Source organism: Saccopteryx leptura, chromosome 7 (genome assembly GCF_036850995.1).
Source record: "Saccopteryx leptura isolate mSacLep1 chromosome 7, mSacLep1_pri_phased_curated, whole genome shotgun sequence".
Classification (NCBI taxonomy): domain Eukaryota; kingdom Metazoa; phylum Chordata; class Mammalia; order Chiroptera; family Emballonuridae; genus Saccopteryx; species Saccopteryx leptura.
In genome coordinates this window covers 104088980-104158275 of record NC_089509.1, presented here as the reverse complement: position 1 = coordinate 104158275, position 69296 = coordinate 104088980, and the positions used below count along the sequence as shown (strand labels likewise).

The 69296-nt window shown below is 54.6% G+C and overlaps 2 protein-coding genes across 6 annotated transcripts; both read right to left on the bottom strand.

Annotated features, from left to right (window-relative positions):
* Positions 1 to 20120: 20120 nt before the first annotated feature.
* On the bottom strand, positions 20121 to 36986 carry SLC4A3 (solute carrier family 4 member 3). Of its 5 annotated transcripts, none has more exons than XM_066345010.1 (23): positions 36893 to 36986; positions 35945 to 36088; positions 35465 to 35630; positions 33200 to 33474; positions 32968 to 33083; positions 32363 to 32562; positions 30655 to 30803; positions 30359 to 30539; positions 29817 to 29952; positions 29374 to 29557; positions 28852 to 28951; positions 28162 to 28346; positions 26879 to 27104; positions 26407 to 26625; positions 25883 to 26031; positions 25498 to 25692; positions 24819 to 25037; positions 23299 to 23388; positions 22607 to 22773; positions 21909 to 22162; positions 21421 to 21590; positions 21077 to 21250; positions 20121 to 20437 (listed from the first exon to the last, which is right to left on the bottom strand). In XM_066345010.1, the coding sequence occupies exons 2-23, from the start codon at positions 35993 to 35995 to the stop codon at positions 20360 to 20362; spliced, it is 3684 nt and encodes a 1227-aa protein (XP_066201107.1). In that variant the 5' UTR covers positions 35996 to 36088; positions 36893 to 36986; the 3' UTR covers positions 20121 to 20359. The 5 variants fall into 5 exon arrangements, with proteins under 5 accessions (XP_066201107.1, XP_066201108.1, XP_066201106.1 ...); XM_066345011.1 differs by lacking the exon at positions 36893 to 36986 and adding an exon at positions 36511 to 36528; XM_066345009.1 differs by lacking the exon at positions 36893 to 36986 and adding an exon at positions 36239 to 36397.
* A 12608-nt stretch (positions 36987 to 49594) lies between these two features.
* Positions 49595 to 68360, bottom strand: STK11IP (serine/threonine kinase 11 interacting protein). The gene is made up of 25 exons (XM_066345673.1): positions 68270 to 68360; positions 68020 to 68105; positions 65626 to 65831; positions 65351 to 65425; positions 65044 to 65139; positions 64593 to 64700; positions 64424 to 64495; positions 61269 to 61395; positions 60659 to 60762; positions 60437 to 60532; positions 59811 to 59852; positions 58964 to 59098; positions 58729 to 58813; positions 57875 to 58270; positions 57533 to 57738; positions 56648 to 56764; positions 56384 to 56561; positions 53638 to 53868; positions 53435 to 53538; positions 52243 to 52340; positions 51968 to 52146; positions 51644 to 51725; positions 51443 to 51513; positions 50707 to 50951; positions 49595 to 49869 (listed from the first exon to the last, which is right to left on the bottom strand). Exons 2-25 carry the CDS (start codon positions 68078 to 68080, stop codon positions 49720 to 49722), a joined length of 3264 nt encoding a protein of 1087 aa, XP_066201770.1. The 5' UTR covers positions 68081 to 68105; positions 68270 to 68360; the 3' UTR covers positions 49595 to 49719.
* Between the last annotated feature and the right edge of the window lie 936 nt (positions 68361 to 69296).

Here is a 69296-nt window from a genome sequence, read left to right as displayed (position 1 = left end):
TATTCTGTTCCTTCAATCTGTGCATCTCTCCCTCCACCAGTATCACACAGTCTTGATTACAATAGCTATGTAATGTCTTTAAATCAGGTAAACTAATTCATCCCACTTTATTCTTCTTTTTCAGAGTTGTTTTGGCTATTAGCTCCTATGCCTTTCCTAATAAATTTTAGAGTTATCTTGTCTGTATTTATGAAAAAAATCTTGCTTATATTTTAATAAAAATTGCATTCAAGTTATATATCAATTTAGGGAAAATTGATATCTTTATGATATCGAGTCTTTCAATTCATGAATACAGTATGTCTCTCCATTGATTTCTTCCATCAACTTTATATAGTTTTCAGCATATAGACCCCCTATATTTTTTTACTTATATCTAAATATTTCTTTTTTTAGTAGCTATAAATGGTACTGTATTTTTTAATTTGGTGCTTATGTTTCTTGCTAGTATATACAAATGCAATTGTTGTCAGTGTGTTAATCTTGTATCCTGTGACCTTGTCAAACTCATTATTTCTAGAAGTTTTGTTTCTTACTATATAGGGTTTTCTATGTAGACAATCATGTCATCTACAAAGGGGACTATTATATTTCTTCCTTTCTGCTCCATATACCTTTTCTTCTTTTTTCTTGCCTACTGTGCTAGCTAGAACTTCCAGCACTATAGTGAGAGGGGACATCCTTACCTTGTTCCCAATCTTAGTGGGAGCACATTCGGTCTTTCATCAGTAAGTATAATGTTAGCTGTAGATTTTTTCTGTAGATGTCCTTTATTACATTGAGGAAATCTCCCTCTATTTCTATTTTCACGAGAGTTTTGATCATCAATGTTGAATTCATTGAATGCTTTTTGCTGTATCAATTGTTATGATGATGTGTCAATATAGTGATTCAGGGATTGATTTTTGAATACTGAAATAACTTTGCATCTCTGGACTAAACCCCCCCCCAGTTGGCTATAATTTTTATATATGCTGAATTATATTTGCTAATAAAAAAGAATTCTAGTTTCTCTATGCATAAGGGATACTGGTATTTCTAGTTCCTTCTTTGTAAAATCTTTGTCTGGTGTTGGTATCAGGGTAATACTAGCTTCATAAAAGAAATTTTAAAATGTTCTCTCTTCTTCTGATACCTGGAAGACATCGTATAGAAATGGTGTTCTTTTTTAAATGTTCAGTAGAATTTTCCAGTGAAACCACCTGGGTCTGGAGATTTCTTTTATGAGAATTTTCTAATTAAGAATTTTATTTCCTCAATTGTTCTAGGGCTATTTGAATTATCTCTTTTACATTGAGTTGTGGTAGCTCGTGTTTTTTGAGAAACAGTCAATTTCATCTAAGTCCAGTTTACATGTACAGACTTGTTCATAGTAGTCCCTTTTTAGGCTTTTTTTTTTACAGAGACAGAGAGTGAGTCAGAGAGAGGGATAGACAGGGACAAACAGACAGGAACGGAGAGAGATGAGAAGCATCAATCATTAGTTTTTCACTGCGCGTTGCAACACCTTAGTTGTTCATTGATTGCTTTCTCCTATGTGCCTTGACCGCGGGCCTTCAGCAGACCGAGTAACCCCTTGCTGGAGCCAGCGACCTTGGGTCCAAGCTGGTGGGCTTTAGCTCAAACCAGATGAGCCCGCGCTCAAGCTGGCGACCACGGGGGTCTCGAACCTGGGCCCTCTGCATCCCAGTCTGACGCTCTATCCACTGCGCCACCGCCTGGTCAGGCCCTTTTTAGTCTTTTGATGTCCGCAGATAGGCAGTGATTTCCCATTTCATTCCTGAGATAATTTGCATTTTCTTTCTCTTTCTGTTAGTCTTGCTAAGAGTTTGTCAATTGTATTGACTTTTTCATAAAACCAGCTCTTTGTTTCATTGATTTTCTCTGTTTTTATGTTTTAAGGTTTATTTATCTTTATTATTTCCTTCCTTCCATTTGCTTTGGGTTGATTTTGCCCATCTTAATTCTAGATTCTTGAGGTAGGAGCTTAGCTTATTGATTTATGCAGTTAGTGCTATAAATTTCCTTCTCTGCACTGCTTTAGCTGTGTCTCTCAAACTTTTACTTTGTATTTTAATTTCACTCAGTTCAATAATCTTTATTTCCCTTCAGACTTCCTTTTTGACTCATGGATTATTAAAAGTCTGTTATTTAGTTTTCAAAGATTTTCCTCTTGTCAATATTCCAGCATGATTCCATTGCAGACAGAGAACAAACTGACTACTATGATTTTAATTTTTTTAATATTTTGATTTGTTTTATTGGCTAGAATACGGTCTATCTTGGTATACATCCCATGAGCACTTGAAAAAAATGTGTATTTTAATGTTGTTGGGTAACTGTTTTAGAAATGTAAATTTGATCCTATTGGTTAATGGTGATGTTGAGTTCTTCTGTATCCTTGCTGATTTTCTATTAATTGTTCTAGCAGTTAAGGAGATAGGAGTGTTAATGTCTCTGGCTATAATTTTGATTTGTCTGTTTCTCCTTTCAGTACAGTTTTTGCTTTGCATATTTCACAGCTCTGTTGTTTGGGGCATACACATTTAGCATTGCTAAGTCTTCTTGGTGAACTGACTTTTTTTTTTTACAGAGGCAGAGATAGACAGGGGCAGACAGACAGGAACGGAGAGAGATGAGAAGCATCAATCATCAGTTTCTCATTGCGTGTTGCGACTTCTTAGTTGTTCATTGATTGCTTTCTCACATGTGCTTTGACCGTGGGCCTTCAGCAGACCGAGTAACCCCCTGCTGGAGCCAGCGACCTTGGGTCCAAGCTGGTGAGCTCTTTGCTCAAGCCAGATGAGCCTGCGCTCAAGCTGGAGACCTCGGGGTCTCGAACCTGGGTCCTTCCACATCCCAGTCCGACGCTCTATCCACTGCGCCACCACCTGGTCAGGCTGAACCGACTCTTTTAACATTATATACTATCCCTCTCTGTCTCAGCTTGCTGGGCAATGGTGAAAGTTTTGGCTTTTCACTAGGCCTCCTCGCAGATGGAAAGGGGAGGGCTGCCCCATTACTGCTACTACATGGATATGGAAGTCCAGGCCTCCTCCTTGACCCTCTATGACCCCCCCCCCCCTAGTCAGGGTGTTGAGGCGACTTGTCAGTCTCTCAAGGCTGGAATTCTAGGCTCCCCACTTAGCCTTTGTTAGCATGAGTAGGGATGGAGGCCGCAGTTTTCTGTGGTGTTTGGCAGTTATTGTCTGAAAGTTTCCTGTCTTGCTATGGTGCTTCTTTCCTGGCCCTTTGGCTAAAGACAGCAGGCTTTTGTTGGAGGTCTTTTGTGTGCATGCATTGGCATTTCTGGTTGCCAGCCACTTCAGCTGCAAGTCTGGGAAATACGAGGCAAACAGAAATCCCAAGGGAAGAGAGCGAAGTGTAAACATGATACTAGCATCCTCCCACGACCACATTAAAATTACAACTAAATTACAGAACAACCGTTGCTGAAATCTAGCTCTGGTCCCACACCCATGTATGGCAGTTAAAAATCAGGAGGGGTATCTCAGTGCCAGAGGTCCCCCCTGAGGAGTGAGAGATCCAAGCCCCACACCAGGCCCAGGGTTCTAGTGCCAGGAAGAAAAATCCCCATTAACTTCCGGCTGTGAAAAACAGCAGGGATTGTGACTGAATGAGACGGGCTGCTGGAGTCCCAGGCATTCCTCTTAAAGGGCTCACGCACACACTTAGACTCACTCGGAGCCCCACCACTGAGGCAGCAGCCTGAAAGATACCTGGGACATGTGAGGAGGAACTAAATTGTCTGGCTTTTTAAATAAGGTCTAGAGGGGCGGCTTTCTCTTAGAAGTGCTGACAAAGGCTATTGTTCCTTTGAGCTCTCCTGCTGTAGGTGAAGGCAGGTGCTGTAGGTGAAGGCAGGTGCTGTAGGTGAAGGCAGGTGCCACAGCTGAGTCTCCATCAACCTGGTGAACCCTGTTCACCCTTTCCTGATGATTCCCTGTAATCCCACCCCATCCAAATTGAGGGCATATCCAAGCTGTTTCCAGTGACTTTTATATGCAAGTGACTTGCCTTGGCTCATGCTTCAAACTTCTCTAAACTCTCTCTAAGGTTCACAAGCCCCAAACAAGCAGCATCTGGCCTTATTGTGCTCCATACCTCTTGGTAAGTAGCCCCAGGCCCAGCACTAGCAATAGCCAGACTCAGTTCACACTTGGCTTCTCCCAGGCACCTCCAGGCCCAGCACAAGTAGCTACCATCTGCAGATCTCTTTGCAGCTCATGTAGGTTGGCCCCTGGAAGGGCACAGTCAATGGCTGACCTTGGCCTGCACTTCCAAGAAGGCCCAGAGCCAGCACACCTGGTGGCCAGCACAGGCCATGCCGGAGGACCACACAATCACCCCTACATGCCACACAGTCAAGGGGCTGAGTCAACAGGCACCAGAGGCTCGCTGAAGTGAGTTCAGCTCCCTGCACAGCAGCATCTCCTTTGTAGTCAAGACCAGTCATTGTAGCCGATTGGCCTGGGCTCAATCTTTCCCACTGATATGCCAGCAGCAATCAAGGCTCAACTATAATAGGATGGTGCACACAGCCCAAAGGGGGGGGCGGGATTCACCTAAAGTGCCCAGCTCAGGTAAGCAGGGAGGTTGTGCCAACTGGACCCTACAGGACACCTACTACATAAGCAGCTGACGTACCAAGACTGGGAGACATAGCAGATCTACCTAATACATTGAAACAAACACAGAGAGGCAGACAAAATGGGGAGAGAGAGAGGAACATGTCCCAAATAAAAGAACAGGAGAAATCTTTTGAAAAAGAATTAAATGAGATGGAGGCAAGTGAACCACCAAATACAGAGTTCAGAACAATGGTTATAAGAATGCTCAAGGAACTTAGTGAGAACTTCAACAGCATTAAAAAAAATGATATAGCCTGACCTGTGGTGGTGCAGTGGATAAAGTGTCAACCTGGAAATGCTGAGGTTGCCGGTTCAAAACTCTGGGCTTGCCTGGTCAAGGCACATATGGGAGTTGATGCTTTCTGCTCCTCCCCCCTTCTCTCTCTCTCTCTCCCCTCTCTATAATGAATAAATAAAATCTTTTTAAAAAATGATATAGAAACCATAAAAAAGAACCAGTCATAAATGAATAATAATTCAGTAACTGAAATGGAGAACACTAGAAGGAATCACCAGCAGATTAAATGAAGAGACAAATTAGTGATATGTAAGACAAGGTAGCAAAGAAGGAAGAAGAACAAAGAATTTTTTTTAATATTTTATTTATTCATTTTTAGAGAAGGAACAGAGAGAGAGACAGACAGAGAGAAGGGGGGGGGAGCACCAATTCCCATATGTGCCTTGACCAGGCAAGCCCAGGGCCCTGAACAGGCGACCTCTGCTTTCCAGGTGGATGCTCTATCCACTGCGCCACCACAGGTCAGGCCAAGAACAAAAAAATTTTTTAAATGAAGATAGTCTAAGGCAGTGGTCCCCATCCTTTTCTGGGCCACGAACCGTTTAATGTCAGAAAATATTTTCATGGATCAGCCTTTAGGGTGGGACAGATAAATGTATCATGTGACCAAGACAAGCATCAAAAGTGAGTCTTAGATGGATGTAACAGAGGAAATCTGGTCATTTTTAAAAAATAAAACATTGTTCAGACTTAAATATAAATAAAACAGAAATAATGTAAGTTATTTATTCTTTCTCTGTGGACTGGTACCCAATGGTGTGCGGACCGGTACCAAATGGCCCACAGACCGGTACTGGTCTACAGCCCAGGGTTTGGGGTCCACTGGCCTAAGGGATCTCTGGGACATCAGGTGTGACAACCTTTGCTTCATTGGGGTACCAGAAGGAGAGAGAGAGAGAGAGAGAGAGAGAGAGAGAGAGAGAGAGAGCCGGGGATTGAAAACCTATTTAAAGAAATAATGATTGAAAACTTCCTTAGCTAACTTAATAAAGGAAAAAAACATGCAAGTCCAGAAGCATAGAGAGTCCTGAACAAGATGAACCCAAAGAGGCCCATGCCAAGATAAATCATAATTAAAATGGCAAAGGTTAAAGACAAAGAGATAATCTTAAAAGCAGCAAAAAGAAAAGCAGTTAGTTACCTACAAGGGAGCTCCCATAAGACTGTCAGCTGAGTTCTCAACAGAAACTTTGCAGGCCAGAAGAAATTGGCATGACCAGACGGTTATACTAGTGAATTCTATCAAACATTCAAAGAAGACTTGGTTCCTATTCTACTCAAAGTCTTCCAAAAAATTGAAGAAGAAGCAATACTTCCAAACACATTTTATGAGGCCAACATAACCCTCATACCAAAACCTGGCAAGGATGGCACAAAGAAAGAAAACTACACACCAATATCTCTAATGAATACAGATGCTAAAATACTAAACAAAATACTGGCAAACCGAATACAACAACATATTAAAAAAATAATACATCATTATCAAGTGGGATTCATCCCAGAATCTCAAGGATGATTCAACATACGTAAAACGGTTAACGTAATACACCATATCAACAAAACAAAGAACAAAAACCACATGATCTTATCAATAGATGCAGAAAAGGCTTTTGATAAAATACAACACAATTTTATGTTTAAGACTCTCAACAAAATGGGTATAGAAGGAAAATATCTCAACATGATAAAGGCCATATATGATAAACCATCAGCCAACATCATATTAAATGACATAAAACTGAGGACTTTCCACCTTAAATCAGGAACAAGACAAGGTTGTCCACTCTCTCCACTCTTATTTAACGTGGTGCTAGAAGTTCTGGCCAGAGCAATCAGACAAGACAAAGAAATAAAAGGCATCCATATCGGAAAAGAAGAAGTAAAGGTATCACTTTTTGCTGATGATATGATCCTATACATCGAAAACCCGAAGGACTCCACAAAAAGATTATTAGAAACAATAAACCAATACAGTAAGGTCGCAGGATACAAAATTAACATACAAAAGTCCATAGCCTTTCTATATGCCAACAATGAAATATTAGAAAACGAACTCAAAAAAATAATCCCCTTCATGATTGCAACAAAAAAAATAAAATACCTAGGAATAAACATAACAAAGAATGTAAAGGACCTATATAACGAAAACTACAAGGCATTATTAAGAGAAATAGAAAAAGACACAATGAGATGGAAAAATATTCCTTGTTCTTGGATAGGAAGAATAAATATAATTAAAATGGCCATATTACCCAAAGCAATATATAAATTTAATGCAATTCCCATCAAAATTCCTATGAGATTTTTTAAAGAAATGGAACAAAAAATCATCAGATTTATATGGAACTATAAAAAACCCTGAATAGCCAAAACAATCCTAAGGAAAAAGAATGAAGCTGGGGGCATTACAATACCTGACTTTAAACTATATTATAGGGCCACGATAATCAAAACAGCATGGTATTGGCAGAAAAATAGACACTCAGACCAATGGAACAGAATAGAAAGCCCAGAAATAAAACCACATATATATGGTCAAATAATCTTTGATAAAGGGGCCAACAATACACAATGGAGAAAAGAAAGCCTCTTCAACAAATGGTGTTGGGAAAACTGGAAAGCCACATGCAAAAGAATGAAACTCGACTACAGCCTGTCCCCGTGTACTAAAATTAATTCAAAATGGATCAAAGACCTAAATATAAGACCTGAAACAATAAAGTACATAGAAGAAGACATAGGTACTAAACTCATGGACCTGGGTTTTAAAGAACATTTTATGAACTTGACTCCAATGGCAAGAGAAGTGAAGGCAAAGATAAATGAATGGGACTACATCAGAATAAAAAGTTTTTGCTCAGCAAGAGAAACTGATATCAAAATAAACAGACAGCCAACTAAATGGGAAATGTTATTTTCAAACAACAGCTCAGATAAGGGCCTAATATCCAAAATTTACAAAGAACTCATAAAACTCAACAACAAACAAACAAACAATCCAATAAAAAAATGGGAAGAGGATATGAACAGACACTTCTCCCAGGAAGAGATACAAATGGCCAACAGATATATGAAAAGATGCTCAGCTTCATTAGTTATTAGAGAAATGCAAATCAAAACTACAATGAGATACCACCTCACCCGTTAGATTAGCTATTATCAACAAGACGGGTAATAGCAAATGTTGGAGAGGCTGCGGAGAAAAGGGAACTCTCATCCACTGTTGGTGGGACTGTAAAGTAGGACAACCATTATGGAGGAAAGTATGGTGGTTCCTCAAAAAACTACAAATAGAACTACCTTATGACCCAGCAATCCCTCTACTGGGTATATACCCCAAAACCTCAGAAACATTGATACGTAAAGACACGTGTAGCCCCATGTTCATTACAGCACTGTTCACAGTGGCCAAGACATGGAAACAACCAAAAAGCCCTTCAATAGAAGACTGGATAAAGAAGATGTGGCACATATACACTATGGAATACTACTCAGCCATAAGAAATGATGACATCAGATCATTTACAGCAAAATGGTGGGATCTTGATAACATTATATGGAGTGAAATAAGTAAATCAGAAAAAAACAAGAACTACATGATTCCATACATTGGTGGAACATAAAAACGAGACTAAGAGACATGGACAAGAGTGTGGTGGTTACCAGGGGTGGGGGGAGGGAGGACATAGGAGGGAGGGAGGGAGAGAGTTAGGGGGGGGAGGGGCACAGAGAACTAGATAGAGGGTGACGGAGGACAATCTGACTATGGGCGAGGGGTATGCAACATAATTTAATGACAAGATAACCTAGACATGTTTTCTTTGAATATATGTACCCTGATTTATTAATGTCATCCCATTAACATTAATAAAAATTTATTTAAAAAAAAAAAAAGAAATTGGCATGAAATATTCAAAGTGATGGAAAGCAAGGACCTACAACCAAAATTACTCTACCCAGCAAAGCTATTATTTAGAATTGAAGGAGAGACAAAGAGCTTCCCAGACAAGAAAAAGCTAAAATAGTTTATTACCATCAAAACAATATTACAACATTGGCCTGGCGTGCAGAAGTCCCAGGTTCGATTCCCGGCCAGGGCACATAGGAGAAGCGTCCATCTGCTTCTCCACCCCTCCCCCTCTCCTTCCTCTCTGTCTCTCTCTTCCCCTCCCGCAGCGAGGCTCCATTGGAGCAAAGATGGCCCGGGCGCTGGGGATGGCTCCTTGGCCTCTGCCCCAGGTGCTAGAGTGGCTCTGGTCGCAACAGAGCGACGCCCCGGAGGGGCAGAGCATCGCCCCCTGGTGGGCAGAGCGTCGCCCCCTGGTGGGCGTGCCGGGTGGATCCCGGTCGGGCGCATGCGGGAATCTGTCTGACTGTCTCTCCCCGTTTCCAGCTTCAGAAAAATACAAAAAAAAACAAAACAATATTACAAGAAGTATTAAAGAATCTTCTTTACTAAGAAGAAATATATACAGGAACAATAAAATGGCAGTAACTACATATTTGTCAACAATTACTTTAATTGCAAATGGACTAAATGTTCCAATCAAAAGACATAGTGTGGTTGAATGGTTAAAAAAACAACCCTCACGTATGCTGTTTGCAAGAGACTCTCTTCAGACTGAGAGACTCAAACAAACTAAAATTAAAGGGATGGAAAACAATACTTCAGGAAAATGTAAACAGAAAGAAAAGCTAAGGTAGCAGTACTTATACCAGATAAAATACACTTTAAGATAAAAACTATATAACAAGAAACAAAGAAGGACTCGGCAATTCCACTTCTGGGTATTTATCTGAGGAAACCCAAAACACTAATTTGAAAAGACATATGCATTCATATGTTCATTGCAAAATGATTTATAATAACCAAGGTATAGGCAAACTACATGACAATTGATAGATGAATAGATAAAGAAGAAGTGGTGCCCATATACAATAGAATATGACTCAGCCATAAAAAGGAATGAAATCTTACATCTGCCACAACATGGATGGACCTAGAGAGTATTGTGCTGAGTGAAATAAGTCAAACAGGAAAAGACAAATGCAATATTATTTCACTTATATGTGGAACCTGAAAAACAAAATAAATAAACAAGCAGAATAGAAACACTCATAGATACAGAGAACATTTTGACGGTTCCCAGATGGGAAGGGGTGCGGGAGGAGGATGAAAATGGTGAAGAGATTAAGAAGTACAAGTTGATAGTTACAGAATAGTTATGGGGGTGTAAGTCCAGCCCAGGGAATATAGTCAATAATATTGTAATAACTATGTATGTTGTCAGGTGGATATCAGATTTATCGGGATGATTACTTCATACATAAGTTATATAAACGTCGAATCACTGAGTTGTACAAGTAGAATGAAAACAATATTGTATGTCAACTGTAACTAAAAATAAAAAATTTTTAAAAATAAATCTCAAGGCCCTGGCCGGTTGGCTCAGTGGTAGAGCGTCGGCCTGGCGTGCGGGGGACCCAGGTTCAATTCCCGGCCAGGGCACATAGGAGAAGCACCCAATTGCTTCTCCACCACCCCCCTCCTTCCTCTCTGTCTCTCTCTTCCCCTCCTGCAGCCAAGGCTCCATTGGAGCAAAGATGGCCCGGGCGCTGGGGATGGCTCCTTGGCCTCTGTCCCAGGCACTAGAGAGGCTCTGGTCGCAGCAGAGCGACGCCCCAGAGGGACAGAGCATCGCCCCCTGGTGGGCAGTGCTTCACCCCTGGTGGGCGTGCCGGGTGGATCCCGGTCGGGCGCATGCAGGACTCTGTCTGACTGTCTCTCCCCGTTTCCAGCTTCAGAAAAATACAATAAATAAATAAATAAATAAATAAATAAAATAAAATAAAATAAAAAATAAATCTCAAGGAACTCACCAATGTATTGTCCTTCGGGCCCCAGGGTCCCTAGCTGGTCTGCGTTCTTCCCTTCTCCTTTCAGGGTCTTCTTGTGTTTCTCTTATATATAATGTCCAGAGTTTGTTTGTTTTTTAAATCTTGGGAGCACGTTTATTAAAGCTGGGGACAGTGAAACAAGGAAGGGCCTAAAATAGAAGCAGCAACAGGAGAACCTAGGTAGGGCTGCCTTGGCCTTCTAGAAGCCTTATGGGGAAAATAATGAGTGAAGAAAAGGGGGCCTTGGATACAGGCTCAGAGGGTGAGCCCAGGACGAGCTGCCACTACCCACTGCTCTCCCAGTTGTAAGTCTCGTGAGGACCCTTAATGTTTAAGAGATGTGTAACTGGGCCCTGGCCGGTTGGCTCAGTGGTGGAGCATCGGCCGTGCGTGCGGGGGACCCGGGTTCGATTCCCGGCCGGGGCACATGGGAGAGGCGCCCATTTGCTTCTCCACTCCCCCCCTCCTTCCTCTCTGTCTCTCTCTTCCCCTCCCGCAGCCAAGGCTCCATTGGAGCCCGGATGGCCCAGGCGCTGGGGATGGCTCCTTGGCCTCTGCCCCAGGCGCTAGAGTGGCTCTGGTCGCGGCGGAGCGACGCCCCGGAGGGGCAGAGCATCGCCCCCTGGTGGGCGTGCCGGGTGGATCCCGGTCGGGCGCATGCGGGAGTCTGTCTGACTGTCTCTCTCCATTTCCAGCTTCAGAAAAAAATACCAAAAAAAAAAAAAAAAAGAGATGTGTAACTGTAGGGTGAAGGTGGGAGCAGAAGAGGTGTGGGCGTGCTCCTGGGAGGGAGGGCACACTAAGTGCAGGGTTCTCAGTTGTACTTTGTAGGAGGAATAGGGGAAAGTATACCTACTATAACTTACATTTCAATAACGGTTGTTTAATAATGGACTCTTGTAAGCTGGCTGCAACGCACCACAGCTATGAGTCTCAGAGGGAGTCGAAGCCCAGCTCCCACCACGGAAGCTTAAATGCCACATACTCTTCTCAGTCTTCCCTGCACGTTGGGCACAAGTGCACTGAGTTACCCGGTCAGACACATGCACCTGAGATCTGGACCAGGTGCTAGCAGTGCAGAGAAGCAGGGGAGTGGAGACTCCTTCTGGCGGCCGTTCCAGGGACAGCGTGGCAGCAACATCACGTCACTCTCCACCACCAGGGACTCGAACCGTATCATGTCATGCTCACTGGTGAGAGCAGTGTTCTCTCCAAACATTTTCTACGCCGCATCTTTGACCATAATTCTGGCCGATACTGCTTCTGAACTGGATTTTCCCATTGGTTCTGTGAGTGACTCTTTCACAGCGCTGTTAAATTGCTTAAATTGTACTTACATTGGCCAGAGAGGGCTTCTGTCAGATGCAAGTGAGAAGTCTGACTCTCAGACCCCTCTGGGACACAAAAACCTCAGGCTCTACCACACAACATCCCTATTTTTTCTCAGGGGAGAGGATTTGAGGAATAACTTAGAGCAACCAGAACAGTGGAAGTCCTCGTAGAAGGACTTGCTGAGAGGGGCTGCTAGGAGCTCAAAGCCATCACAATTCAACCTGCTGTCTTCGTCGCCAAATACCCTTGTCAGCTATCCTGATCCCCCACGTGGCTAGCATAGGCTGAATTCTACTCTCTCCCCATGAGATGAGCAATCTGACACTGGGCAGAATACACTCCCTAGCTCGACCTTGGGCATGACACGATGCCGACGACACTAAGACCTTATTCTCCCCTTCTCCGCCTCTCACTCACCCTCCGGCCTCCCGCACCACTGAAGAACCACTCGCTGGTTACCCGGAAAGCTTTCACGCCCTCAAGGGGGGGCTTTTGTGGGCAGAAGAGGCCACTCGTAGCTTTACATGGGTTTTGAACATTAGTATTTGATTTATTAAATGAATAGTTTCAGAAATTTATGGCTCTTCCTTAAGCTTTTAAAATCAGATTAGGAATCTTATTATCCTATTTGTAAGTCTAGCAAATATTAACAATCACTTTGAGAGGGCTTTTGATTAATGTTCAGTCCCATTTAAACACTTAGTTAATTAAACCTCTTTAACATTTTAAGCAGCATGAATAAACTTAATATATTCACTTCCTTTGGAAGTACTTCATCTGACTGAGGAAACTTCCCAAGTACTAAAGTAACTCTTGTAATTTAAAAAAAATTAAGCATACAGAAAAAAAAAAAAACAGTGAAGCTAGAATTCCCTTAAATTTCCAATCTGTATGTAAACTTAGAAATATTTCAACTTAAAAATCACAAATCTCAATCAACAATTCAAGTACAATCATAGAAGCAGAATGTTGGCCCTGGCCAGTTTGCTCAGTGGATAGAGCATCAGCCAGCATGAGGAAGTGCCGGGTTTGATCCCCTATCAAGGCACACAGAAGAAGCAACCATCTGCTTCTCTTCTCCTCCATCTCCCTCTTCTCTCTCTCTCCTCCTCACAGCCAGTGGCTTGACTGGTTCAAGTGTCGGCCCCAGACAGAGGTCTACAGGTGGATTCCGGTTGGTTACGGTGCATGAGGTAGTCTATCTCCTCTCCTTCCACTTAAAAAAAAAAAAAAAAAGAGTGGCCTATTATTCTAATAATCAAATTCTCTTTAAAATTGCACATATATAATGTATCATTGTCATATACTGAATACTTGTCTCTCCTCCCCCCAAAAATTTGTATGTTGAAATCCTAACCCACAATGTGATGGTATTTAGGAAATGGAGCCTTTGGGAGGTAATTAGGTCATGAGGGTGGAGGCCCCATGAATCGGATTAGTACCCTTATGAAAGAGAACACGGAGCGTTCCCTTGCCCCTTCCACCATGAGGACACAATGAGAAGATAGACAGCCATCTATGAACTAGGAAGCAGGTCCTCACCAGACACTAAATCTGCACCACTTTGATCTTGGACTTCCCATCAAGAACTTGTTTATAAGCCACCCAATCTATAGTACAGCAGCCTGAACAGGCTAAGACAATAATATATGCACAATTTTTGTTTTTGTTTTTTTAGAGACAGAGAGTCAGAGAGAGGAATAGATAGGGACAGACAGACAGGAATGGAGAGAGATGAGAAGCATCAATCATCAGTTTTTCGTTGTGACACCTTAGTTGTTCATTGATTGCTTTCTCATATGTGCCTTGAATGAGGGGCTACAGCAGACCGAGTAACCCTTGCTCAAGCCAGCAATCTTGGGTCCAATTTGGTGAGCTTTGCTCAAACCAGAAGAGCCCGCGCTCAAACTGGCGACCTCAGAGTCTCGAACCTGAGTCCTCGGCATCCCAGTCCAACGCTCTATCCACTGCACCACCGCCTGGTCAGGCCACAAATTCTTTTAACTTGAAAAGACAGATGCTCCTCAACTTACAGTGGGTTATCCCTATAAACCCATTGTAATTGGAAAATATCGTAGGTCTAAATGCAATTAGTACTACACTACAGAGTATCAGTTTTTACCCTTGTAATTGCCTGCCTGAGACAGAGTTGGGGCTCCCTGCCACTGGCCACCATCACAAAAGTATCCTACAGCAAGCATATCCCTAGCCCAGGAAAAGATCAAAATTTAAAATTTGAAGTATGGTTTCTACTAAATGTATATCATTTTTGCACCATTATAAAGTCAAGAAATTTTAAGTAAGTCAGGGACCATCTGTTCATAATAAAATATATTTTTAATTTAAAAAAAAAACTATAGTTATGATTCCTTTAAACATTTGTAAGCTCAATTTCAAATGTCCCCTGGACTACTAAAATGTCTACCCATACGGAAGATGATACACTTCTGAGGATGCTATTCAGTGAGAAATTTTGTGTTGGGACCAACTGGATCCTAACTGGTGACGCTATGGAGCAGTCAAGCCCTGTCTCCTGTTTCCAGCATTCTAACTTAACGGTGGAAGTAGCCACGGAGATTATTAATGATTACTAGTTTTCAAACCAGAGTCCAGTTCATCACACCCATCCAGAGCCCACACCTGATTTTGCATTCATTTGACCCTTAAGATATGTAACTATATATTCTTCCATCTAATGCTAAAGAATCCTGCATTCTTTTCATATGCTTCTGATTTCTTGGGGCTGCACAGTTCTTATGGATAATAAACTTTGACCTAATTGAATTCTGTTCAGCTCTCGGAGCTTTGTCTGATTATTCGACCACAACTCCCAAAGTCGTTCTCCAAGGTCATTGCTCAGATCCTCGCCCTACTTCACCCCCTAGGGTCCCTGAGTTCCTAAATCTCGTGGGAAAGGAAAAAAGAGGCTCCCCCGAGATTTCTGTGCCCTTCCACCTAGGAAGCCAGGGCAAAGGTTCTAAACCCTAGTAACATCACCCAGAGACGGTCGGCACTCCAGCCTCCTGCTCTCCGCCCTTCCAGGAGCAGGCGCTGCAGCAGTCAAGGTCTGTTGAAAGAACACTGTCTGCATAAAAGGCACTGGAGGCAAACTCCTAATCTCCATAAAGGATGAGGGGCCATTGCCAAGGTCACCAGCCAGTGGTAGAATCCAGGACTCCCAACTCCAGCCTGTGTTCTGGCCACTCAACCACAGGCTCTCAGTGAAGATCAGGTCAGCAGAGCCAGAAGAGAGCTCATGGATCACAGCCCCAACCAACCAGCCCAAACGTCACAGTGTGTTCCATACAGCCCTTTAGTTGCTTGGTAAACAGGATAGAAACGGGCATCGTTCTTGCCCTTTCTAAAATAAATATACATACCACGTATTTGTATTTCCATATTAAGGAGAAGTGATAATAAGAAATAACTTTCAACTATAGTGGGAAGATGGCGGGGGGGAGGGTGGTCCCAGAAAGCAGAGGCTAGAGGAGAGAAAGTGGGAAAGAAGGGAGGCCAGAGAGGGTCTGTCCTTGGGAAACGTTCTTACAAAAAGCCCTGTACACAATGGGCTCTCCAAAAGCCAAACAAAGTAGCTGCTCTGGTCCCTCCATCATTAGCATGGAAGAACCACTGATGGAACAGGAGCGGACAGCTAAGGGGAACACGAGGCTTCCGGCTGGCTCGAGTCCCAGGGCCATCTCTCAGGCTCCCATCCGTCACCAGCTTGTCCCCTAGGGCTCCTGGGACCTCTGAGAGCACTCTGTCTTCCCCACCTGCCACTGTCTGGGCAGCAGCCTGGGACGCAGGATCGCCAACATCTCCTGCTCCAGCTGGCTCGGAAAGAAGCCCGCAGTGCCTCTTTGGGTTTGAGGGTATTGTTACTAACAGACACAGACAAAGTGACAGCTGTAATTGAAGCTATCAAAAATAATAAAACATTTCCAGAATTCTTTAAAAGTCCTACTGATATCACTGTTGGCTTTCACTGGATCCTACATGGGACAGCGTGCTTGACCTGTTAGCCCTTCCTTGTCTGTCACCTGCTCACCCCTATGTCCTCCACACAGCCCTAAGACCAGGCACTGGTGTTTTTTGTTAGGGATAGAAAAAGAGCTCAGGCTGAGCCACTCACGTCTTACTATGGTCTGGAAAGAGAAGTACCAGTCGTGAGCGTGTGGTAAGAGGCGGGCCATGGTCAGCATGCCGGGGATCCTCAAATCAAAGTCTTGCCTGGGGCCCTGGCAGGTTGGCTCAGTGGTAGAGCGTCGGCCTGGCGTGCAGGAGTCCCGGGTTCGATTCCTGGCCAGGGTACACAGGAGAAGCGCCCATCTGCTTCTCCACCCCTCCCTCCTTCCTCTCTGTCTCTCTCTTCCCCTCCCGCAGCCAAGGCTCCATTGGAGCAAAGATGGCCCAGGCGCTGGGGATGGTTCTATGGCCTCTGCCTCAGGCGCTAGAATGGCTCTGGTTACGACAGAGCAACGCCCTGGATGGACAGAGCATCACCCCCTGGTGGGCGTGCCGGGTGGATCCCGGTTGGGCGCATGCGGGAGTCTGTCTGACTGCCTCCCCTTTCCAACTTCAGAAAAATACAAAAAAAAAAAAAAAAAAGTCTTGCCTGGCACGCTCCTCAGTGCCCCCTTCCCTACCCCCACCATCCCAGCGGCTCCTCACTCCTGCTCCGTCTCCAGATCTGCCCTACCTCCTTTCTGCCCTTCACCTCCCCTGGTCCTGGCAGCCCTGGCCCAAGGGTTCCCTGCTCTTCCTCCAGGCCCCCAGATCCAAGTGAAAGCCACCCACCACCCAAGAACAACCCAACAACTGTTTAGTTGGCACTTGATAAACAGTTGCTCAATAAAAAGAAGTCTTTCCAACTAAAGTAGAAATAATCCCAATGGAGGTCTCAAATATTAAATCTTCCCTCTGAAACAGAAACCTGATGAACATTAGAGTTTGCATTTGGTACAGTGGTGAGTCATGCAAGCAATCGGGTTCTCTCTCAATTACATAATGCATGTATCTGGAAACCTAACTCCTCACTTTGGGTTTCCTACCGGCCGCATTGGATCCCACCCCCTGCTCAGTGCTTGCCCAGCACCTCTTTCTGCTGTTGTCAGAATAGCTTAAGCACCAGCTGTATGGGCAGCGTTTGGCATAAGTGCCCTTGAGCTCTGTTTTGCCCTTCTACTGCTGCTCAGAATTCCCTTTGAGAGCTCTAAGTGTCAACAGGCATGATCATTGAGTCACCTGATACAAGAAGAGATGTCACACAAGCTGCCAAACGAGACACATCACTGCCAGGCTCTGTGCCCTAAAGGAGAGGTCCAGGGCAACCCATCCAGGCAGATGGTCTCTGAGCTCTTCGGGACAGTCAGGAGCTCTCACAGGGGCCTCAGACATCATGAGTGAGCTGGATCCTCAGTATGGGACAGGAAATGCCAGCCGCCCTTTTTGCTCAAAGTAGAACGAGTTAGCATTTCTTTGGGCTTGAACTTGTCCAAAGATAATGAAAGCTCTGGGCAACTGCCCAAGATGTGGCCTTAACCCCACTCAGAAAGCTGCAAGGGGCGGGGCAAGACAGCAGTGGGCCTGGCATCCTCGTCACAGGAAAGGTGCTGTGCCACCTTGCGTTCGCCCACTTCTCAACTTACTTCCAGTCAAAATACCATGGCCTCTACCCCACCCCTTAGTCCACCAGGGCCGAATGGGGCCTCTCTGATCCCCCTGCCCCCAGTATCTGGAAGAAGGCCTCCACCAGGCTGCCCGCCTCCCAGAAGGATAAGTAAGGTTAGAAGGTCAGTGAAGAGAAAGCTGAGGAAATACAGGGGCTACCATGGCTTTAGGGCAAACTTCTAGTGTCCCCAAATGAAATGGTCTCTGATTTCCCAGGCCAGGCCAGTTGCTCGACTATGGGTCTGCTCCCATTATCCCTTGTCTGGCTCTCCCACACACAGGCCTGGGCCGCACTGACACCCCCTCGCCCATCGCTAACGGTGCCACCTCCAGGAAGCTTTCCGGTCGCGGCAACCTCCTCCGTCCTCTCAGGGCCTCCACAGGACCCACCTGGGTAAGGACACACCGCCCCTAAGCAGGCCCGGCTCAGCATGTTTTGGCCAGCTCTGGCCTCAGGAGCTTAACTGCAGCTGCTCTCTCTTGGGGGGTGGGGATAAAGGCAGGTAGGAATGGCGGTGGTCTTCAAGACCACCCAACTGGGTGACATGTTCACTAGCCACAGGTTCTGTCTGGTTCTACCATTCACACTGAAATTTTTTCACCTATCGCTCAGAGGCCTCAGGGTCTAGTTATACTAGAAGACACACCAGCTAGGACCAGGACTCATTACTGTTTCAAAGCCCCCACCTTCCTATTTCTCATTTTCCAGTTGAGGAACGCCCACAGTTCTCAGCTATTCGCCAAGTGGAGATGACTGACACAACCTGTGCCCAATGAAGAGCCAAGTATTCCTGGTTTGGGTTGCCTCTTTCTCTCAAAGGTTCAGCAAGCAGAGATCCTTCCTGTGGGGGTCTTGGCATCCCCCAGAGTAAACAGGAGAGCCCACCAACACCGAGTCCCACAGGGGAGCCAGGCAACCTAATCGATGACTCTGAGAAAGGAATAGGGTCCTCCGTGCAAAGCCTTTCCGCCAGGATTCTCTGCTCGGCCTCTGCCATCTGTGTTTGTCATCTGCTCTGCACACGTCTATGTTCTAGGTTTCTGCATTTGCTTTAATTTGGGTTAACTTGGCTTCTTATCAAAGTTCCTCTGAAATTCCGCCTGGCCTCGGCCAATCTCAGTGAAAAGGGATTTTGTCCTTAGGTCCTTAGGCGAGGGGAGTCCATCGGAAGCCCGATGCTGTTAGAAACCATGGTGGCGCCAGAGACCATGGGAGCCTGGGCGACTGAAATGAAATGCTTAAACCTGGGTGACAATCCGAAACATCTGGAAGGGCGCAGCTCTTTCTTACGGACACAACAGCCTCCCAGTGATATCTGTCCCTTCTCTCCTGACCCTGTAGCTGTTGGCTTGAACACCTGGGAGGAAACTGGGAAGAGGATAAGAAAGAAGCTGGCTCCTGCGGAAATGGCTAATGGAGATGAGGAATCCCCGCTCTAGATGCTCACAGCCGCCTAGGGCTGGGAAACCCAAAGGAACCTCTCTGCCTCCCGTGTCTTCCAAGGAGGATCTGAACGTGCTTGAATGGGATCTTTGACCACAGAGAATCCACCAGGTGGTAGGGCCTGTAGTGTAAGAGGGCGGCCACCAGAGGGCAACGCAGAGACAACCGCCACCACGCTCTGGTTGCCCAGCAACTGTGACGCAAAGGGCTCCCAGTTTGCACCCTCCTCAAGGCCCCCAGGTTATTTCTGGTTTAACAGACTGTTGCACAAGGAGTGGCTTCAGGAATCCCAGAACTGCTTCTCTTTTAAGCCGGGAGAATCTAAAATGGTCCAGGGACCCCAAGTCCAGCACCACCCTGGCGTCTAGGGGATTGGGCTACTGTCCCTGCTCCTCTGAATGCCAAGAATCAGAAAAAGAAGATAAACATGTCACATTCCCCTCTGTAGCTCCACAGCCACTGGGCAAGCTCTGATTTCCCTAGTGGCTAACACAGAGCAGTCGCCTTCTCCTCTACCCCACCCCCCACCCCAGCCCTTCTAAACAGGGGCAGGGTGAAAGGCATGTGACCTTGAGCCAGGCCTTGAGCCTCCCCACTCCTCAGCTGCACTTGGAAGGGGCTAAGGAGGGTGATAAGGTCCAGCTCCGACCTCCTGTGGTCTTGATTCTCTCCCTTCCCCTCAAGAACTCTGTCCTCGCCTCAAACCTCTTCTCTGGTTTTGATGACCCTGAAAACAGAATTCTTCCAATTCTTCCAATTCCAGATGGATAAATAGGACCTGAGAAACCAGATACAGAACCAAGAAAGTGAGACAGACACAAGACAAGGGGTGTAGTTATAATGAGCTCAAAGCCGGTGCCGGTCTGGTCTGCGAAAGGGCCTGCGCGAGACAAGATCAGAGCCTCCGGCAGGGTCCGGGGCTTCCTTTGGCTGTGGCGTCAGTATGGTTCCAGGCATGTCTCTGGGTCGTGAGGAGCCCGCTGGCCCTGGGGCGGGCTCTGAGCGAGCCCGGGTGTCAGTCACTAAGGTGTCGGTGTCTCTGAAGGGCACCATGTAGGAGGGTCACACGGGCATGTGCAGCTCGTTGTATTCGTCCTGGCCGTCCTCATCGAAGTTTGGTTCAGCATCTTCCGAGTCCAGCTGCAGAGGAGCAGAAGGTCGGCAGAGGCAGGGAAGCCGACTCACACCCCGCAGTTCCCCAGCTCCTGCCCCGGCCAGCAGCCCGCACTGTCTGCAGGGACAGTGACCCCCGATGCAAGCCCTTCCCTTCGGCCAGAACTTCAGGTCACCCACCCCTCCAGTGACAACACCTAGTCACAATAATAATAAGAGATACCACATATGAAGGACTTTCCTGAGACCACCCCTAGATCTTGCAGTATACCTCTGTACACCGTGATTAGATGGATCATTTACAAAAAAGATGTCCCTTCCTCTATGTGACAAAAACAAGGCTCAGGTGGATTTCAGCGCCACCACACTCCTCCTCGTCCCTCAGCTACGCGTTTGGTTCTGTGCACAGTCAGCACAGCTGTCTGCAGCCTTGTGCTCACTCCACGCCGAACCATCGTCCTCAGTGCCTTACCTGGACTAGCGTTCAAGCCTCCCAACAAGGGAGCGCCTACTATTAGCCCCATTATATAGATGAAAGTAAGAATTTCAGGCTAGGTAACTTGCATGCACTCACACAACTAACAGGCAGCACAGCAGGGGCTGGAACCCAGGTCTCCCCGATTCCAGGCCCCATCCACCCTATCCTGCCCCGAGTACCATCCTTACCGCCTGCAGCTCTCTGTCCTGGAAAACCCGGGGCAGAAGGCAACGCCTCAGAGGCACTGTGAGCAGCAGCAGGAAGGGGAAGGCGAGTGAGGCTGCCGTGGACTTGACCACCCAGAGCAGCGCGATGCAGCCCAGCTGGATGCAGGTGAACAGGTGCATCCGCCATGTCTTCACCTGGAATGGGAGGCAGCTCTCACCACACTCCCCCCCTCCCCCAGCCCTGGAGACTTGGCTCCCCAGGTCGCACCTTAACTTCATAGTCACCCTGTCCGTGTCCAACACAGGGACCCCTCCAAGCCCCTTGCCATCACCTGTCTCCCCACCTCCGTCCCTCCTGTCCATACCTTGGTCACATAGGGCTGCTCAGGATGGTGCTTTGCTGGCATGAAGATGAGCAACAGACGCTGGGACAGCTGGATACCGGACAGTGAAGTGACCCCCATATACAGGAAAATCCCGAAGAGCACGGCCAATGGGATCTGGCGCAGCACCGCCCCCATGACGATGGACAGGCCTGGAGAGGGTGACACAGACCTGCCTGACCCCCGGGACAGCCCTGTGAGGGCAGACGGGCCCGGTGGGGAGGGGACATGGGCCATCTAACTGGTCAGCGGAGCCTCATCACCATGAACGAGAGAAGATGGAACAGATAGAGAACCAGGAAAGGACTCTGGCACAAGGAGGGTCAAGAAGCAGGGGTGGCAGGCAGGGCAGGGGCTAGAAGGCCACGTTTGGAGATTCAGAAGGGACCTGGGCCAAGCCGGGAAGACAGAGTTGATTTAAGGGCTCAGGGTCCAAGGAGGCCAGGACCTTGCAAGGCGGACGCTCTCACCCACGAGGCTGGAGATGAGCACGCCGGTGACCCTCTGCTCCCGCACCTCCTGGATCTGGGGCTTCTCCCCAGGTGCAATGGCGGTGCGCATCACAGTCAGTGCGTTGACGTGGGTGACCGAGCGGACGGTGGCAGCCGTGAGCCAGGGCAGCCCAAACAGCCCACAGAGTCCCCCCAGGGAGCCGATCAGAAGCAGGTCCAGGTGGAAGCCAGAGCCTTTGAGCAGCCTCCGCGCCTTCTGGCTGACAATGAGTCTACAGGGAGGGGACGGAGAGGGGGTGAGCGGGCCAGTGGCCGGGCCGGGCCGGGCACGGCACACACTGCAGGGACGGTGGTGGGAGAAGCACACACAGAAAAGAGCTCTCCCAGGACCTGCCAGCTTCCTCTTTCACATTCCCAAATTCAAGTTCCCACATTGCAGCAGATTTAAGCCAAATCTCGAGTGTGGATGTTTATACCACCACAAAAGCCAGATGCCAGATCTCACCACGTTATTGTGGTTGAACCAAAACAAGAGGATGTGAGCATCACTAGTGAGAGAACAAACTGCCAGAGTCTCCTGGGGACTGTCAAGTGCCACCCTGCCAGCAGTGGTGGCACCAGGCAGATAGCATGTCACAGCACCGTAGGGAACCTGTCCCCTTGCCCCCGACCCCATCACTCTCTAGCCGTCTGCCCAGTGTCCCCAGCCCTCTCACGCCGTGATCTGTGTCTCCATGAAGATCAGGATGAGGACCAGAAGGGCGGGGACAGCCGCTGCCACCATCATCCAGGGCGGGAAAGGGCGGGCACTGCCCAGAGGTGGGATGAACCACGTTCGCTTATGGGGGGAGGTCACGGAGAGCCCCGTGGGCACTGTCAGCTTCTGCACGGCCAGAAGGAAGACAGGGCTCAGGGACACTGCCTCCTCATGCTAGGAACCCACGCAGTCGCTGCTCCCACCAACCTGTGTGCCCCCAGTACCAGGACTCCAGGGAACTGGGGTGTGAACAGGTTCAGGCGAACTAGTTTTATATCCTCCAAAGCTGCTTTCAAGGGTCCGGCATAGGGCAGAGACATGACAAACCTTCTCCCAGACCCCCAGACCTGCCAGGAAACCTACCACGATGTCACCTGTCCTTCTGCCCCCAGCGCCATACTAGTTCTCCCAGGAGTCATGCGTTAAGGGTCACACATGGCCTCAGAGCCCCGGGTGGCCTCCTGAGCAGGCCACTTCTGAAGCCCCCGCTCACCCATCCCAGTGTGGCCCCAGCGGGTCACTGCCACTCCACTAGGAAAGATGGGTTCCAGCCCTGATCTCGGCTTCCGGGGCAATGGGGACATGTCAAAGCCTGCCTCTCGAGGCCCTGGGGTGAGAACCAGCTGCCGGAGGGGGTCGGGGCTCACTCACCTGAGTGTAGGTGTCCGTGATGGAGTAATCCACCAGGACCATCACCAGAATGGAGATGGGAATGCCGAAATCCCCGATGATGCGGCGAGCCTGAGGGGAGGAGAGCGGGGACAGAGGTGAGGGGGAGACGAGCAGAGACAGAGGTGAGGGGGGAGACGAGCAGAGACAGAGGTGGGGGGAGACGAGCAGAGACAGAGGTGAGGGGGAGACGAGCAGAGACAGAGGTGAGGGGGGAGACGAGCAGAGACAGAGGTGAGGGGGGAGACGAGCGGAGACAGAGGTGAGGGGGAGACGAGCAGAGACAGAGGTGAGGGGGGAGGAGAGCAGAGACAGAGGTGGGGGGAGACGAGCGGAGACAGAGGTGAGGGGGAGGAGAGCGGAGACAGAGGTGAGGGGGGAGACGAGCGGAGACAGAGGTGAGGGGGAGACGAGCGGAGACAGAGGTGAGGGGGGAGACGAGCGGAGACAGAGGTGAGGGGGAGACGAGCGGAGACAGAGGTGAGGGGGGAGACGAGCGGAGACAGAGGTGAGGGGGGAGACGAGCGGAGACAGAGGTGAGGGGGGAGACGAGCAGAGACAGAGGTGAGGGGGGAGGAGAGCGGAGACAGAGGTGAGGGGGGAGACGAGCGGAGACAGAGGTGAGGGGGGAGACGAGCAGAGACAGAGGTGAGGGGGGAGGAGAGCGGAGACAGAGGTGAGGGGGGAGACGAGCGGAGACAGAGGTGAGGGGGGAGACGAGCAGAGACAGAGGTGAGGGGGGAGGAGAGCGGAGACAGAGGTGAGGGGGGAGGAGAGCAGAGACAGAGGTGAGGGGGGAGGAGAGCGGGGACGGAGGTGAGGGGGGAGGAGAGCGGGGACGGAGGTGAGGGGGAGACGAGCCGAGACAGAGATGAGGGCGGAGACGAGCGGAGACAGAGGTGAGGGGGAGGAGAGCGGAGACAGAGGTGAAGGGGGAGGAGAGCGGAGACAGAGGTGAGGGGGAGGAGAGCGGAGACAGAGGTGAAGGGGGAGGAGAGCGGAGAGAGAGGTGAGGGGGGAGACGAGCAGAGACAGAGGTGAAGGGGGAGGAGAGCGGAGACAGAGGTGAGGGGGGAGACGAGCAGAGACAGAGGTGAGGGGGGAGGAGAGTGGAGACAGAGGTGAGGGGGAGACGAGCGGAGACAGAGGTGAGGGGGGAGACGAGCAGAGACAGAGGTGAGGGGGAGACGAGCAGAGACAGAGGTGAGGGGGAGACGAGCACGGGCTGCTGACCCCAACCCCTCCTGGGTCCACGCTGGTCGGGAAGCTCCCCAACCTGTCCCTTTAAACCCCGTGAGTGCCAGCCAGCCCAGGCAGGCGAACCTCTTCTGATTACACTTCTCTTGAGGCTTTGGGGGGGGGGGGCTACACAGATTTGCTTTAGGCCCAGGGACTGCCCAGGAGAAGGGGGCAGCCCTGCTCTGGAGTGGAGCTGACAGTGACAGCAGGGACGAGAGGAGTCCCACAGGGGCTCCACAGGTCCCCTCCGGGCAGCCACACACCTTGCCCCCCAGGAAGCGGCTGTTCCTGAACTTGCGCAGGAAAAAGGCGATGAGGAAGGTCCCAAGCATGAGGATGAGGGACAGCAGAGCCGTGTTGGGCTGGTTCCTCGGGCCTGGCGGCCCCTCGGTGGGGGTCAGAGCACTCCCGTTCAGGTCCAGCCTAGCCTCCAATGCCCCCTCCGGGGGGTAGGAGGGCAGCAGTGGGTGCTCTGTGAACACCTGTGTGGGTTACAAGGTTGCCCAGTGCTCACCTGGACAGGTAACCCTGAGTTCATCATCACCATACACCTGCAAGGGAAAAGGCTGGCCCCTCACCTGCTTGACCAGACAACAGCAGCACAGGACGTCCAACTACATCTCACACACACACACACACACACACACACACACACTCCTCTACGAAAGGTGATCCAAGGACACACAGCCCCACAGTACTGACAGGGACCATACCTGTGCAGGTGAATCCTGGAGTTCTGACCAACCCTATGGGTTTGATTCCTTCCCCTTAGGCTCAGACCTAAACCAGGGTATCCTGGACCCCCCTGCCCACACCCCACAGAGTCCCCTCCTCGAGCCCGCTGCCCCAATGCTCCATGCCACCCCTCCCACACTCTTCTCCCGGGGCCCTGCCCACCGCCACCTGCACCTGCCCGCCCCCAGGACCTCTGTGGCCCGCCACCTTGTAGAGCTTGTGGAAGGTCTCGTAGATGAAAATGAGCGAGATGAGGAAGGCGAAGATCTCCTGGGTGAAAGGCGAGATGTAGCGGACCAGGAAGCTGCCCTCCGCGGCCACCAGAGCCACGACAAAGACCACCAGCCAGAGGCCAACCCACACCCGGCCGGTGAGGTACTCCAGGTCCTGGGATTGGCAGAACTGGCAGCCAGGAGGGGAGGGTGGTTACCCACAGCTGTCTGCCCTGGACATCAGGGTCCCGTGGGATGAGGAGTGGGGAGGCAGTTAACTCCAAGGGGGAGGCGGGAGAGAGAGCAAGGACCTATCACCTGGGCTGAGGGACCAGGGAGGGGCAGGTGATCCCTGGGGAGGAGCGGGAAAGGGCTGTCACCTTGAAGAAGGCTTCTTCAAAGACCAGTAGTGGCCCTGAGAAGCCAACCACAAGCAGGGGCTGGGCCCCCAGCAGAGAAAAGAGGACTCCAAGCACAGCCGTGGACACAATCAGCTCAGACACGCCCATCAGCCCTTCGGTCTTCTCCCCTGGGGAGGGCAAGGGTCAGCGGGATGGCTCCGGCCTGGCGCTACCTGCCCCCTCTTATCTAGCTTACCCTAACCAGGAGACCCAACAAGAACGGAGCAGCTCCCCAGAGTGATGCATAGGGCCCCCTCACTAACCCCATACCTCCTGCCCCTCACCACCTGTCCCCCAATGTGATCATGGGACCTCCACCTCTTCTCACTGTATACTCCCCCAAAAGTGGTCCTGGGAATCTCCTGACCCAGCGGCTCAGGCTGGTCGCACTGAAGACTACCACCGCTCGCCTGTAAGCCCCTAAAGAGGCCACTGGGACACCCTGACCCAGGAACCTTGCAGGCGACACTGAGCCCCCTTGCCTGTGCCCCCCGCCCCCTCACCTAGCAGCCCCCCGAAGGTAATGGCAGGGCTGAGGGCAGCGAAGTAGATAAAGAGCACGGCGGCCACGCACTGGGAGTGCAGAGCATCGCGCAGGTCGCTGGGGTAGTGCGGGTACCGGCGCTTCACGTCCCGGACAAGCCCCCCAAACACCAAGCCAGTCCGCTGCAGGGGGTCATCTTCAGGGGTCGCCTCAGAGCCCCCCAATTCCACCAACAGCTCTGGGGAACAAGGGGCTGCTGGAACACAGACCACTCCCCCCCTGCTTGGAGACCCTCAATCCTTCCCAGCCTGGCCCCTGGGGCAAGGGACTGGGAGCTGCGTAAGGACTCCGGGAGTCAGGACGGAGCTGGGGTCATAGCCTTAGAAGCTAGGGGGGAAGAGAGGGGGGAAAAGGGGGGGAAGAGAGGGGGAAAGAAAGGGGGGGAGAGGGGGAAACAAAGGGGGGAGTTCCAGGACCCCAAAGAGTCTGACCTTTCCCAGGAGCCACGTAGCCTCCCTGAGTGGTCATCTCGACTTTGGTCTGCTCGCGCTCTCGCCGCTTCTTCAGCAGCTCGCGCTGGAAGGCGGCCACGGAGCGCAGCAGGTCCCGGCCCTCCACCTCGGACGGGGGGATCACGATGCTGCCGTCCAGGAACTCGCTGATGGCGTTCAGGAGGTCCTGCCGGTCATCGGCCTGGTAGGCGGCCTCGTGAAACAGCTGGAGGCAGGAAAGCAGGGACTGAGCCGACCGAGAGAGCCCCCGGGCGGGGGCTTCGGGGAAGGGGTGTCAGAACATTCGGCCACGTACACGGGCCCAGCCCAGCTGTCAAAATTCTGACTCACTCACGGGTCCTGCTGGCCAGCAAGCAGCCACAGCCCTGAACACTGTCCCCTCCAAGTGCCCTCTATTCCTGTGGGAGCCTCCAGACTTTTCCACAATGCAACCACTACCAGGGGCAACACCAGGCACTGCAGGGGCCTCCGGGACCCTTCTGATCGGAGAGTGCCCATGTCCTGTAGGTTGGTAAGTATTTTTGTTTTTTTTTAACAGAGACAGAGTCAGAGAGGGATAGGTAGGGACAGACAGACAGGAATGGAGAGAGATGAGAAGCATCAATCATTAGTTTTTTGTTGCGACACCTTAGATGTTCATTGATTGCTTTCTCATATGTGCCTTGACCATGGGGCTACAGCAGAACGAGTAACCCCTTGCTCGAGCCAGCAACCTTGGGCTCAAGCTGGTGAGCTTTGCTCAAACCAGATGAGCCCGCGCTCAAGCTGGCAACCTCGGGGTCTCGAACCTGGGCCCTCAGCATTCCAGTCCGACGCTCTATCCACTGCGCCACCATCAGGCAGGTTGGTAAGTATTTCAAACATCACTCTCCTATCAAAACCCAAAAGAAGCCACAGCAAAAACCAACATATCCAGCCCATTCAGGTCTCACGTCACATCCAAAACCTGGAGGTCTGGGCTGCTTCTCCCCTGCTTCCCCCTCCCCCCCCCCCCCACAGCACCCGCTGTGGGAGGCTCCCTTTTCTGCCCTCGGCCAACAGCCCTCTCTACCACTCCAAAGCACTGCCGCCACCCAGGAGGGCCTCTAGCACCCTTGCACCCATGGGTACCCTGAGGGCAGTGAGAGGGACAGGGGACACAGAGGGACAGGGGACACGGAGGGACAGGGGACACGGAGGGAAGGGGACACGGAGGAACAGGGGACACAGAGGGCCCAGGGGGACAGGCCTGGAATGCCCAGCCCGGGGGCTGCAGGACCAACCTTATCAGACATGAGGGTGGCAATGGAACGCCCAAGCTCATGATAGTCAGTGCTCCTCTGGTTTGGCCCAAGCATCACGAAAAGGAAGCGAACCGGCACGGGGACCTCAAGCACAGACTCCAAGAGGACGGCCTCATTCAGCCGCACGAAGGCCGCTGCTGGCTGCTCCAAGAAAGGCACGCAGCCTGTGGGGAGAGGGAGGCGTAGGGCGCTGGGCTCGGCGAGCGGGCAAGGCCGCTGTGTCCAGCGGGGCAGGTTGTGCACTGCACAAGGAGGCCCCATTCTAAAGGAGACTTACTCACTGACATGTCTGTGTAGTTATCACAATTTACCAACAGGTGGAAATAAAGGGTCGTAAGGAAGGGGCGCCTTTTACTAATTCTCATAAAGGTGCTCTACAGACAAGCAGTTGTCCAAAAACTGGAAGGGAAGCAGGCAGAGGACTGGGGAAGATAGGGCTGGAGACAAGACAGGTTGGGAGGGGCAAGTAGAGGCAGGGAGGGGCAGATGGGGGCCAGAGTGGGGATGGACGAGGCAGCCCGTGGGCCAGAGCTCAATAGACAAGCGGAGCACGGCCCCCCCCCACCCGTGCCCTGTGCCCTCCCCCTTGTGCCCCGTGCCCCGCCCCCAGCGCCCTGTGCCCCGCCCCCAGCGTCCTGTGCCCGGAGCCCCGCACCTGTCCTTCCTTACCCACGAGCACCACCGTAGCCTCAGCATCCTCGGGGATCTTCTCCAGTAGCTTCAGGCTTTTCCCCCGGTGGCTGTCTCCTCCGGGCAAGTGGAGGGGCTTCTGAGGACGCAGAACTGGAATAGGGCTGGGACCCAGACCCGAGGCCATGGCAGGCCCTCCCTTCCCTTGGTCCAGCCCTGGACTCCGCCCTCCAGCCCCCGGATCTGCTTTATCCCGCCCAGCCAGGGGAGGGACTGTTGATGATGCACCTCACACCAGAAGGAGGCCCAGCCAGGGTCTGGACCCCTCCTCCCAGCCCCCACAACCACCTCAGCCTTCTCTTGCTTAAGCGGCTCCCACTGAAACCTCCTGTTTCTCCCGAGTAGGGGCTCCTGGGGCATGTGCCCTATAGATGCGCCCTCAGGCCTAGTCTGGGGCCAGGCAGCCCACCGGCCTGACCCACTCAACGAAGCGTCACTGGGCTGCACTGAAACTGGAAGCCCTCTCAGTCCCCCAAGCCAGGTCAGAGTAAGGCGACTGACCTCCTTGGCATCCGGGTCATGAGGCCAGAGTGGGGCTGGTTCCCCGGGCTCATCGGCCATGGTCGGCACCGCCCCGTCAGGGCCGTGACTGGGAGTGGGGTGGTGATTCCCCAGGACCGAGTTCATGCTGGAGCTGGACGTGTTTCGGGGAAAGAAGCCACTGTCCTTGTCATCGTTGGGGTGGCTGGAGAATGGGCAGAGGGGCAAGGCAGGTTAGGAGGGGAGGCTTTGATGGGCTGAGTCAGGAGGAAGGGAGAAGTGGAAGGTCAAGGTCTCTGTCCCTCTGCCTTAGTGCAAGAAAGAACTTCCTAATGGCTGGTGCTGTCCAAAGATGAGTCAGGAATGACCTCCCCGTCCCTTGGGTACTCGAGCCGAGGCTGGAAAAGCCACACAAGAGGGTCTTTGCACACGAGAGCCCCGTCTCGGGCACCCCACCCTGGAACCTGTGCTTCAGCAGCAGGGTGCGCAGGACGCTGGCCCTGTCCTCCGGCCGGATCTGGTCAGACACAATCATGGTCTCCACCACGAGGTGTGCGATGCCCGGCAGCGTGGTCTGCTCTAGGTCCAGGAGGGCAGCTCCTGGGGGCACAGTCAGAGGAGGGGTCATGGTCCCATCGGATAGGAAGGAACCAGCCCCCAGCTGCCTTCTCCCCAGGGCACACGTGCTGGGAGAGCCAAACACACGTGCACGCAGGCAGATACACAATTCCACGTGGCCACAGCCCAGGGAGGGAAGTCATTTGTTGGTTTCTTGCACGTAGACTGATGTCTACTGTGCCCCAGTGCCAGGCACCAGGGGTCCAGCCCTGCCCCTCAGAGCTTACAGCTCCGCGAGCACTTGGTCTCCACATCCCAAAAGCGGCAGCCGGACCTCGCTTGGGCCTAGGACTCCAGGGAGTAGTCCCCAGGAGCTGGGCAGCCTGGCACAGGCTCCGCAGTCTTTGAAGAGGGCATGCAGCCCTGGGCCAGCCCGCAGGGTCCCTACCGTGGGCGAGGGTCCTCCTAAGGTCCAGCAGGCTGCGGAAGGAGAGCGAAGCCACGTGGGGCTTCCCCCAGCGCTCTGTCTCCTCCTCCACGTCCTCCTCGAACTTGATCCAGCGCGCCGTCTCCCGCCAGTGGGGCTCCTGGCTGCGGTCCAGCATCAGCTCGTTCAGCTCCACAAACACCTGGGGTGGGAGCCAGGGGCCACCGGGTGGGACACGGTGACAGGGCAGGGGCAAGTGAGTCTCCGGGGAACAAGGGCAAGAGGAAGCTACAGGCTCACGCTCCCAGGTCCTCTACCTCGTGAGGCCGCCGGTCTAGCTGCTGCTTCTTCTTCTTCCTGCGCAGGATGGGGGCCACGCCGCCGGGGCTGCCCCTCCCGCCCTGGGTCCGAGACGGCTTCTTCACCAGGTGCCGCCGCACGCCAGGGTTGTCCTCCAGCCGGTGACCTGTGGTGAAGGTGGGCTTGGCAGTCCCGGGGGTCTAGCTTGGGGCCTTGGGGTCATGGGGTCATGAGCAGCCCCTCCAGCCCCCTGCTCTGCCCAGCCAGTCACCCAGGGGCCAGCCAGTGTGACCACCTTGTTCAATGTACCTATTTCATAGATAAGGAGACCGAGGCCCAGAGAGGAAGAAGGACTAGCTCAAAGTCACACAGGGGAGCACTAACCAAGCCACAGAAAGTCAGTCCACAGGCCCTGCCATGGCCACTGCCTCTCACTCTGGAGTGCCACGACCCACATTGAGTCGCCAGGACCCAAGCCCCCAGCACCTTCCCCGAGCCCTCTCTCTGCTCCCACATCTAACCCCGTGGGGACACATCCAGGCAGAGTCAAGCAGGTTCTCTCTCCCTTCCTCCCCCCCCTTCCAGGCCAACAGCCCATTTACTCACAAGCTGGTCCCCCTGCCATGGGGCTCAGCTGGTCCCTGGTAGACTCCCACAGGTCACAGTCCTCAGGGTCCAGCACAAACATCTCTAAGTCCTCTGAGGCCAGCAAGTCCCGATGGCCCAGAGCTGGAGCCACCCCGGAACCCCAGCCCTCGGCATCCCTAGGCCCGGGGCTCAGCACCCCATCGGGCTCTGTGACCCCCCGCAGCTGGCTCGCCATTCCCCGGACAGTGGCCAAGGCCTCAGCCCCTGCTCCAGCCCAGAGCCACGGCTCTGCTGAGAGATGGGAGCCCAGACGGCACTGGTCTGTACAACCAGAGCTGGAGACAACCGGGTCTCTAGATCCCAGCTCCCTAGGTCTCCGGACCACTCCAGGCCGCTCTCAGCCCCAACCTGGATCTGTAAACACGCCCTCCCCCTGACCCGCCCACCCCGCCGCCACCACTGCTCCTGCCATCGGATTGTTCCTGTCCCTGTCCTCAGGCTCTGGCAACATTCCATGACGTATTCAGCTCAAAGCCCTCCTCCCCGCCCCCACCCACACACGGGTTCTGAGAGGCAGGCAGGCGGGTCTGTAATGCCTCTGGCCTGGGCACAGAGCCCTGTGGGTGCTGACAGGTGGCACAGAAACCAGGCCTGATAAGACGGAAAGAATGTGCCGAGATCACAGCCAGGCCCGCCAAGGGTGGGGGGTCGGGGTGACGGGGCGGGCCCCTGATACGGGAGAAGCAGGGCCTGACAGGGTAGCTCAGACCCGGGGGGCTGGCTAAGGGTAAGAGGAGTCTGCCCTGAGAAGAAGCGGGAAATATAATGATATCTTCAAATATCACGTGGCCAGGGGGCTGCCTTATTCTGGGGCTGACTCACAGGACAGAATCAGGATGGAAGGGCAGAGGTGTCATAAAGGGAAACCTCAGCTCTGGAAACTAGAGCTCAGAGGTAGTGAGCTCTGGCTTGGTTAGGGAGTGAGCTCCCCGTCACGGACCACTTTGCAGCAGACAGGGATATTAAAAAGGGGGGCTGAGCCCCGGGGTGGGGAAAACACAGAGCCTCCCCAAGGTCCCTCACAGGCTCAGCGCTCACGGGAGTGGGCTGAGGGGGCCGGCACAGGGTGTCACTCACTCTTCATGTCGTCCAGGTCCGCGGAGCCCAACATCTGGGCCTCCGCCTCATCAGTGGGCACCCGCTGCTCTGGGCCTCCCAGGCTGCCCAGGGCACTGCCTGGGCACAGCCGCTCCCGCAGGTCATAGCTGGCTGACGGGCTCCAGGGCCGGCTCTTCTCTCCAGCGACCCGGGAGGCCTGGGCTCGGGGGCTGGCGGAGCTGGGGAGGCAACAGGCGGCCTTGGACTTGATAGGGAACCGCAGTGGAGATGGACCAGGTTAGGGGGTTCCTTTGCCTCCAGCTTGGGAAGGCCTAGAGTGGCCCCCTGGGCACTAGACACAGGCTCCTCCTGGCACAGTAGAAAGCTCACTACTACCTTCCTGGCCCCATCACACTGGCCCCCCTTCCTCTTGATCCCCGGCCTCCTTCTCTCCTGGAAAACACTTTCCCTTCCGGCCCTTTGATCTGCCTCCTTGCCCACCATGTGGACAGGGAGGGGCACCTTCCCCGGGCACCCCCCCTCGCACCCCTCCCCCCTCTCCCCGTCTGCCCTGGGGACAGAGGTGAACAAACTCCCCGGATCAGGAAGGAGCCTAGGACCTCCCCTGGGCTGGAGGCCAGTACCTGACAGAGTGCTGGGGGCTTTTGTCAGAACGAGGGACCCCTGAGGACAGGGGCTTGGTGAAGGCAGCCCTTCCGAGCAGGCTGGGACTGTCATCCTCGTCACTTCCAATGGAGAACTGTGGACAAGCCAGACATATCTTGAGCCCCTGGCCCGACGCAGCCACAGGCTGGCCCAGGCCTCCCTCTGCCCTCCCCCCTGAGCAGCCAGCCCTCCTTCAGGGCAGACCCTTACCTTCGCTTTCTGTGGGGACCCTGAGGGCGGGGGCTCCACAGGCTCTGCCTCAGATTCCCCTTCCTCTTCCTCCTCCTCCTCCTCTTCCTCCTCCATGCCAACTCCCCCCTCCTCCTGGATGGGAGGGGTCCCCTCCGAGGGGGCAGCAGAAGTTTTTTCCTTCTTCTTCCTCCTGGTTTGCCGGGCAGAGGTGGGGGGCAGTCGCCGCAGCTTGTGGGATGGAGGCAGGCGCACCGAGAGCGGGTGGTGGGTGTGGTGGGATGTGTGCCGGTGAACTGGGGGTGCAGGAGAGCCAGTTGGGGCCCCTGTAGCAGTAGGGGCCCCCATACCACCCAAGGGAGACACACCTTATTCTAGTTCAAGGCCTTAAACAAGGGCACCCTAGTCCTTCTGCCAGAGCCAGGCTGCCCCTAACACCTGTGTCCCTGTCCTGTCATTGGTGAGGCCTGGTGGAGTGGGGGAACTGGAATAATGGAGAGGGAGAGTCATGAAAGAGTGGGTGGGGGAACAGGAGGACATAATACAGCAAAGAAGGGGAAGCAGTCAGAGAGCTGAGGGGGGAGAGGTGGGGGAGAGGTGGGGGAGAGGTGGGGGGAGAGGTGAGGAGAGAGGTAGGAGAGAGGTGAGGGGAGAGGTGGGGGGAGAAGTGAGGGGAGAGGTAGGAGAGAGGTGAGGGGAGAGGTGAGGGAGAGGGGAGGAGAGGTAGGAAAGAGGTAGGGGGAGAGGTGGGGGGAGAAGTGAGGGGAGAGGTAGGAGAGAGGTGAGGGGAGAGGTGAGGGAGAGGGGAGGAGAGGTAGGAAAGAGGTAGGGGGAGAGGTGGGGGGAGAAGTGAGGGGAGAGGTAGGAGAGAGGTGAGGGGAGAGGTGAGGGAGAGGGGAGGAGAGGTAGGAAAGAGGTAGGGGGAGAGGTGGGGGAGAGGTGAGGGGAGAGGTGGGGGGAGAGGTGAGGGAGAGGGGAGGAGAGGTAGGAAAGAGGTAGGGGGAGAGGTGGGGGGAGAGGTGGGGGGAGAGGGGAGGAGAGGTGAGGGGAGAAGTGGGGGGAGAGGTGAGGGGAGAGGGGAGGGGAGAGGTAGGGGAGAGGTGGGGGGAGAGGTGGGGGGAGAGGTGAGGGAGAGGGGAGGGGAGAGGTAGGGGAGAGGTGGGGGGAGAGGTGAGGGGAGAGGGGAGGAGAAGTAGGAAAGAGGTAGGGGAGAGGTGGGGGGAGAAGTGGGGGAGAGGTGGGGGGAGAAGTGGGGGAGAGGTGGGGGGAGAGGGGAGGGAGAGGGGAGGGGAGAGGTAGGGGAGAGGTGGGGGGAGAGGTGAGGGGAGAGGTGAGGGGAGAGGTAGGAGAGGTGGGGGGAGAGGTAGGGGGAGAGGTGAGGGGAGAGGTGGGGAGAGGTGGGGAGAGGTGAGGGGAGAGGTGGGGAGAGGTGGGGAGAGGTGGGGGAGAGGTGCGGAGAGGTGGGAGGAGAGGGAGGGGAGAGATGGGGGAAGAAGTGGGGGGAGAGGTGGGGGAGAGGTGGGGGAGAGGTGGGGAGAGGTGAGGGGAGAGGTGCGGAGAGGTGGGAGGAGAGGTAGGGGAGAGATGGGGGAAGAAGTGGGGGGAGAGGTGGGGGAGAGGTGGGGGAGAGGTGGGGAGAGGTGAGGGGAGAGGTGCGGAGAGGTGGGAGGAGAGGTAGGGGAGAGATGGGGGAAGAAGTGGGGGGAGAGGTGGGGAGAGGTGAGGGGAGAGGTGCGGAGAGGTGGGGGAGAGGTGAGGGAAGAGGTGGGGGAGAGGTGGGGGAGAGGTGGGGGAGAGGTGGGGGGAGAGGTGAGGGGAGAGGTGGGGGGAGAGGTGAGGGGAGAGGTGGGGGGAGAGGTGGGGGAGAGGTGGGGGAAAGGTGGGGAGAGGTGGGGGAGAGGTGGGGGAAAGGTGGGGAGAGGTGGGGGAGAGGTGGGAGGGAGGTGGGGAGAGGTGGGGGAGAGGTGGGGGGAGAGGTGGGGGGAGAGGTGGGGGAGGGCTAAGGGTATGGCAGAGCCTTGAGGAAGATGAAGGTCACTAGGGAGGCCTCAGGCCCATTCCCTACATCTCCCCTGCGACTGAGACCCGGCTTCCCTGGCAGGTGGACAGGCAATGGGTGAGCGAGGCAGGATGACTTAACATGGCATGGTGGCCCAGCACAATGTCCAGCACAGCATCCAGCACAAGATGGCACTGGGTGACCAAGCCAGTGGTGAGCACGGTGATGGTGGCAATGAAGGTGATGGTGGTGAGGGCAGCCACAGCAGGGGTCCCCAGGCTACCCACACTCAAAGTCCCGCTCGCTGTAGCTGCGACTGGGCTTCTCGGGGTCCCAGGCTGGGGGCTTGCTGATGAGATCCCCAAACCTGCTCACAGCCAAGGTCTTGCCCAAGTCATCATCCTCCTCCTCCATGTCTGGACTCAGAGGGGGCTCCTCCAAGGGCACCCGGACCTGCAGGCTCAGAGAGCTCTCCTAAGGAACCTGGACCCATGGCTGCCCCACACCCGCCCCAACTCCAAGCCCAAAGGTGGATGCCTGGGAGTCCAGCAGTCTCCATCTTCCACCCCTTCTTCCAGGGCCCAGGCTCCCAGCTTGGGGAGATGGGCCAACAGACCTGAAAAATACCGAAAGACCCCCTCTTTCTTCATACCACCTAGCCCAGCTCCACCCTAGACCTAGGGGGTCCAACGGTCAGCCCGAGGGCAGCCCTCTCCTCCTGGGGGGTCTCTCCCCTTCCTCAGCCCCCAGCCCCATACGTCAGTCACCTGCGGTAGGGGGGAGGCGCCCCCGGGCGGCGGGATCACTCCGTTGGCCATGGCTGGCGAGGCGGTTTGGGAGGCTTTTGCTCACTGAGGCACCCGTGACCCGGGTGAGAAGAAGGGGGCGCTGCGGAGACCTAGTGGGGAGCCCTTGGGGAGGAAGGCAGGGTCAGGATCCTCGCTGGGCCATCCTCTCCCCATCCCCGGAGCCCGATCCTCCGCCCACCCGAGCGCCCGACCAAGGCCCTGCCACGCCCGGGACACCCTGGGCCGGCGGCGCCCCGCCCCTCCCTGCGGTACCTCGCTGCTCCAGGGCGTGTGGGGCCCCGGCAGGCCTCCGCGCCCCATCTCCCTCCCGCTCTCGCTCCGGGGCCTGTCACCGCGCAGGGCCGGGCGGCCGGGGGCGCCCGCAGCGGGCAGCGGAGGCGAGCCGGGCCGGCCGGGCAGACGCAGGCGCCGGAGCCCACAGCCCGCGGCTCCACCTCCTCGCCGCTCGGCTCCGCGGCTCCGCCGCCGCCGCCGCCGCCCCCACCGCAGGGCCGCACAATGGAAGCAGGCGGGCGTTGACTCACCCCGCCCCAGCCACGGTGGCCGCCCCCGGCAGACCGGCCCGCAGCCCTCTCAGCACCCCGCCAGCCCTTTCTCCTGGTGTCCCCCCCAATGCTGGGGGTGGGGGCACGTCCCTCCTGTCCCACAATCCCCAGATTCCCTCCCCCACCTTGCTTTTAGCCTGCCCTCCTCTCAAGAGCCCCAGAGGCGACCCCTCCGCAGACAAAGACCCCTCCAACCTTGAGAACGGAGTTCACAGCACAGGGAAGCACCCACCACCTCCCCCTTCAGTCCCAATATAGCCCCATATACCTGGCTTCTGTCGCCAGGCACCGCCCCACATTGACCTTGGTACATTAGCGCTCCCCACTCCCTCCGCCCCAGCCCCAGCCTCCGTTTCCCCACCTGTAGCCAGCAGGGCCTGGAGTAAGAGTGTTCCCAAGTTCCATGGCTCTGAGATTCTGTAGCTGTTTCCATAAATCCTCTCCCGGGTCTCCCGCTCCCGGAGGTCACAGCTCCTCTTCCAATATGCCTTGAGGCCACGTCCCTGAATCCTTAGGAACACAGAAGAGGATGTCAGGGGAGAAATGGGGGTGGAGCTGATGGCCAGGAAGGTGGAACTGGCCAGGCCCAGGAGAGGGAACCCACTCCTGGCCAGGATGGTACTCTTATGAGAGGAGAAAGTTGAACACTGTGACCTTGGATATGTCATTTACCCTCTCAATCCCTGCCCTCGGCTGGGTCTCAGCTCAACCCAAAGGAACATTTTTCTACTACAGTTGCACAGGGAGACTGGGGGAGGGTGGCTAGTGTCCCTGGAACACCCACTTTGCTTTAGGCCCAAAGCCGCATGCTCCAGACCCATATCAGCCTTCCCACAAGGGAGCTTCGGAGACACCTGTTAGCCTGCCAATTCACAGTGTAGAGAAGGTGACTGCCCAGGTCACAGCCATTGAAGGGCTGCAGACCTGTTTCACTGACAGGGATGAGCTTGGCCGCCTGGTCTCACAGGTGCTAAGAAGGTGACACAAGAGGCCAGTGTAGGAGTCAGCATAAGCAGAACATGTGACCGGTAACCCAAATCTTGGGATGTTGAGACCATCCGTTAAGGATAGAAGTGTGTTCCCTGAAAATTCATATGTTGAAGTCCTAATTTCCCGCACCTCCAACTGTGACCTTATTTGGAAACAGCATAGTTCCAGATGAAGTCATACTAGGATAGAATGGCTCCTTTTCCAATATGACTTGTGTCCTTAGAAAAAAGAGACTTTGGATGCAGATGTGCTCAGGGAGAATGCCCTGTGAAGACTGGAGCTTTGTGGCTCCAAGCCAAGAACTACCAAAAACTGGGAGAGAGGCCTGCAACAGAGCCGTCCGAGGGAACATGGTCCTGCTGACATCTTTTTTTTTTTTTTTTTTTTTAAGTGGGAGGCAGGGAGGCAGCAAGACAGGCTCTTCTTACTGGCACCTTACCAGGATCCACCCAGAAAGCCCTCTATGGGGCAACATTCTGCCCATCTGGGGCTAGCTCTGTTGCTTAGCAACTGAGCTATTTTAGCACCTGAGGCAAGGCCATGGAGCCATCCTCAGCACCCAGGGCCAACTTGCTCAAGCCATTGGAGCCTTGGCTGGGGGGGAGGGGGGGAGGGGTGGAGAAGCAGATGGTCACTTTCCTGTGTGCCCTGACAGGAAATCAAACCCAGGACTTCCACACGCCATGCTCATGCTCTACCACTGGGCCAACCATCCAGGGCCCCTGCTTGATCTCAGACTTCCAGCCTCCAGATCTGTGAGATAATAAATTTCTGATGTTTAAGCCACTCCACTTGCAGAACTTTGTTACGGTGGCCCCACATACTAATACACCGTCCTAACCCTTGATTGCTCTGAGCCAGGTAATTTGGTTCCAAGTCTCCTCACTGAGTGTTGTTTGGGAGGAAGCTTCACTTCAGCAGAGATAAGCAAGGGCCTTGGAGCCTTTCCCAGTGGGGACATTAAAGGGCTCTTCGGTCTTCAGTCTACCTTCTACAGCTGGGTTATGGCCCCAGTCCCTGTCTTCTACCCAGTAAATTCGGACAGCAGCAACTTTAATACTAAGACAGCCTGAGGTGGGTCTAGCCAACCTGGGACCTCATGAACTGGGCTCTGCACACTGATGTCTTCTGGGCATCACTTGGCTCGCCCTCTGAGGCCCCGCCACAGGTCCTGCTCTTCCTGAAACCCTGACTCCCATCCGTTTCCCAGCTGGGGACTCCCCGACCCCATGTGTCATCAGCAGCTTTGGCCTCGAGCCTAGCCAGTCCCTTCCTCTATCCCCTATGCCACGGGGTGATGGAGTACAGTCTCCTGTGGAAGGGTCTGATGAACTCAGACAGCCAAGTTCATCTCTCCTTTCAGGGTGGAGATGCTGACAGCTACCAGTTTCAGTTGTTTCATACCAGCTCATCTGATTAGACATCAGTGTACACTTCCATCATTCCTACTCAGGTCTCCTGACATCCTGGAGGCTTTCCCACTGTGTCCTGCTGCCTCCAGTCCCCTGCATAATAGTGTTCCTGATGGGGTCTTCACTCCTGTGACAAGGATGGCCACTGCGTGTGAGAGAGAGAGAGAGAGAGAGAGAGAAAGTATGTGTGGCTGCCCAGGCAGCTCCCAGCTCAGAGCCTGTAGATACTCAACTGGTGACAGCAAAGGCAGGTGACAGCAAAGACAGGTGACAGCAAAGGCAAAAGCACAGAGCACCCCCTTGCACTCTCCTCCAAAGCCCAGTCTGACTTGACCGCCCCCACCAGGAAATTCCCAGATGAATTTTTGCTCCTAGAAGCCATGTAGGGGAGTGGCTAAGCATAACATCTGAAGTCAAGCAGCTTGAGTTCACAGCCCAGCTCTGCCGTGTGACAGCTGTGTGACCCTGAGCAAGTTATTTACCCTCTATGGGCCTCAGATTCCCCATCTGCATAACAGCGATAGTAACGGGGTACTTAAGAGACGTTCAGCCATGTAAAGCACTAGAACAATGCCTGGCACGTAGGACGTGCTCAATGTTAGCTAGTTTCACTATTACAAATTGAAGACACAAGTACCGGGAAGCCCTCAGGTAGCTTGCAATACGAAAAATGATGACTATACACACAGAAAAAAGTGGACATTGGCTTACGCTTACCAACATCTGGAGGCAATAAGTCCTCCAGATGCCATCCATGTAAAGTCATGGTTAAAAGAAGACAAAGAGGCCCTGGCCGGTTGGCTCAGCGGTAGAGCGTCGGCCTGGCGTGCGGGGGACCCGGGTTCGATTCCCGGCCAGGGCACATAGGAGAAGTGCCCATTTGCTTCTCCACTCCCCCCCCTCCTTCCTCTCTGTCTCTCTCTTCCCCTCCTGCAGCCAAGGCTTCATTGGAGCAAAGATGGCCCGGGCGCTGGGGTTGGCTCCTTGGCCTCTGCCCCAGGCGCTAGAATGGCTCTGGTTGCGGCAAAGCAACGCCCCGGAGGGGCAGAGCATCGCCCCCTGGTGGGCAGAGCATCGCCCCTGGTGGGCGTGCCAGGTAGATCCCGGTCGGGCGCATGTGGGAGTCTGTCTGACTGTCTCTCCCCGTTTCCAGCTTCAGAAAAGAAAAAAAAAAAAAAGAAGAAGAAGACAAAGATTGGAACCACTTTTACCTCCAGCAGGATAGATTGTGACACCCCTCGGCCAATGGACCAATCTTTGCCTTTGTAATTCTAATTTAGCAGCTGAGTGTTTCTGGAAGACAGTAGGATGTGGGTTTAGTTGGCCCAACCTGAAATTCCCTCTTGTCAAGAATGTCTCCTCCCTGCTCTCCAGAGAGGAGGGCCCAGTGTCATCTGCTGTTGACTGCACTCGTGGTGAATAAGATCTTATCTTTACAAGACAGATAACATGGCACTGAGAAAGAGCCCGAACTCTGGAGTTAGAAATGCTGTGTATGAAATACCAGTGTGACGCTTGGCACCCAGTAAGTGCTCAATAAATGTCATTCTTATCATTTACTACTGTTGTTACTGTGCAGTGGTTAATCCCGTCATAATCCTTGTGTCCCTGGGCAAACCTGGACTCGGCTTTGAAACATGCCAGCTCAGGCCAGTTCTGCCTGTCCCTGGACGTTCTCCCACCCCTGAAGAGCCCACCTTTTAGCTCCAGGGGACAGATTTGTCTGTGGCTGGAATGACATTTTGACATATGAAACTGTGTTCTTTTTCTCTCTTCCCTCAACCCTACCCAAGTAAGTAGCCTGCTTTGAATTTTCTTGTTTGGGGAATGGGTAGGGATATTTGCAGAGGAGGAAAAAGAAAGGGTTAGTGCAGTAGATAAAGCATCAACCTGGAATCCTGAGGTTGCCAGTTTGAAACCCTGGGCTTCCCTGGTCAAGGCACATATGAGAAACAACTATGAATTGATGCTTCCTGCTGCCCCTCCCATTCTCTCTCTAAAATTAATAAATTAAAATAGCCTGATCAAGCGGTGGCACAGTGGATTGAGCATCAACCTGGAACTCAGAGAACCCAGGTTCAAAACTCCAAGGTCACCAGCTTGAGCACGGGTTCATTCAGCTTGAGTGTGGGGTCAGTGGCTTGACTGTGGGACCATAAACATGACCCCATGGTGGCTGGCTTGAGCCCAAAGGTCGCTGTCTTGAGGTCCAAGATCGCTCGCTTGAGTCCAAGGCTTGAGCAAGGGGTTGCTCACTCTGCTGTAGCGCCCCCACCACAAGGCACATATAAGAAAGCAATCAATGAACAACTAAAGTGTTGCTAAAGTGTCGCAATGAAGGTTTGATGTTTCTCATCTTTCTCCCTTCCTGTCTGCCTGTCCCTATCTGTCCCTCCCTCTGTCTCTGCCTCTCTTACTAAAAAGAAATTAATCAAATGAAATGAAATGAAACAAAGAAAGGGTTAACGAGAGTAGATGCAGTGTCTTAGCCAGATGCTGGAGTGGGGGTAGAGGAGCAGGCCTTTGCCCTCCGCAGTCAACAAAGCAGAAGGAGGCTCCCCCAAGAGGGGGGTAATGAGGAAGGTCAGTGAGTCCTGCCAATCCCCAGGGATGGGGAAGGGGGTATCAAATAAAAGGTTGTTTTGGCCTGACCAGGCGGTGGTGCAGTGCATAGAGCGTCGGACTGGGATGCAGAGGACCCAGGTTCGAGACCCCGAGGTCGCCAGCTTGAGCACAGGCTCATCTGGTTTGAGCAAAGCTCACCAGCTTGGACCCAAGGTCGCTGGCTCGAGCAAGGGGTTACTCGTTCTGCTGTAGCCCCACGGTCAAGGCACATATGAGAAAGCAATCAATGAACAACTAAGGTGTTGCAACAGAAAACTAATGTTTGATGCTTCTCATCTCTCTTCGTTCCTGTCTGTCCCTATCTCTGACTCTATCTCTCTGTCTCTGTAAAAAAAAAAAAAAAAAAAGTTGTTTTGAACATGTTGTAAAGCAGTGTTTCATACACAGCCAAGAATGTAAACCAACACCCACCCGTTCACTCCACACTCTATACCAGGCGTTGGGTACCCATCAGTGAAGACACCTGACGTGGTCCCTGCCCTGGGCGGCTTACAGACAACAAGCAAGCAAACACATAAATTTATAATTGCAGAATGGCGGGAACGCGCCGTTACAGAGGACATTCAGACACGCTCTGTAAGGCAGAGGTAATTAAGCAAAGGCCTGAAGAAAGAATCAGGCCCTGGAGGCAGGCTGGGGAAGCAAGGGAGAGGAGAGCATTCTGGGCAGAAGGAAGAGCTCAGGAAAGGCCCCATGACAGAAAAGGTCGAGTCCGTAAGGAGAGCAGGCGCTGAGGATCTGGATGGCTTTTCTGCTGGGTTGTGGTAGCCCCGGACCCTGGTGCCACAAAGAGGCACACTAAAAAGGACTAGGGAGGGGGCTTTCTATCGGCCTAGTTTCGGGAAAGACAGAAAGGGCCTGAGTTTGAGATTCAGCGACCCCTTGATGAGAATCAGCTTCCTCACCTGTAAACTAGAGACCGCACTTTCCCCCAGGGTTGTACTAAGCACGAGGACGTCATTAAAATGATCAGTGTCAAGACGGGCGCAAAGCAATGTCAGGATGGCTCCAAAACCGCCGTCCTGATGACGTCCCCCTGCTGTCACCTTCCCCATCCTTCAAGACCCAGCTCCTAGGCAGTGCTTTCCACTCCCTCAGCAGACCGTCAGCTCCTTGGGAGCCAGAGCGTGTCTGGGTCACCCGTACAGTTCACCCCCCACCCCCTCTCACATAGAGCCTGGCAGACGTGAAGAGCTCAGTGAGCATCTGTGGAATTGAAGGCAAGTGGACAAGTAATTATAGTAACTAATAAACTGAAGAATGTTTTTGTGGAGGACAGAGAAGGCATTAAGTCCAAGATGATCAAATGACAAAGGATGAGCCAAGAAAAAAAAAAAAACAAACATGCTCTGGCTTGTTCACATTCTCAGCAGTATCTGCGGCACGGCGGACAAATGCCCCTCATGGACACGCGGACAGTAAGATGCAGATTCTCCCTCTTCTGACGGCAAAGGGCTTTTCTAGGTAAAATGCCGGTGGCCGAGGCCAGGCAGGTTCACACTGGATTCGGGCAGGCCACAGAAGAACTGCAGAGCTGGAAAGCGGTGGGCCATTCCCGTTTATCAGATTCTCGCACAGCGGGTGAGCACACGGGGGGGGGGGGGGGGGGGGGCGCACCGCTTCTCACACTGGTGGGCAGGCCATCCATGCTGCAGGGTGGCGGGTCAGAGATCTGCAAACCGCCCCCCTCACTTAGCCTTATGCAGGCTACACACACAGGACTCTGCCACATGTTCACACACTAATCATGCAAAGTGCAAGCCAGCAAGCCTAACGCAGCTGTTTTCCCTACACTAGGCAACAAAGCAGGCTGCAATAACTAACAGGCAGGTCTTAAAACCAGCATTTATTTAGTGCTCGATAGTCCCCCCAGTACTTCCACATACATGACTGCACTCCACAAGTTGGTGAACTGGCTAACCGTATTGATTGGCCTCGTGCCTGCAGGATAGATGAAGGCGCCATGGATCAGAAAGGGCAAGTTACGTGCTCGTGCTTAAATAGCTGCAAATCCAAAGCATAACCCTGAATCTTAAGTGGGTTTGTGCAAACTATTGCACGTGCCCAGAGAGGGGCCAAGCATCACACACAGAACCATGGCTGAAGTTCCAGCCGCAGCAACCCAACTGGGCAGGGTCTTCTCAGAAGAAACCAAAGCACCGAGATAAAGGAGGATAAAGGACCTTGCCCCTCGCTCCACCGGAAATGACTCATCAGCAAAGATGAACCCTCCCCCACTGAGAGAGAGAGATGGGTCCTTCAAGCTGACCCTGCTCCCTCCATTCCAAAATCTTAGGAATCAGCATTAATACCCTTCAGTTTGGCTACTGACCCCCTCGGGTCTCATATAAATTTTTAAATATGCTTTTGAGTCATAATACATTGAGAGGTTTTTAACTATTTCAGATAAAATGTAAAAGCAACTCAAAATCAGCCAAGTCCCCCTTCCTGCCTCGTTCTCATTTTCGCCCCTACCATCCCTGTCTATCCCTCTAGAGTTTATTAAGACACACAGGAGCAAACGTGAATGTGCACTTGATCCACGCCCACTTATTTTCCACAGAAAATAACAGCCTTCAGTCCTTTTCCTCCTCAGCCGCTGCCAGCAAGCCCAAGGTCAAAGGCAAGCAATCAATGAGCACTTGTTGGAGGGGAAAGGCCAGCCCCCAGGGACAAATTGATCACAGGGGACAGCTGAGGGCGTGCAAGGCAAGTCCTGCCGACCGACATCCGTTTACAAGTGTCAGTAGCAAATCAGTCTCAGCCGCTCAGAGCGCAGCAGAGTCGGCAAGGGTGCACCCCGGCTTCTTCTCCTGGAGACGCGCAATGCTCGAGGTCACACACACCCCGGAGTGGTCCCAGTCGGCAGGCAACACCGGCAACGACAGGGCACCCACAGGACACAGGGTGCAGAGTATGTCTTGGACTTGTTAAAGAGAACAGAAAAAAGTTCACAGAGCAGCTTAAGCATAAAGAAACGGGAGAAGCTCTTTGCAACACCGGTGGCCAAGGCCAGGCAGGTCCCCACTGAATTCGGGCAGACGGTAGAGGAACTGCGGAGCCAGAAAGCGTCGGGCCACTCTGTTTAATCGAGTCTTGCAATGGCAGGCAGATGAGCACAGGCAGGGGAAAACCACTTCTCAGGCAAAGAAACAGCAAAATGGCCCCTCACAGTGGGGGGGGGGGGGGCAGGCAATCCACCATCCACAGCCCCCCTGAGCGCAAGCACCCACAGCCTTATATAGGCCACAAACACATGGTGCTGCCACGTGCTCACACACCAATCAGGCCAATAAACCAGCGAGCAAGCCTAACACAGCTGCCCCACACTCGTCTTTTTTCTTTAAGATTTTATTTATCCATTTTAGAGAGGGGAGAGAGAAAGAAAGGGGGAAGGAGCAGGAAGCATCAACTCCCATATGTGCCTTGACCAGGCAAGCCCGGAGTTTCAAACCGACAATCTCAGCGTTCCAGGTCAACACTTGATCCACTGCGCCCCACAGTTCAGGCAAGAAGCTCTTTTGACTGCCTCCGCTTCACATCACCTTACAGATCACCCTAACACGAGTGGAGATGCTTCTGCCCCACCTGGACCATGACCCAAAGAGGCTTCTGGGAAAGTCCTCCTAAATGAGTCCAGCCGTCAGGAAAGGTAGCTCTGGGCCAAAGGCTGGGCAAGGCCTTTGTCAGGCCCCGCCCTGGCTCTTGTCAGCAGATGGTGCAAACTTACTGGCCGGGAAGGGGGTGTGCACACTGCCGGGGAAAGTGGACTGATATTCTTGGGAAGTTTTAATTTGCTTCAATTAAAAATTCAGGCCAGCTCTGAGCAAAACAGAAGTAGGTGAACTTTTTTCTGAACCCCTGCACAATTCTTTCTGGGCCCCTCCACCCTTCTGCAGGCCTGTCCGGGGAGGAACCCCCACTGAGCCAGCATCTCCCAGCTGGCCAGTCCCAAGAGTCACACCATTTCCTCCCCACTCCCCCTCCAGGCCAGAGCCGGGCCTTGCTGGGGAGGGAAGAGAGAGCGCCCAGCCGGCTCCACCAGACAAGAGAAACCCTGGGTCTGGGGCCCCGGCACCTGCCTTCCAGGTCTGGGTCAGGTCTACACACGATGGCTCTTGAGAAAACTGGTTCTGTAGCTTGTGATCAAAGGAATATGAGAAACACTGGGGAAGACCGGCTGCTTTAGACAACGATGGAGCACAGTCAGGGCTGACCAGACCCAGCTGTTCGGTTGTTACCTTCATCCTTATTTACAGGTGCGCCTCTATAAACCCTCAAGGGAGCTTTCAATACTGACCTAGCCCCTCCACGCAGTGCCGGCCCAGAGAAGGTAGCTGCTTTCCGGGAGGAGGTGGTGTGTGAGCCACTGGGGTGCCCCTCCTGCCCTGACACGTGCTTTAATGGGTCCTGCGGTAGGACTGTGTCCTACTAATCTCTGTCACGTGAAGGTATAAATAAACTCACCCATTCAGTCTAGCTATGAATGGGGGTATAGTGCACACGTTGCGGGACCGGAGCAATGCTGACTCATAACGGGGGCAGCCAGGCAGAGCTGGTAAGCTGCCTCATGCCCCTCGCTGCACCCTGCCTCCTGGGCCCAGCAGCCCTTCCCCTCGGGAGGCAAGGACTCGCTGTCCTCTGTCAGTAAGGCCTGAGGCTGAGCCGCTGTCCTGCAGTGCGCTGCTTCTCTCCCCCGGATTCCCGTCTCCAGGGCCCCGAGGTTTGCAGACAGAGGGCTGGCTGGGTCAAGGGTGGAACTGGTCTCCACAAGGATTTAAGTCTTCTCCAGCCTCTTAATGACCAGCCCCCACTTTCCCACCCCACCCCACCCCAGAGGCCCCACCTTAGACCTCCCAAAGCAAAGCTTTCTAGCGAGGTCCGACCACGTTATCAGAACACATGCCTTCCCCAGGAACCCTGAGGTGACGGCCCGGCCCCGTTGAGGGGAGAAGAATGAGTAACCTCAAGACTACAGTGAAAGAGCCATGCCCCTTGCCCTTGAGGTCCACACCTTTTATACCTTTCCAGGTTAACCTTTTCAACGGTAGCAGGTGGGAATCCCAGAAAAGTAGCAGTCCCACAAAGTCAGGTATGCAAACATGTGTTTTTTCCTCTATACCTCAACTTTACCCATATAATGAGCCCCCATTTCTAACTATCATTCAAATTAACATTCAAATAAACTCAGCCCAGTGATTTAAACTCAATCAGTTCATATCTAACTGGGTCACATCCGCATTTGGAGGCTGGGCCTATCCCATCCTCCAGCAGCGACCCTGGGACACTCCAGCAGGCTTGCTGCTGACTTTCGGGGCCCACAGAATTCTCTGGAGTACCTCCCTTCTCCAGGAAAAAACAATAACAAAAAAAAAAACCTGAGCAACTTTCAGCAGACCTATCCTGCCAGATCCTTCCAGACTGCATCTCCTATGCCTTGTTAGCACGGGGAGCACATGACAAGTCCCTCTTCTCCCTAATTTCAAGCAGGGAGCAAGGCCCAGGGCCCCTCCACCCTGAGAGCGCCTCAATGTTAGAGAAATTGTTCGTCCACTGTTTCTAACGATCTTCTCTAAAAACCCTCCCCTCCCCACTCTGGAGCTCCTATCGGTTTAAGATGCCTGTAATGCCGGTGGCCAAGGCCAGGTGGAGTCCACACTGGATTTGGGCAGGCGGCAGAGGAACTGCGGAGCTGAAAGCGTTGGGCCATTATTGTTTAATAGATTCCCGCGAAGGGAAACAGGGGAAAACCCCTTCTCAGGCAAAGAAACAGCAAAAATGGCCCCTCACAGTGGCGGGCAGGCAATCCACAATCCGCCATCCACAACCCCTCTGAGCACAGGTACCCAGCGCCTTACGCGGGCTACGCACACGTGCCATCGCCACGTACTCACACACTCATCAAGCAAACTGCTTGCAGCCAGTACACCAGTGAGCAAGCTTAACACAGCTGTTTTCCCAAAAGTACCTTTCCAATCTCTTACAGCTTAACCCTTTCACTTAAAATCTAAAGATCTGGTATCTCTGTTCTCCCCAGTTTGACTAAAAGGGGTGAGAATCACCCATGAATTAACACTTGGCACCTAACATTTTCACCACACTCTGGGGGGAAAAGGAACTGCATAGTACATCTGGGTCTGCCTGTCCCAGACAAGTCTAGGACTATTCAGGAGATCCCCAGTGCAGGACAGGTTAGGCACTGATCCCTCCCTGAGGGTGGGGCTGGGCACAGAGGCCCAACCATTAGAGGGGGCAGTGTGGTCCAGTGGTTTGCTGACAGCCCAGGCTTTAAAGTCATATAAGCCTAGACCCCTCAGGTCTCCTCCATTAATTGCTGTGATCTTGAGCAAGTCACTAACTCCTCTACGCTTTAGTCTCACCTGTAACAAGACCCCACCCGCCTCTAATTGATGGAAATGCCCCATCAATTAGATCCATCTATTCAGACTCACCACACACACTCACTCACTCGGCCAGAGCCCAGTTTTGGGACTCAAGGGCAGCTTGAGTCCCCGACACTCCCTCCCCAAGCCCTCACCAGGGCAGGGCCTGTCTACACTGTATGTGGGTGCACTACTCCATGTGCTCATTCTTGGGTACAAGAAACAGATCCTGCCCGGGCCGGATAGCTCCATTGGTTAGAGCCTCATCCCAAAGCGCTGAGGTTGCTGGTTCGATCCCTGATCAGGGCACACACAGGAACAGGCTAGTCCTGTCTCTTTCTCTCTCTCCCTTCCTCTCTCACTAAAAATCAATAAATAAAAGAAAGAAAAGAAACAGATCCCTACTAAGGCTGGCTCAAGTCAGAACGGGAGTTGACATAGTTAGGACCTTAGCAGTGGCTCATATTTGGCTCAAATTAGCTTCAGCTACAAAGAAAAAAGGAGGGGTTTCCCTTAGCTCCCGCCACCTAAAATCCCAGGGGTGCTCGCCTCCAGGCGCACCTGGACCAGGGACTCCAAAGACACCGTCAGGACTTGCCCCTGCTTGCTCGCCCCTCAGCTGCCTGTCTCTCTGCACGTGGTGCTTCAGGAAACCTCTGCGCTCAGGCCCGCAGCTGCAGGCTCAGCCTCTCAGCAGACCTCACAGGCAACCCGCTTCTTGACTGCTCCAGCAGGAGGCCGGCACTGGGTGTTGGCAGGCCAGCCAGGCCACATGAGCATTCCTGAACCTATCACCCTGGCCCCAGAGACAGAGGTAAAGGAGGGGGGTGAAGGCCCTGGCCAGTCGGCTCAGTGGATAGTGTTGGCCTGGCGTGCAGATGTCCTGGGTTTGATTCCGTCAGGAAACATGTGAGAAGCGACCATCTGCTTCTTTTCCCCTCCCTCTCCCCCTTCTTTTCTTCTTCTCCACCCGCAGCCATTGACTTCATTTGTTAGAGTGTCAGCCCGGGTGCTGACGATAGCTCGGCTGGTCCAAGCGTAGGCCCCAGATGGATCAACGGGGCACACACGGGAAGTCTGTCTCACTATCTCCCCTCTTCTCACTAGAAAAATAAAACAGAGTGGGGTGAACCCCTCCAGGCCCCCAGCTGAGTGAGGCAGTGCTGACAGGAGGCAAGAGCAGGAGCCACCAGAGGCCAACCCCAACTTCGTCACCCTTTCACACTCAGCCCCCACTGCCAATGGCCTCAGGTCCTTATTACTTCCCAACTGCTGTCTGGGAGTGAGACGCTGACGCAGCTAGTTGTTAGGCAGTGGTTTCCGCTGGGCCACATAATGGACACTGCAGGCTGAGGACGGGTGCCCACGGGCCAGGACTCCGCTTGATCCCATCAGTGGAGGCAGAGCAGGGCTGGAGACGAGGTCTCACAATACACGCGGGGCTGCCTGGGCTCCTCACTGGGCGGGGGCACTTCCTGGTAGAAGAGGCAGAAGAACCACAGGCCTCATGAGTGACGCATCTAAATACACCCATGCCATCGAGACTGGAAAGGCCTTTATTGATACCTGAGAAAAAGTGCAGGAGAAACAGTCCTACTGACCACTTAGCCTGTCCCCTCAAGCCAGAGGCCGGCCACTTCTTTCGGCCCTCCCCGGGGCAGTAAGTCACTCGGAGCCTCCCTGGCCTGCGCCCACAGGCTAGAGGAGTCCACAGCCAGAGTCTGGAGAGAGCACCGGCAGCCACGGCCCGGAGGCCAAGGTGGGTCAGCCCGGAGGCCTCACCGGTCCAGGTCTAGAGCCTCTTGGGTCACAGTTCGGAGTCCAATGGAGAACAACTGCTCCCAGGGCTCCCGGATCCAGGCCAGCAGGGTAGTCAGCTGCTCTGGACACACGACACGGAGCGCCCAGAAACTCTCCAGCCGGGACACCTGGCAGACCAAGAGTGGGAGGGGACACTCACAGAGGGCCCCGGCAGAGAGGGGAGGGCCCACCGGGACACCTGGCAGACCAAGAGTGGGAGGGGACACTCACAGAGGGCCCCGGCAGAGAGGGGAGGGCCCACCGGGACACCTGGCAGACCAAGGGGAGGGGACACTCACAGAGGGCAGAGAGGGGAGGGGGGATCCCGGGGAGGACCCACCGGGACACCTGGCAGACCAAGAGTGGGAGGGGACACTCACAGAGGGCCCCGGCAGAGAGGGGAGGGAGGATCCCGGGGAGGACCCACCGGGACACCTGGCAGACCAAGAGTGGGAGGGGACACTCACAGAGGGCCCCGGCAGAGAAGGGAGGGGAGGTCCCGGGGAGGACCCACTGCCCCTCCTTGCTCGGGGCCTCTTCCCCTCCCCAAGCCTGTGTCACTCCCCGTGAAAGACTGACTTTTATAACAGAACCCAATCGACACTTACCAAAGGCCACCAAAAAGCCTTCACATTAACTATCTTGATTCTTTAACATTCCATTTTCCAGAACATAAGCTCTGGAGTCAATTCCAAGGAACTGCATGGGGTTCAGTTCCTGGCTCTACCATCTGTGAGCTGGGAAAGCTGGTTAACATCCCCAAACCTGTTTCCTCTTCTGTAGTAGACGAACGATAGCCCTCCTCACGTGCAGGTTGTAAAGAGCAACCTACTTCTGTTCTCCCCCCCGTGACTGTCTATGACAAGTTCCCTACTGCCCCCAACTCTCGGCCTTCCCGCACCCATTCTCAACACTACGAACCACCTCTGCCCGGCTCTCTCTTCCATGTGCTCACACCCACACACCTCGTCGTAGAAAACCAGCCGCAGGTCCCCCGGGGCCGTGCGGTAGAGCAGCACGGAGCTCAGGCTGCTCAGGGCCTGCTGCTCCCTCACACGGAGGGAGGGGCCCGGGCCCACGCGCAGGGCCTCCTCCGACGCTCCTGGTGCCGCTGGAACTGGGGACTCTGCCTCAGACCCAACAAGGTCCTCGTCCAACAGGTACAAGGTGGACAGCGTCAGCAGCAAGGACACAGGACGGGTAGCAGGGCCTGGAGTGCAAGAGGCAGGTGAGGCCCAGGGCAGAAGGCCGTGGAGAAGCCCAGAGCCCTGCGCAGGGTCCCGGCGCCACTCGCTCGGGAGAAGAGGGCGAGCCACACCAAGACGGGCACAAGCAGCCTGTGCCTCTGGGGCCTGAGGCCCTGCAGGGATCTCTAGTCTCCAACTCCGCTGAGACCCAAGACAAAGGAAACCTGCCCGCCACCCCCGGGCTCAGAAAGGAGATCCCCTCTCGCCTTCTCCAACAGGACGAGGCAGAGGGGCCCAGCCAACCTGCTCCACTTCACAGAAAGCCTGTGCCCAAGAGCAGGTCTCTGGGCACCTTCTGGCCCCACCCAGAGACCAGGGACACGGAGGGGCCGTCTGGGCACGCCCACAGGTGCAGGAAGTCCAGGCTCCAGGAACTGAGCACTGCCACAGGGCACGCAGAGGCGCTGGTGGCCAGGCCAGCGGCCTGCCAGGAGAGGGGGTGCAGGGGGCTCACCTTCAACCAGGAACACCTGGAGGTAGAAGAACCGCGGAGGCTCCGAGGAAGAGTCTATTTCCAGCAGCGGCCTGGGGGGAGGGGTGGCCCCGGGACAGAGCCGTCAGCTAGCACCATGAGCGGGGAGCACAGGGCAGGTGGCTGGGGCTCGTGGACCAAGGGCTGTGCTCCAGCAGCGGCCTCACCCTGCCCCTGACTCACCAGAGTCGGTGCTTCGTGGTCACCTCCTCCTCTGTGGTGCTGACGCTGCTCCTCCAGGTCGGGGGCAGAGACTGCAAGACATCTGGACGGAGCCAGCCAGAGGCAGGGAGCCCTCATGACCCCCTCTTCTATCCCAGCCTCAATGCCTCTCAACACCTTTCCATCCTCCGCATTTCTAGGACTCAGCAACTTCTCCGAGGGTTGCGTTTCGTCACCTGCCTGTCTCAACTGTGGCACGAGACACAGGATCCATGCCCCCCCCCCCCGGCTGCCCCCCCAGCGTGCTCCCCCCTGCCCGCCCTGCCTCTCCCTTTCCTCCCTCACCAGTAAGCTCTCCCAGGAAGGCCCGGCAATGCTTGGCATCTCGGGGCAGCAGGACACAGCTGCCCGCCCCAGCTGCCCACTCTAGCCGCAGGCTCTGTCCCGCCAGGCCCAGCTCCACACGACTCAGATCCTGCAGGGGCACGGCCAGGGCTGGCTGCAGCCAGGCAGCTGGAGGCCCGCTGTGGAGAGAGGAGGGGCCGCTGGGGGTAAGGAGTGTGGAGTGAGGCCCACGGGGGAACCCAGACCCTTCCCTGGCCACGGCCCCACACACTCACCAGATCTCCCCTGTCACCTTCAACACATACAGCCTGTGGTCAGACACCACCACAAGACACAGGCACTCCCCAGGGTGGCCTGCCAGCACCAGTGGCACCTAAGGGGCAGAGAAAGTTGATGAGAAACAAGAGAGAATCAGGGAAGCAGCTGCCAGAAAGCAAAGTTAGGGAACAGCACCTCCAGCCCGCCTGTCCCTTCCCCAGCCCCCCCAGCCATGCCATTGGCCACGCGCCCCATCCCACCGCCCCGCCTACCCACAGACTGCGCAGGCTCCGAGCAGGTCTCCCTGCCTGTCACCTTGTCCCTCCACTCCAGCCCCCCCACTCTGCCAGACTGTTCTAAAACACAAAACTGATCACCACTCCCTTGCTTCCTATCCTTCAGTGGCTCCCGAGGCCCCTGGACTCAAGTCCAAACTCCCTGACCGACACACAAGGTTGCTCCTAACCTGGCTCTGACCTGCCTGTTCGGACGTCCTCTCCCTCCGCCCACAACCCACATTCTGGCTGCCCCCAGCACGGGCAGCTCCCCACACTAGGTCCTCTCTCAAGCCTTCAAGCTCATGCTGCTTCCCGTCCCTAGAACATCCCTCTCTTCCCGCCTCTGTAACCCACCCTTCCAGACCTGGCTTAGCCACCACTTCCCCAGGAAGGGGCAGCTTCCTGGGCCCCTGCAGGCTGGAGCAGATGCCCCTCTAGGGCCTTAGCCTGATTTCAGCACTTTTATATCATGTGATCGTTGTCTCCTTCTCACACCAGAATATAAGACAGAGGGCAAGACCAATCTACCCTAGATCCTTGGTGCCAACCACATGCTAGGTACTCGACAGAGAGGGCCCGATAACATCCTGCATTCGTCACAATGACGGGAGGCCCCGTTTACTGCTCAAGGCACTTTGCTCAACACTTTCCAGGCAGGAGCTCTCCCTGACGCTACCGTAACACTCTGGAAGGTAAGCGTTTCCCTTTAGAGGAGAGCCACCTACACTCTGGAAGGTAAGCATTTTCCTTAGAGGAGAGCCACCTGAGTGCAAACACCCAGGAACGTGTCCAGACACACAGCAAGTAACTGCAGGAGCTGAAGCTGCCACCAGGCCTGGCAGCTCCAGGCAACCGCTACTCAACGGGCTGTGTGGGAACAAGCAGGACCCTGGTCAGCTGGGGCACGGGGCAGTGCCAGGCTGGCACAGACCTTTATGCAACACTGGAACTCCTCCTGGGCATCGGCGAACACCTCCACATCCAGGAAGAGCCGGAGCCGGTGGTCCACAGAGCGGAGGCCGCGGCGCTCAGGGGCTGGGGACAAGCAGGAGGCCGTCAGCCCGCCCTGGCTGCGTGGCTCCATCTCACCCTCCCTCCCCAAACCCCGCCCTGTCTCATTCTGCCCACACTCACGGGGACTGAGGCTCCAGCGGTGGCGGTCATGGGAGGGCAGTGCCTCAGACGGGGTGCTGCCAGCCCTGGGGCTGTGGTCACTGTCGCCAGGAGGGCCAGGGACTGTGCTGGGGGACTGCGAGGAAGCTGGCAGCTGCTCTTCCTGTCTCTGCCCCCCACTGGGAGCCGCCACGGACAGAGCCCGGAGAACCACATGGTCGCTACCACAGTTTGGACACACAGCAGGAGATTCTGGAGGGAGGGACGGGCACAGTCCCCGTGGACCCCACACAGCACCACAACCCCCCACCATGCTCATAATGTTTCCCACCCACTCTCAGGTTCCCCTGGGCCCACACCTCCGGCTTCACACACTACCCACCACTCCCAGCCCACCAGCCTCCCTCTGTGGGCCCAGCTACTAACCACTCACTTCCCACCCAGTGAGGGACAAGCAAACCTGCAGCCATGGCCTAAAGCCTCTTCAAAATACACCCCACCATCTCATTTCAAGCCTTGTCAGAAAGAGCCAGCCTCATCCAGGCCCTACACAGCCTGGAGCTGACTGTGAACTTGATGCTCTAACCAGCAACATCTGAAGCCCCAACCCAGACTAGGAAGGCAGGGTGCCAGACGTGGATCCGATTCCAGAGTCTGTCACTTAAAGGCTGTCCTCTATGCAACTAGGACAAGTCGCCTGAGCTCTCTGTGCCTGACTCCTCATCCAGAAAATGCAGATGATAACAGGGCCAATCTTATAGGGTTATCAGGATGAAAGAACATAATCAGGTAAAAAATCCAGGACAGGGATCAGCAACCAGAGAACATTCTTTGAGCAGCTACAACATGCTGGGCACCTGGCTAGAGCCTTTGACAATTGCATCAAAATGCCCTACCCCATTCTGCAAATGAGGAAAGCAAAGATCAAACAACCCACACGCCCCTCCCAAGACCACTGGCTGGGGTGGTGCCAGCAGCGCCCATTAAGTGAAGACTGTTTAGAGCCCAGCACAGTGCCTGGCGCCTTTCTGTCACATTTGTCTCCCACCAGCACCTTGGGGCAAGTTCATGCTCATCTTTGCTCAGATGAGACAACTGAGGCTCAGGCAAAAGGCGATCGGAGCACCCAGGAATGTTCACTGATGACATCTCCACGGAAGGGACCCTGGGGCCACACAACCCCACGGAGCACAGCCAGAGTCCGGGCAGAGCGGGGGCTATTTCCACTACGCCCACTGCCCCCCTGGGCCTCTGGGACTTCCCGCTGCCTGGGCGGGTCCGGGGGGGGGGGGGGGGATGGGAGAGTGGTCCATTTCCTGAATAAAATTTAAACCCCTGCTCGAGCTGCTGCCAAGAAGAGGGAAGTGATAAAACCATAAAACCATGCATTCCAGCTTATCAGAATATCTTTCTTCCTCACTGTCATCATCGACATGGTTTTCTGACTGCTCTGCAACGGACAATGTTCTCGTCTTCAAGACCAGAACGTGAAGAGACGCCACAAGGCACCCCCGATGCCCAGCGGCTTCCACGCCGTCGGGAAGGACAAGCTAAGCCAGCTCCCAGGGCTCCTCACCCAGCAGCCGAGGGTGCGCGCGTGGCAGCCCCGTGACCCCACAGCGCGCTGAGGGCTCAGTAGCTTTTATGTGGTTTCTGAAACATTAGCCAAAAAGGGGGGAAAGCCTTCAAGTTATGAAAAAATAATGTGTGTTCAAATAGTTATGGAGATTGTATTTCCTGACTTTTAGAGGTGGGGGGATGGATATTATTTCTCCTCTTACTTTTTTTTTTTTTTTTTTTTTTTTAAATGTAGCAGGCAGACGGTTTTATTTTTCCTCCAGGCAGAAAGTTGGTCCCCACTCCCTTCTTCCTCGGGGTCCACCTCCACGCTCCCTCCCTCAAAACCACTTTCCCTGAAGCGGGCAGGAGGTGCATGAGTGAGGAGGGCAGGGCAGGTACCTGTGTGCTGGAACAGAGGTGCATGAGTGAGGAGGGCAGGGCAGGGCAGGTACCTGTGTGCTGGAACAGAGGTGCATGAGTGAGGAGGGCAGGGCAGGTACCTGTGTGCTGGAACAGAGGTGCATGAGTGAGGAGGGCAGGGCAGGGCAGGTACCTGTGTGCTGGAACAGAGGTGCATGAGTGAGGAGGGCAGGGCAGGGCAGGTACCTGTGTGCTGGAACAGAGGTGCATGAGTGAGGAGGGCAGGGCAGGGCTGGTACCTGTGTGCTGGAACAGAGGTGCATGAGTGAGGAGGGCAGGGCAGGGCAGGTACCTGTGTGCTGGAACAGAGGTGCATGAGTGAGGAGGGCAGGGCAGGTACCTGTGTGCTGGAACAGAGGTGCATGAGTGAGCAGGGCAGGGCAGGTACCTGTGTGCTGGAACAGAGGTGCATGAGGGAGGAGGGCAGGGCAGGTACCTGTGTGCTGGAACAGAGGTGCATGAGTGAGGAGGGCAGGGCAGGGCAGGTACCTGTGTGCTGGAACAGAGGTGCATGAGTGAGGAGGGCAGGGCAGGGCAGGTACCTGTGTGCTGGAACAGAGGTGCATGAGTGAGGAGGGCAGGGCAGGTACCTGTGTGCTGGAACAGAGGTGCATGAGTGAGGAGGGCAGGGCAGGGCAGGTACCTGTGTGCTGGAACAGAGGTGCATGAGTGAGGAGGGCAGGGCAGGTACCTGTGTGCTGGAACAGAGGTGCATGAGTGAGGAGGGCAGGGCAGGTACCTGTGTGCTGGAACAGAGGTGCATGAGTGAGGAGGGCAGGGCAGGTACCTGTGTGCTGGAACAGAGGCGCCCAGCCTTCCGCACCGTCCGGTCCCCACCTGGTCTCCCCCGCCTTGAAGTCGTGGCCGCAGCGCAGACACTGCAGTCTGCCCGCCTGCTCGTCCCCCGCCTCCCCAGGCTGACACTGAGCCTTGGTGGCTGCCGGGGTCAACACAGCAAGCAGCTCCTGCAACAGGGCGGCCCGGACGCGGCAGTGAGGGGGGGCCTGGTCCCCAGCCCTCCCGTCTGCCCGCAGCCTCCGGACCCCCTCACCTGGACGGCCGCTTGGGCGTCGGGCTCCAGCACCACATAGCGACGCACATGCCGGTCCGGGCGGACGTAAGAGAAGCGCAGAGCGAGGACGGGGGCCGTGGCGGGCGGCTCTGAGCCCTGCGACCGCAAAAAACAGCAGAGGCAGTCGGGCTGCACTGAGCAGAGGAAAACAGCCCTGGCCTCCTCTGAACTGCTTTCGCTGTTAGCGCTCTGGCCCCTGGGCCAGGTGCGTCCGGGCCGCCTTGCCCCGCCCCAGCTCCGTCCTCAGCACCGGGAGAGACCACGGGCCTCACAGCCCGGGCCCAGCACCCAGGAGCCATGCTGTCAGCGCCGGCTCCTGGGAACAGGAGAGACCACGGGCCTCACAGCCCGGGCCCGGCACCCAGGAGCCATGCTGTCAGCGCCGGCTCCTGGGAACAGGAGAGACCACGGGCCTCACAGCCCGGGCCCGGCACCCAGGAGCCATGCTGTCAGCGCCGGCTCCTGGAAACAGCCAGCGCCCGCCCCAGCTCCGTCCTCAGCACCGGGAGAGACCACGGGCCTCACAGCCGGGGGCCAGCACCCAGGAGCCATGCTGTCAGCGCCGGCTCCTGGAAACAGCCGCCTTGCCCCCGCCCCAGCTCCGTCCTCAGCACCGGGAGAGACCACGGGCCTCACAGCCCGGGCCCAGCACCCAGGAGCCATGCTGTCAGCACCGGCTCCTGGAAACAGGAGAGACCACGGGGCCTCACAGCCGGGCCCGGCACCCAGGAGCCATGCTGTCAGCACCGGCTCCTGGAAACAGGAGAGACCACGGGCCTCACAGCCCGGGCCCAGCACCCAGGAGCCATGCTGTCAGCGCCGGCTCCTGGAAACAGCCCGCTCCGGAAACCCACTCCCACTCACCTCGGGCCGGGGTTCCCTCGGGGCCTGGGGCTCGGGCTCTGCCTCAGCCGCCTGCAGACTCTGGAGCTCCAGCCGCTCCAGGGTCCGAGCTGCCTGGAGTTCCACCTCAGACAGGTGGCCGGAGGTGACCCGGAGAAAGCGCTCCTTGCCGCGCACGCCCTGAGGCCCCTCCAGGGGACACACCAGGATGGGGCGACAGAGCTGCACTGAGGAGAAACCAAGAGTGGGGACCTGTGAGGGGCCAAAGGCGCCACGACTCTGCCCCCCGTGGGTCGGCCCTCCCCCACCCGTGACTGGCTTTCCTGACGCTCCCAAACTCACCACACAGCCCCCAGAGCTCACCTTCCCCTTCACGCGGCTCCCGCTCCTCCTCTTCCTCCTCTGCTCCCGGCGCCATCTCCTCTTCCTCCTCTGCTCCCGGTGCCATCTCCTCTTCCTCCTCTGCTCCCGGCGCCATCTCCTCTTCCTCCTCTGCTCCCGGCGCCATCTCCTCTTCCTCCTGCGGCTCCGGCCCCACGCAGACCTCCTCTGCCGCTTCCTGGGGGGACTCCTTCCCTGGGGGCGGAGGGCTGGGCACCGCGTCCGGGGGCAGTGTGCTGTGGGCAGGGGTCTTGGAGGCAGCCGGAACCGGGGTCCCAGACGGCTCCAGGTGATTCCTATACTGCAGCCAGTCTCGGCCAAACTGTTCCCGGAAGCTGCTCATGAGTTCAAGTTCCCGCTGCTGCTGCACAAACTGTCCTGGACAGAAGTGTCAGAGGCGGGGGCAGCAGCTCAGCCAGCCTGCACCCCACCCCACCCATCCCAGCCTCCCTGTGAGGTACACGTCTGTGTAAGGGGGCGAAGGCGGGAAGGAAGGGGCGGTCAGAGAGAGGACAAAGGCTTCCCCAGCGGCATGCTACAGTGTGTTCTATAAAACACCCCGGTCACATGCAGGTCACGACTGCGCATCGCACGCTGTTCTGGGAGGCTTGCGATACACAGGAGCACATCTCAGGGCCTGGGACATCCCACAGCCCACGTTCCCTGTAAAACACTGCGGACAGTGCAGTGTCCTCTCCTCTCCCCAAACCCGAAGGAAAGCGGGAAGACTAAGAGGCCCTCCACAAGGCTCCGCGCCACCAAAAAGAAAATCCCTCCTAAGGAGATGAGGGAGCGCTGGGCTGGGGCGTGGGAGGCGGGCGGCCAGGCTGACCTACCAGCTGGGGAGGGGTCCCGAGTCCGGGGCTCTGGGTCCGTGTCGCTGGGTTCCGAGATGCTCGCCCGCCGCACACGAACTCGGCTCTGAGTGTGGGTAGAGGATGATATTCTGTGAACGCCAGGCCTCCCGTCCACAAGCAAGGACAGAGCTCACTCCTCTGAGCCCGTCAACGACCCAGAGCCCCAGTACAGGGACCCAACCTCAGGTACAAGGCAGCCCGGGACACTGTTTACCTTAAACTTACGAATTGGAGGCTGGGCCACAATGCCCCCCGAGGAGGGGCTGTCACTCAGGTCAGCACCACCCGAGGTCTCAGTGGTACTCCCCACGGGCCAGGACAGAGGTGGCGCCTCTGAGGACGTGGAGGTCTGGTGAGTGTCCCAGGAAAGAGAAAGCCGTCAGGGCCAGAGCAGCACCTCTGCCCTACCCGGGCTAGTAAGAGACAGGGTCTGGTCTCTGGCCGACCACAAAGACCCTCACCCTGGAAACCCTGCTCCCTTCAGCTAGTGTCCTCCCCTCATGCCCCCCTCACGCCCCTTGTGCCCTTTTCACGCCCTCCCCCTCAAGCGCCCCCTCCGCACCCCCCTGCGCACATCCCCTTCACGCCCCCCTCATACTCCCCTCACCCCTCCTCTCTGCACCCCCCCTGCACACACCCCTTCACGCCCCCCTCATACCCCCCACCCCTCCTCTCTGCACCCCCTGCACACACCCCTTCACGCCCCCCTCATACCCCCCACACCTCCTCTCTGCACCCCCTGCACATACCCCTTCACGCCCCCCTCATACCCCCCACACCTCCTCTCTGCACCCCCTGCACACACCCCTTCATGCCCCCCTCATACCCCCCACCCCTCCTCTCTGCACCCCCCCTGCACACACCCCTTCACGCCCCCCTCATACCCCCCACCCCTCCTCTCTGCACCCCCCCTGCACACACCCCTTCATGCCCCCCTCATACCCCCCACCCCTCCTCTCTGCACCCCCCCTGCACACACCCCTTCACGCCCCCCCATGCCCTTCTTCACGCCCTCTCAAATAGGTCCTTGTGTCACTCCCACCACTTCCCATCATTCTCACCTGAAAATCAGTCAGTGACAAGACCTTTCCATCGAGAAGGAACTGAACGAAGATTAAAAAGGAGGGCCGTGTTAGTGGTGGGGCCCACAGCCTGGGGAGCTCCTGGCCGGTGGGAGCCCTCTGAGGCCCACAGGGACCACCAGGCTCCACATAACAAGCAAGAAGAAGGGGTGCAGGGCCTGGGTGCTGCGTGCAGGGAGGGGGTGAGAGGAGACAGAGGTGCAGGGCTGAGGGTGGACCCGGGAGGGTCACCCAGGAGAGGGACAGCGGAGCGGTCCCAGGAGGGTCACCCGGGAGAGGGACAGCGGAGCGGACCCGGGAGGGTCACCCGGGAGAGGGACAGCGGAGCGGACCCGGGAGGGTCACCCGGGAGAGGGACAGCAGAGCGGACCCGGGAGGGTCACCCGGGAGAGGGACAGCGGAGCGGAGAGGGACAGCGGAGCGGACCCGGGAGGGTCACCCGGGAGAGGGACAGCGGAGCGGACCCGGGAGGGTCACCCGGGAGAGGGACAGCGGAGCGGACCCGGGAGGGTCACCCGGGAGAGGGACAGCGAGGGACAGCAGAGCGGACCCGGGAGGGTCACTCAGGAGAGGGACAGCGGAGCGGACCCGGGAGGGTCACTCACGCCAGCAGCAGCATCCCTGGCGCGGGGCGACAGGTACTGGGCGGTGGCCGCTCGGTGCGCAGGGTGGAACCACAAAGGGTTTCCCTCCAGGTAGAGCTGAGGGGCAGGAAAGAGATGGCGGTGGGCGTGAGCCTCCCTGCGGGAGGGAGAGCACTGACCACAGGGGCATGGGCAGGAGGGAGGGCGCGCTGGCCTGCAGGTCTCCGAGGCACCGAGTCTCACCAGGCGGAGCTCAGCCAGCAGCCACAGTGGGGACAGCGCCCTGTGCTCCTCCAACAGGTTGTAGGCCACGTCCAGGTGCCGCAGGCCCCGCAGCTGCTCCAGACCTGGGGCGGCAGTGAGAAGAGAGGAAGGGCACGTGAGAGAGGGTAGGGGAGGCAGGGGGATAGATTTGGGGGTGCAGTGCCTGCTGGGACAGGGTGCAGTGAAAAGACAGGCCTGGGCCCCTCAGATCTGCCTGTGAACGTGCGTGAGGCCCTGGAGGCACAGGTTCCCCGACCCCCTTGCCACCCGAGTCTCACACTGCCCTGACGCCCTCCACACCTGCCCCAGCTTCCCCTGCCCCCGCCCTCCCCTGCCCTGACGCCCTCCACACCTGCCCCAGCCGCCCCTGCCCCCGCCCTCCCCTGCCCTGACGCCCTCCACACCTGCCCCAGCCCCCCTGCCCTGACGCCCTCCACACCTGCCCCAGCCGCCCCTGCCCCCGCCCTCCCCTGCCCTGACGCCCTCCACACCTGCCCCAGCCGCCCCTGCCCCCGCCCTCCCCTGCCCTGACGCCCTCCACACCTGCCCCAGCCGCCCCCTGCCCTGCCAGCACCACATGCCCTCTCACCGTGCAGGCCCTGCAGCTCGTTGCCTCGCAGTATCAGTGTCCCCAGGGCAGCCCCGGAGGGCCCCATTCTCGGCACCACACACAGGTGGTTGTAGGAGAGGTCCAGATGGCAGAGCTCAGACAAGTCCTAGGAGGAAGTGAGGAGTTACAAAGATTCTCTCCTTGACCAAACTCCAGCCAGGCCCCTCTGAGCCCTCGTCCCCACCTGGCCTCAACCTCGGCCGACAAAAACTGCAGGCTCTCAACTTCCGGTCAGGATGGCAGCGTAGGTAAACGGGGTGTGTGAACCCTCTCACAACCACATCAAAATTATAACAAGCCTGGCCTGTGGTGGCACAGTGGATAAAGCGTCGACCTGGAAATGCTGAGGTCGCCGGTTCGAAACCCTGGGCTTGCCTGGTCAAGGCACATATGGGAGTTGATGCTTCCAGCTCCTCCCCCTCTCATCTCTCTCTCTCTCTCTCTCTCTCTCTCTTTCTCTCCTCTCCTCTCTAAAAATGAATAAATAAATAAAAATTAAAAAAAAAAATTATAACAAACTGCAGAACCACCATCACTCAGAACCTCCTGAAATCTAGCTGGATGGATGTTTAAATCCTACAACTAAGAATTTAAAGAAGCCACATAGAGACTGGTAGGAGGCCGAGACACCGCATGGGCTGGTCCTACACCCACATGTGGCAAAAGCTGGGGGTGGGGTTGGGGAAGCAGCTTGCTGGCAGCTCTCTGCCAAACAAAAGTGCTGGCAGCGGCCACTGTTCCTCGTCTGAGATGCCCTCCCACACACACAGCTGGTAGGCAGATGCCATGTCTGAGTTTCCATCAACCTGACTCCCAGTGTTCGCCTGGCCCAGGTGATTCCTTGAGACCCAGCCCACCCAACTTGTGGGCCCACCAGAGTTGTTTTCAGTGGCTTTTCCATACAAATGGCCTTCGACCTTCCTAAAATCTTTCAAACAAGCAGCACCTGGCCTCTGTGTACCGCTATTTCTGGCTCAGTGGCCCCAGGCCAGGCACTAGTGGCGCTGGCCTTGCTTCACAGCTGGGCCTCCTCGCCTGGGCACCTCCAAGTCCCACAGTGGCAGCCCAAGCGGCAGCCATCTGCACACTGCTCTGAGCTCCCGCCGGGTGGCCCCAGACACGGCGCAGGCATGGCCGACCTTGCACCTCCCAGGAGGTCCCAGGGACAGTGCGCCCAGTGGACGGCTCCAGACCATGCCGATTACAACCCTGCCACCTCCACAAGTGACACACTCAGGGGAAGACTCGCTGAGCCCACTGAAGCAAGTCCTGCTCCACAGGGTCGACTCCCGCACTGCAGCTCCTCCGCTGTAGTCGCAGCCGGTCCTCAAAGCTCGTCAGCCTGGGGGCCCATCCCTCCCAGTGATGCCAACAGCAAGCAGGGCTCAATACAAGACACTGCACACAGCTCACACAGGGGCGCACCCATGCGCCCAGCTCGGATGACTGGGACGGCTGTGCCTCTGGGTCCTACTGGACACCTACTACACAAGGCCACTGTGTAGACCAGGGGTCCCCAAACTTTTTACACAGGGGGCCAGTTCACTGTCCCTCAGACCGTTGGAGGGCCAGACTATAAAAAAAAAACAACTATGAACAAATTCCTACGCACACTGCACATATCTTATTTTAAAGTAAAAAAATAAAATGGGAACAAATACAATTTTTTTTTTTTTTTCTGAAGCTGGAAACGGGGAGAGACAGTCAGACAGACTCCCGCATGCGCCCGACCGGGATCCACCCAGCACGCCCACCAGGGGTGACGCTCTGCCCACCAGGGGGCGATGCTCTGCCCCTCCGGGGCATCGCTCTGCCACGACCAGAGCCACTCTAGCGCCTGGGGCAGAGGCCAAGGAGCCATCCCCAGCACCCAGGCCATCTTCGCTCCAATGGAGCCTTGGCTGCGGGAGGGGAAGAGAGAGACAGAGAGGAAGGGGGGGTGTGGAGAAGCAAATGGGCGCTTCTCCTATGTGCCCTGGCCGGGAATCGAACCCGGGTCCCCCGCACGCCAGGCCAACGCTCTACCGCTGAGCCAACCGGCCAGGGCCCAAATACAATATTTAAAATAAAGAACAAGTAAGTTTAAATCAACAAACTGACCAGTATTTCAATGGGAACTATGCTCCTCTCACTGACCACCAATGAAAGAGGTGCCCCTTCCAGAAGTGCGGCGGGGGCCAGATAAATGGCCTCAGGGGGCTGCATGCGGGCCGTAGTGTGGGGACCCCTGGTGTAGACCAATGTCCCCTTCCTGCTTTGCATACAGTTTCACTTCCCCGACATCAAAGGAGCCTCTGCTCAGGCCTCCACCGGTCCCCTCCTCACTCCCACTTTAACATGTCCAGTGACTTCTGCCCAAATAGAACTTCAGTTCAGATCACGCCAAATAGTCTATTACTGATTGAAACAGTTTTACTACTGGTTAAATATCACCGTAGTTTACTACTTAATAAACTACAGTAGTGTGTTATTATTAAAATCTGTTCTTACCACTTCAACTAGTGTCCAGCTTTATTTATGTATGCCAGGGAGACACGGGAGAAGGGTTCTTCACCATCATCACAAGAGCTACTCTTTCCTGGGCTGGGAACTGGGCTGAGCAACATCAGATACTCTTCATAATCATGTTAATACTATAAAAATGAGTGCTCCTGCCTGACCTGTGGTGGCGCAGTGGATAAAGCATCAACCTGGAATGCTGAAGTTGCTGGTTCGAAGCCCTGAGCTTCCCGGTCAAGGCACATACAGGAAACAACTACTACGAGTAGATGCTTCCCACTTCTCCCCCCTCTTTCTCACTCTCTCTCTTCCCTCTCTAAAAATCAGTAAATAAAATCCAGAGAAAAATTTTTTTTAAAAAAGTGAGTGCTTCTATTATTTCCTCTTTACTAGTGAAGAAACCGAGAGGTTAACTAATTTGTCCCAAGTCACACAGGAATTAGGAGCCGAGACCTGAGCACTGGTTTGTCTTCTGCTGAGCCTGAGCCCCCACACAGCACTGCCTCAGAGGACAGGGCTCCCCCCAGTGGGCAAAGCACACGGGAGCAACCCCGGGGCCAGGGGGGAGGGTCAGAGCAGAAGGATTAGCGGCCCAGGCGGCGTCGGCCCCAGACAGGGCGCTCCCACTCACTCACCATCAGGAAGCCTCTGCAGTCCTGCAGTTGATTGTGGCTCAGGTTCAAGAAGCGCAGAGCTGACAAGAGATGCTGTGGGGAACGGGAAGAGGAAACAGGGTCGAACACCCCCAGGCAGCCGACTGGCCCCCCGCCCTTCCCCGAACCCCACTCCCTCCGAGGGACTCACCAGGGAGCTGTCTAAGGCAGTCAGTGCATTGTGGCTAAAGTTGGCAGAAAGCAGAGCCAGCCAAGGCAGGGCAGAGCAGAGGTCACCACCGCAGGCTGAGAGGAGCTCCTGAGACAAGGGGCTCGGTCACCTCCACAGTCCCCACCGCCCACACCAAGACCTCGCTCCACAGCCCGGCCATTCATTCATTCTTTCTATGCTGAGCTGAATACACTTAGTGAGAGCCCAGGGCCCCATCCCCAAGGAGCTCAATCTGGGGAGAGTGAGGCGACAGAGAGGAGAACATTGACTACAGTATGGCAGGTGTGACTACAAGGATACGGACAGGTAGAGAGTGCTGTGGGAGACAGGGAGGGAGAAGGACACTACCCAGAGGGACGGGCGGCAGGGAAGTGTGGTCCCCCCTATGTCTCTCAGAACAGGCGTCTGCCCCCCCCCCCATGCTCTTTACCTCTAACGTTCGGATGCTCCTGCTGCAAACCAGGCTCTCCAGCTGGGAATAGATGCCCCGGAGGCCGTGAAGGCAGTAGACAGGGACCCCTCGGAGCTGCAGCAAAGGCAGGGGAAAGGACGACAAAGCCAACGATGGTTCAGGGAAGCATTAAATGGAAGAGAGAGTAGATGCCACCTTACTGCAGAGCCAGGGGCACTCTCGGGCCTGCCCCACCTCCACCAGAAAAGGCCACCTTTCTTTCCTCATCCTTGAAAGGCTGCCTCAAGCTGAGTTTTGTGCAGCGACATCCCCCAATGTCCCATACCTCCAGCTGCCGAAGGGACTTGAAGGGGAAAATTCTGATGGGCCCTGGGAGGCCAGGACCAGGGACATGGACCAGCTGTAAGAGAAAACACTCAGGTCAGGGAGGTCAGGCACAGCTCCCTCCCCTTGGCATCTCTCTCAGCACAGCCACCCACAGCTCTCACCTCTTCTGGGTCTGAGCCCTGCAGACTTCCTGCGCCCATGCTCTACCCCCATCCCCACCTCTACTCTTCTCCTGGGCCTTTGGTACAGCCTACCCCATTCCCACCCCAGAACCTTGAGTGAAAGCGTTTTCTGCAGCACATCGAAGAGGAACTGAAGCTGGAGGATGACAGGGGAGTCGGTGGGGTGGGAGGGCAGAGCCACAAAGCCTGTCTGGCCAGGGCCCCATGGCCCCAGGTACAGTTCAAATACACGGTTCAGCTGCTGCAGTGTGGTAGTCAGCAGGCTCAGTGTGCTACAGCCAGACAGGACCACATCCCCTGCAGGGAGAGGGGCAGACAGGAAAGACGGCATAAGGAAAGGGTCTTCCCCTTTATTCTGAGACTCTGTGATCCAGGATTTACCCACTCCAATCTATGTAGGAGATACTCCACTACAGGATCAAACTTTGTATCTTCTCCTCACTTAAAAGTCTTCAACAGCTCCTCTATTTTCAAAAAAAAATGTCCTAACTCTTCAGCCTGACATATGAGATTGCTTCATTGTGAACCTCTGACTTTTCTAAATTTTCTCTCCCATTCTGCTCAAAAGAGCTTGGTCTGCTCACACTGCTGGAAATAGAGTCAACTTGGTTGCCTCAGTTTCTGACACATCCCCTTCTGCTACGCCCAGCTCAACCCCTCCGGACAGCTTTCGCAATACACAACACTGCTCAACTTTTCATTATAATCACTCACTTTAAGCGAAAGTAAACTGGGTGATTTATCTTTTTCTTCGGGTTCCAAAAGTAATGTGCGCACGTACAGAAACTCTCAAACAATACTAACATGCATGTCATAGAAAGAATAATCACTCACGATAACACTAAGGTATGACTCTCTATGTTACAACTGCACTCTCCAATGAGACTGTCCTCCTTCGGGGCACCTTTTGATATTCACCACTGCACCTTAAAAAGTGCAGCTATAAGATACCATGGAGAATTTAAGTGTTTTTTAAAAAATAAGGATAGACTCAAAGGATGTTGTAGCAATAGTTCAGAGAGATTCGGGATGTTGTAGCAATAGTACAAAGAGATTCCCCTGTACCCTTCACCTGGTTTCCCCCAATGGTTCTATTTTATATATAGCACAATATCAAAACCAGAAAATGAGCATCGGCACAGTGTATATTTATAGTCCTATGCCATTGTGTCATATGTGTGGAGTCCTAAAACCAACACCACAATCAAGATAGCAAACTATTTCATTACCACAAAGATCTCCCTCCCGCTACCTCTTTATAGTCTTTCTCTCTCTCTCTCTCTCTCTCTCTATCTTTCTCTCTCTCTCTCTCTCTCTCTCTCTCTCTCTCACACACACACACACACACACACACACACACACACACCATCATCTCTAACCCCTGGAGCCAAGTCAGGTTTTCGCTGAATAAATGAACAAATCCCATAACCCTGCATGAGGGATTTTCTATGCAACAGACACTAAGGATAGATAACAGACATGGTTCAAGGGCTCTTCCCACTCTCAAAGAGCCTCCCAGTCTAGAAGAAGAGATAAGACATGAGCACAGTTAATAACACAAGTCAGTTTTAACTGCTACAAAGAGAGATTTCGCAGATGCCATCAATGGAAGTACAGTGATTAAAGGCACCTAAAATTAAGTGGGCAACATGTGCCAGGCAGCTGTTGCTTCATTTAAACTTCATTAGAATCTCCTAAAGAGTACTATTAACCCCCTTTCACACAGAAACTGGGGCTCAGACGAATTGAGAATCTTGATTGATGTATCACTGGTATGAAGTTGCTATTTCTCCATGATCTCAAAGCCAAGGCTTTTCCACCATGACTGAAACCAACCAAGGACTGAACAACTACCATGGCTCCACTGTGCCCAGGCACTGAGTGAAGGCATTACAATAATAGCTACCAATTTTGAGCACTTATCTATATACATGCAAACGCTGTACTAAATGCTGTAAGTGAATCAAAATCAATCCTCACAACAACCTTTCAGTTAAGTTCAATTATTATGCTATTTTGCTGGAGAGAAAAATAGGCTCAAAAAACTTAAAGCAAATTGGTCAAATTCGAAAGAGAGTTGGGATTCCAATCCAGGTGGTTCTGACTTCAAATCCTGTGCTTTTTTAACTATGCTATACGGACTTAGTTCCTTGCCACACACCAATGGTGATGGCCAGTGCCTGGTCTGGAGGAGCTAACACCAAGTGACGATCCCTTTTCTGTGAGAGTATCAGAGAACGCGTGCAGGAAGTGGCAGTGAAGGTTGGCCTCGAAGGATGGCTAAGGTTTAGACTGTCCAAGACAAAGGACACTGCTGGCAGCCGCACCAAAGTGAACAAACGCCGGAGGAGTAAAAACAAGTTCACACCCAAACCCTCGTGACCCTACACAGCTCTAACTCCGTGACGCTTAAGGGGGCGTGTCTCTGGAAGGCAGAAAACACCCCACCTCGCTCCAGCGGCAGCACAACCGGAAGTGCACTCACCAGACTCGCGCAGCAGCCCGGCGAGCTTCCCCAACAGAGTGTCCCGCGGGGCGGTCGTCATGGCCACAGGACGCTGGGGGCGGAGCCTGTGAAAGAGGAAGCGGAAGAGCCTCAGGTGGGTAGTAGTACTAAAAGGCCAGGATGTCCGTGCAAAACGCCTCGCGGGGAGAAAAAAAGCCAGACAGGCCGCGAGGAAGAGGTCGTCATGGTGCCCTTTCGAGGAAGATAAGACCTGGCCTGCCACACTCACCGTCCTGGGCGAGCCTCTCACCAGCTCCGCAGCCCGGCGCTTAGCAATGATAGACAGGAAGTCCCTCCCCGGAAAGAAAGCGAGCCGGAGGGACAACGGGAAGGCACACCTCCCCTGCCGGAAACCCCGCCCTAAGTCGTGTCTACGTGTCGGATGGGGGCGGTGCCGAGTGGTTAAGGAGGAGGCTGTGCTCCAGTCCGCGTTGCAGGGCCGGGACCCTCATCCCAGTGCTGGGCCCCCACTACACCCGCCTTGCTGTGGGCCCCTCACAGCCAGGGACTCCCGCTCTGCGTGCTGCGGCCCCTCCGGCCAATGAGGAAAACCTGACTGTTGTTTGCAGATTGGGCAGGGAAGCAGTTTGGAGAAACGGAATTTGCTGTTACGAAAAGACTTGTCCAAAGCGAACACTCGTTTTCCCATTAAAGAAGAGCGTGTCCTCCATAGCAAGAAGTTTTTCAATTTGTGTGACAGAGCTGTGGCTGGAGAAGGTGCCACTTCTGAGGTTTCTTTGGTCCTTTTTTCTAAATCTCCCTACAAACTCGGTTGTTGTTTTTTCCTTCAATATCAAGATGACATTAGTATTGATAATTGGTAACGCTCCACGTGTACCTAGTCCTTTGTTCTTACTGTGCTGCGCCTCGTGGCGCCGCATCTAAAAGTTATACCCTGTTTAAAAAAGAAAACTGGTTCACACAAGCTAGGTTACTTGTGAAGGTCATTCTATCAGTAACTAATTGTGCCAAGAATGTCAAAGTTCCTTAGTTCCAAGTTCCTGCGGTAGCTTTCTTTGGCTCCCAAATACTACCTAACTAGATTAAGTTTAAAAAAAAAAAAAAAAAACTGTCTTAAGAGAATTCGGTTTTCAGGGAGGATTTGTTTGGTTGTTTTTAATGAAGTGCCCCTTTTCTGATTCATTTTCAAGCTACTTGAGAGTAGGGATAGCTTCATAATCATCTTTATACCAAGTTTCAAAATTTGAAGGATCCTATTTTCTAAAGAAAAAATATTTGAAATGGCAATTTATGCT

Bases quoted from the DNA above. Each gene is read 5' to 3' on its own strand.
- STK11IP (XM_066345673.1), bottom strand. From the start codon at position 68,080: ATGACGACCGCCCCGCGGGACACTCTGTTGGGGAAGCTCGCCGGGCTG. The intron at 56,765-57,532 runs GTGAGTGGGAGT...TTGCGGTCGCAG, and splicing joins CGAGGGAACCCCGGCCCGAG to GGCTCAGAGCCGCCCGCCAC. The intron at 51,726-51,967 runs GTGAGGGAGGAA...GGCTCCGTCCAG, and splicing joins CTTCCTGGGAGAGCTTACTG to ATGTCTTGCAGTCTCTGCCC.
- SLC4A3 (XM_066345010.1), bottom strand. From the start codon at position 35,995: ATGGCCAACGGAGTGATCCCGCCGCCCGGGGGCGCCTCCCCCCTACCG. The intron at 35,631-35,944 runs GTGACTGACGTA...CTGAGCCTGCAG, and splicing joins GCGCCTCCCCCCTACCGCAG to GTCCGGGTGCCCTTGGAGGA. The intron at 33,084-33,199 runs GTAAGGGTCTGC...GCTTGTCCACAG, and splicing joins GGTCCCCACAGAAAGCGAAG to TTCTCCATTGGAAGTGACGA.